General features: G+C 50.4%; 2 protein-coding genes across 3 annotated transcripts; both read left to right on the top strand.

Annotated features, from left to right (window-relative positions):
* Window positions 1–13,467: 13,467 nt before the first annotated feature.
* RPS7 (ribosomal protein S7) lies at window positions 13,468–19,507 on the top strand. The gene is made up of 7 exons (XM_029232457.1): window positions 13,468–13,587; window positions 13,795–13,878; window positions 13,970–14,041; window positions 14,210–14,353; window positions 15,139–15,203; window positions 18,368–18,518; window positions 19,398–19,507. Exons 2-7 carry the CDS (start codon window positions 13,804–13,806, stop codon window positions 19,473–19,475), a joined length of 585 nt encoding a protein of 194 aa, XP_029088290.1. The 5' UTR covers window positions 13,468–13,587; window positions 13,795–13,803; the 3' UTR covers window positions 19,476–19,507.
* An 8,664-nt stretch (window positions 19,508–28,171) lies between these two features.
* Window positions 28,172–57,707, top strand: COLEC11 (collectin subfamily member 11). Of its 2 annotated transcripts, XM_029231381.1 has the most exons (8): window positions 28,172–28,309; window positions 28,533–28,657; window positions 32,571–32,713; window positions 39,306–39,377; window positions 52,134–52,205; window positions 54,661–54,714; window positions 56,569–56,664; window positions 56,822–57,707. In XM_029231381.1, the coding sequence occupies exons 3-8, from the start codon at window positions 32,596–32,598 to the stop codon at window positions 57,211–57,213; spliced, it is 804 nt and encodes a 267-aa protein (XP_029087214.1). In that variant the 5' UTR covers window positions 28,172–28,309; window positions 28,533–28,657; window positions 32,571–32,595; the 3' UTR covers window positions 57,214–57,707. The 2 variants fall into 2 exon arrangements, with proteins under 2 accessions (XP_029087214.1, XP_029087215.1); XM_029231382.1 differs by lacking the exon at window positions 39,306–39,377.
* Window positions 57,708–69,998: the final 12,291 nt, after the last annotated feature.

Raw genomic sequence — 69,998 nt, 5'->3', positions numbered from 1 at the left:
AAGAATAAACAAAACCCAAAGTTAGTAGAAGGAAAGAAATAATAAAGATCAGAGCAGAAATAAATGAAATAGAGACTAAAAAAAATAGAAAAGGTTAATGAAACTAAGAGGTGGTTTCTTGAAAATATAAGCAAAATTGATAAACCTTTGGACAGACTTATCAAGAAATAAAAAAGAGACCCCCCTCCCAAAATAAAATTAGAAATGAAAGAGGAGAGGTTACAACCAACACCACAGAAATGCAAAGGATCATGAGGTTACTGTGAAATATTATATGCCAATAAAATGGACAACCTAGAAGAAATTGATAAAATCCAAGAAACATATAATCTCCAAAGATTGAATCAGAAGAAATAGAAAATATGAACAGACCAATGACTAGTAATGAAGTTGAATCAGTAATCAAAAAACTCCCAACAAACATAAGGCCAGGACCAGAGGGCTTCACAGATGAATTATACCAAACATTTAAATGAGTTAACACCTATCTTCTTGAAACCATTCAAAAAAATTGAAGAGGAAGGAAGGCTTCCAAACTCATTCTACAAGGCCAGCCTCACTCTGATAACAAAACCAGACAAAGATATTGCAAAAAAAGAAAATTACAGGTCAGTATCACTGATGAACATTGATTTTAAAAAAGCCCTTACAAAATATTAGCAAACCAAATTCAACAAAACATTAAAACCATCATATATCATGACCAAGCGGGATTTATCCCAGGGATGCAAGGATGGTTCAATACCTGCAAATTAGTCAATATGATATATGCCACACTAATGAACTGAAGAAAAACCACATGATTAACTCAATAGATGCATGAAAAGCTTTTGACAAAATCCACGTCCATTTATGATAAAAATTCTCAACCAAGTGGGCAGAGAGGGAACATACCTCAACATAATAAAGTCCATATATGATAAGCTCACAGCTAACATCATACTCAAGGGTGAAAAGCTGAAAGCATTTCCTCTAAGATCAGGAACAAGACAAGGATGCCCACCCTCACCACTTTTATCCAACATAATATTGGAAGTCCTAGCCACAGCCATCACAGAAGAAAAAGAAATAAAAGGATTTTAAATTGGAAAGGAAGAAGTAACTGTCACTGTTTGCAGATGACATCATATTATACATAGAAAATCCTAAAGACACCACCAAAAAACCACTAGAACTCATTAGTGAATTCAGTAAAGTTGCAGGATACAATATTAATATACAGAAATCTGTTGTGTTTCTATACAATAACAACAAACTATCAAATAAAATTAAGAAAACAATCTCATTTTACAATCTTATCAAAAAGTATAAAATACCTAGGAGTAAATCTAAGAAAGTAAATATCTGTGCTTGGAAAACTATAAGACATTGGTGAAAGAAACTGAAGATGACACAAACAAATGGAAAGACATGCTGTGCTCATGGCTTGAAAGAATTAATATTGTTAAATTGTCCATACTACCCAAGGCAATCTACAGATTCATTGCAATCCCTATCAAAATACCACTGGCATTTTTCACGGAACTAGAAGAAACAATTCTAAAATTTGTATGGAAATACAAAGATGCTGAATAGCCAAAACAATCTTATGAAAGAAGAGCAAAACTGGAGGTATCATGCTCCCTGATTTCAAGCTATACCACAAAGATACAGTCATCAAAATAGGATGCTACTGGCACAAATTCAGACACACAGATCAATGGAACAGAACAAAGAGCCCAGAAATAAACCCACACTTATATGGTCAATGACTCTATGACAGATGAGGCAAGAACATATAATGTGGAAAAGATAGCCTGAAGACCCAAGTTTGGTTCAGTAAAAGAAGCAACTTAATTGTCCACTGGTAGATGAATAAAGAATATGTGGTATATATAAACTTGACTCTCTGGAAGCTACGGGAAAACACCTTGCTGGTATTTCTGCAACAAATGCTGCCCTTAAAGGGGCCAACAGCAGCCAAACCTCTGTCATGGTCCAAAGTGCTATTTCCCCAAATGATAATTTAGAAAAACCGGCTAGGCAGGCCCAAAAATTGGCTTCAGAAAAGGAAAAACAAGATAGGAAATTCAACAATTACTGATTTGATAAAAAGATACAGTTCTGGTTTGGAGCAAATAACAACCTAGTTCTACCAGAGACTCTAAAATTCCCATTCCTGGGACTTCCCTGGCAGTTCAGTGATTAAGACTCTGCACTTCCATGGCAGGAGGCACAGGCTCCATCCCTGGTCAGGGAAATAATATCCCACATGCTGTGCGGCACAGCCAAAAAAAAAAAATTCCCTTTCCTCACTATTGTACATGCATTTAGCCATTGGTATACTGACAAAATGATAGATGTTAGACGGTAGCTAAATGAACCCATTAAAGAATTTTGGAGACTGAGTTGTTGAAGTTCTTTCCATTAACTGGAGGTAAAATAAACTCTTGTGTCTTCTGTCTAGCTGAAAACTACCCTGTTCTATGACCTTAGAACTATTAGTTGTTAGGATGCCAAGATTCCCAAAGTGGGGACTTCCCTGGTGGTCCAGTGGGTAAGACTCTGCACTCCCAATGCAGGGGGCCTGGGTTCGATCCCTGGTTGGGGAACTAGATCCCACATGCAGTCTGCAACTAAGAGTCCACATGCTGCAACTAAAGACCCTGCATGCCATTACGAAGATCCCGCGTACCACAACTAAGACCCGGCTCAGCTAAAATGCATAAACAAACAAATAAATAAATATTTTTAAAAAAGATCCTTAAAGTGAAAACAACAATCTCAAATGATTGACCTAAACTCTCTATCAGAGAAATTTCAATACACACCAGAATGAGACATAATGTGGAACAAAGCAAACAAACTTTAAATCCTACTAGAAAATTTTTGAGTTTTATTAAGCAATTGTGAAATTAAGTTCCCCCAAAACTGAGTTCCCGTGCTGAGTTTATGATTAACCTCTTTATTTAAAACTGTATTCTCTTTCTTGTCCCATCCCCTGCTCCTCTCAGGATGGAAAAGAGTCAAAGAAAAGGGGGAACTGAAACTGAGCAGGCCCAGTAGAGGCCTTCCCAGTGACAGACCTGTTTGTGTCCTTGCTTATTATTAATTGGGAAAAGAGGCTATTGAAATACACTGTGACCTCCTAGGCTCCTACATGTGGAACAAAGAACAGGCCCTAGCAGTTAATATTTGGGGAAGTAAAGAATGCAGAAACAAAGATAGGACAGTCAGGCAGGAGAACATCCATAACTTAAAAAATATATCAGTCACAATAACTCCCAGTTCTGTTTCAAAAGTAAAGATAAGTCTGACACACATTCTTAAGTTGTTTTGCAGATACTAAAACCCCAACCAGGTGGAGGAAGTTGACTGCATGCTGACCACTGGCATGCATGCTGACTGCCGGCATGCAGCCCCAAGATTGAATGGAACCAGAAAGTTGATGATGTTGACTCCTAAAATGCCACCCTGTTACCTCACCACCGACCAATCAAAAGGACATGCATGAGTCAATTACGCATCCCTTAACCCTCTCCCTCACCCTGTCTTTAAAAACCTTTCCCTGAAAGCCATCAGGGAGTTTGGTTCTTTCGAGAATGAGCCACCCATTCTCCTTGCTTGGTGTCTGCAATAAATTCTGTACTTTCCTTCACCACAACCAGGGGTCAGTAAATTGGCTTTGCTGCATGCAGCTGAGCAGACCCAAGTTTGGTTCAGTAAAAATTGTATGATTTATATTAATATTAAATTGTTATTTTTAAAAAATGTATTTTATTTATTTTTGGCTGTGTTGGGTTTTCGTTCTGTGCACAGGCTTTCTCTAGTTGTGGTGAGTGGGGGCTACTCTTCGTTGCAGTACACGGGCTTCTAATTGTGGTGGCTTCTCTTGTTGTGGAGCACGGGCTCTAGGTGTGTGGGCTTCAGTAGTTGTAGTACGTGGGCTCAGTAGTTGTGGTTCATGGGCTGTAGAGTGCAGGCTCAGTAGTTGTGGCGCACACGGCATGTGGGATCTTCCCAGACCAGGGCTTGAACCCGTGTCCCCTGCATTGGCAGGTGGATTCTTAACCACTGCACCACCAGGGAAGTCCTGAATTGTTATTTTGAATTTGTTCTCTCATACTGCCAGATAAAGCAAGTAATTGTATTTACATGTTTAGGTAAATTGTGCTTTCATGTTTAAGTTGTTTATTATAAAAGGAGATACAATTATATAGTCAAGGATATTAAAAGGAACTGTTCTGTTAGAACTGGACTGGAAATATCAATATGAACTCATGGCTTTATATGAAAAAAACTATTGTAAAAATGCATCTTTTCCAGCCCTGTCTACTGAAGTGGTGTAAGAGAACCTCCATGATGCACCCTAGTACTGAAATTCCAGCCTCCAATATCACTTTTTAATAAAAGGAATCAAGGCTTTTTGGAGAAAAGGCTAATCCCATGTCTGAGACAGAACAGTACAAAGTGAGCCTGGAACACCTCCTTATGCCAGAAAGTGAGAAGATGCATAGAGATTAATGGCAATCACAGGCCACAGGAACTGATTTAAAAGGGGCTCCTTCTGGCCCAAACTGAGTAAGACAACTTCAACATTGAAGGAGAATAGTGGCTGAGGTTTGTTGTTATAAAGTGAATATGAGTCAGAGGTCCATGATGATACATCAGAAAAAGGTTAACAAATTATCTTACAAGCCAGAGAATAAGACAGATCATACTTCTCTTGAGGCTTGTTACTCAATCACCATATTACTGACTTAGTTATTGTACAGTTAAAGAATAAAGAAACTAGCAAATGCATAAAAACCAGTTAGCAGGTATTATCTAACATAAATATCAGTAGAATAAGTTGTGACTGTGAGACTAAAAGCACCTATTTTTTTATACAGCAGGTTCTTATAAGTTCTCTATTTTATACATATTAATGTATATATGTCAATCCCAATCTCCCAATTCATCCCCCCCTGCCATGGTTTTCCCCCCTTGGTGTCCATACATTTGTTCTCTACATGTGTCTCTATTTCTGCCTTGCAAACTGACTCATCTGTACCATTTTTCTAGATTCCACATATATGCATTAATATACAATATTTGTTTTCTCTTTCTGATTTACTCCACAATGTATGACAGTCTCTAGGTCCATCCACGTCTCTACAAACAACCCAATTTCATTCCTTCTTATGGCTGAGTAATATTCCATTATAATATGTACCACATCTTCTTTGTTTCATTCGTCTGTTGATGGACACTTATGTTGCTTCCATGACCTGGCTATTGTAAATAGTGCTGCAATGAACACTGGGGTGCATGTGTCTTTTTGAATTATGGTTTTCTCTGGGTATATATGCCCAGTAGTGGGATTGCTGGGTCATATGGTAATTCTTTTGTTAGTTTTTTTTTTTTTTTGCGGTACGTGGGCCTCTCATTGCCATGGCCTTCTCCCGTTGCAGAGCACAGGCTCCAGACGTGCAGGCTCAGCGGCCATGGCTCATGGGCCCAGCCGCTCCGTGGCATGTGGGATCTTCCCGGAACGGGGCATGAACCCATGTCCCCTGCATTGGCAGGTGGACTCTCTACCACTGCGCCACCAGGGAAGCCCTATTTTTAGTTTTTTTAAAAAAATTATTTTATTTATTTTTGGCTGCATTGGGTCTTTGTTGCGGTGTGCGGGCTCCTCATTGTGGTGGCTTCTCTTGTTGTGGAGAACGGGCTCTAGAAGCACGGGCTTCAGTAGTTGTGGGGCATGGGCTCAGTAATTGTGGTGCACAGGCTCAGTAGTTGTGGCTCACAGGCTCTAGAGCGCAGGCTCAGTAGTTGTGGCGCATGGGCTTAGTTGCTCCGTGGCATGTGGGATCTTCCTAGACCAACGCTTGAACCCGTGTCCCCTGCATTGGCAGGTGGATTCTCAACCACTGCGCCACCAGGAAAGCCTTATTTTTAGTTTTTTAAGGAACCTCCGTACTGTTCGCCATAGTGGCTGTATCAATTTACATTCCCACTAACAGTACAAGAGGGTTCCCTTTTCTCCACACCCTCTCCAGCATTTGTTGCTTGTAGATTTTCTGATGATGCCCATTCTAATGAGCGTGAGGTGATACCTCACTGTAGTTTTGATTTGCATTTCTCTAATAATTAGTGATGTTGAGCAGCTTTTCATGTGCCTCTTGGCCATCTGTATGTCTTCTTTGGAGAAATGTCTATTTAGGTCTTCTGCCCATTTTTGGATTCAGTTGTTTGTGTTTTCAATATTGAGCTGAATGAACTGTTTATATATATTTTGGAGATTAATCCTTTGTCCGCTGATTCATTTGCAAATATTTTTTTACCATTCTGAGGGTTGTCTTTTCATCTTTTTTAGAGTTTCTTTTGCTGTGCAAAAGCTTTTAAGTTTCATTAGGTCCCATTTGTTTATTTTTGTTTTTATTTCCATTACTTTAGGAGGTGGGTCAAAAAAGATCTTGCTGCAGTTTATGTCAAATAATGTTCTTCCTATGTTTTCCTTTAAGAGTTTTATAGTGTCTGGTCTTACATTTAGGTCTTTAATCAATTTGGAGTTTATTTTTGTGTATGGTGTTAGGGAGGGTTCTAATTCCATTCTTTTACATGTAGCTGTCCAGTTTTCCCAGCACCACTTATTGAAGAGACTGTCTTTTCTCCATTGTATATCCTTGCTTTCTTTGTCATAGATTAGTTGACCATAGGTGTGTGGGTTTATCTCTGGGCTTTCTATCCTGTTCCATTTATCTGTATTTCTGTTTTTATGCCAGTACCATATTTTCTTGATTACTGTAGTTTTGTAGTATAGTCTGAAGTCAGGGAGTCTGATTCTGCCAGCTCCGTTTTTTCCCCTTCAAGATTGCTTTGGCTATTCAGGGTCTTTTGTGTCTCCATACAAATTTTAAGATTTTTTTGTTCTAGTTCTGTAAAAAATGCCATTGGTAATTCGATAGGGATTACATTGAATTGGTAGATTGCTTTGGGTAGAATAGTCATTTTCACAATATTGATTCTTCCAATCCAAGAACATGGCATATCTCTCCATCTGTTTGTGTCATCTTTGATTTCTTTAATCAGTGTTTTATAGTTTTCTGAGTACAGGTCTTTTACCTCCTTACGTAGGTTTATTTCTAGGTATTTTATTCTTCTTTTTGCAATGGTGAATGGGACTGTTGCCTTAATTTCTCTTTCTGATCTTTCACCATTAGTGTATAGGAATGCAAGAGATTTCTGGGCATTAATTTTGTATCCTGCAACTTTACCAAATTCATTGATTAGTTCTAGTAGTTTTCTGGTGGCATCTTTAGGATTCTCTATGTAGAGTATCATGTCATCAGCAAACAGTGACAGTTTCACTTCTTCTTTTCCAATTTGTATTGCTTTTATTTATTTTTCTTCTCTGATTGCCATGGCTAGGACTTCTAAAACTATGTTGAATAATAGTGGTGAGAGTGGACATCCTTGTCTTGTTCCTGATCTTAGAGGAAATGCTTTCAGGTTTTTCACCATTGAGAATGATGTTTGCTGTGGGTTTGTCATGTATGGCCTTTATTATGTTGAGGTAGGTTCCCTCTATGCCCACTTTCTGAAGGGTTTTTATCAAAATGGGTGTTGAATTTTGCCTTATTCTTCAATTTGTTAATATGGTGTATCACATCGATTGACTTGCGTATATTGAAGAATCCTTGCATCCCTGGGATAAATCCCACTAGATCATGGTGTATGATCCTCTTAATGTGTTGTTGGATTCTGTTTGCTAGTATTTTGTTGAGGATTTTTGCATCTATATTCATCAGTAATATTGGTCTGTAATTTTCTTTTTTTGTAGCATCTTTGTCTGCTTTTGGTATCAGGGTGATGGTGGCCTTGTAGAATGAGTTTGGGAGTGTTCCTTCCTCTGCAATTTTTTGGAAGAGTTTGAGAAGGATGGGTGTTAGCTCTTCTCTAAATGTTTGACAGAATTCACCTGTGAAGCCATCTGGTCCTGGACTTTTGTTTGTTGGAAGATTTTTTTTTTTTTTGTGGTACGTGGGCCTCTCACTGTTGTGGCTTCTCCTGTTGCGGAGCACAGGCTCTGGACGTGCAGGCTCAGCAGCCATGGCTCACGGGCCTAGCCGCTCCACAGCATGTGGGATCTTCCTGGACCGGGGCACGAACCCGTGTCCCCTGCATCGGCAGGCGGACTCTCAACCACTGCGCCACCAGGGAAGCCCTGTTGGAAGATTTTTAATCACAGTTTCAATTTCATTACTTGTGATTGGTCTGTTCATATTTTCTATTTATTCCTGGTTCAGTTTTGGAAGGTTATACCTTTCTAAGAATTTGTCCATTTCTTCCAGGTTGTCCATTTTACTGGCATAGAGTTGCCTGTAGTAGTCTCTTAGGATGCTTTGTATTTCTGCAGTGTCAGTTGTTACTTCTCCTTTTTTGTTTCTAATTTTATTGATTTGAGTCCTCTCCCTCTTTTTTTGATGAGTCTGACTAAAGTTCTATCAATTTTGTTTATCTCCCCAAAGAACAAGCTTTTAGTTTTATTGGTCTTTGCTATTGTTTCCTTTATTTCTATTTCACTTATTTCTGCTCTGATCTTTATGATTTCTTTCCTTCTACTAACTTTGGGTTTTGTTTTTTCTTCTTTCTCTCGTTCCTTTAGGTGTAAAGTTAGATTGTTTATTTGAGATCTTTCTTGTTTCTTGAGGTAGGCTTGTATACCTATAAACTTACCTCTTAGAACTGCTTTTGCTGCATCCCATAGGTTTTGGATCATCGTGTTTTCATTGTCATTTGTCTCTAGGTATTTTTTGATTTCCTCTTTGATTTCTTCAGTGATCTCTTGGTTATTTAGTAACGTATTGTTTAGCTTCCATGTGTTTGTGTTTTTTACATTTTACAAAATGTACACATGCAACATTCTCTCAGGTTCCAAGTTTTAAAAGTTCAGCACATGCCATGAGGGTTATGAATAAGAATCTAGGAAGCCTGTGTCCTAAGTCTGTTAGTAGATAAGTCAATCAACTGGTCTTCAGGTTGGTAAGTAGTTTTCACTCCGGGAAGATCTAGAATTTCGTATAGAAATGTCTATGAGAATTAGACCCATTGTACAAATAACTTTCGGTCAAAGGAGAAAGAGTACATCCTTGGTCTTTCTCTCATAACCATACGTAAGGGATAGTTTGGTCTGTTTAGAGTGACAGCCCAGTGGCAGTTATTTGAAATATATATCTGAGTAATAGGTTTAGACTAATGAGTTTTAGGTGAAACCTAGTTTAATATTGGTATATCTAAAGAAAGCTTTAGGTTCTTTAATATATGTTAATTGGATTTACAAGAAGTTGTTAGTTTTTAAGAAAGTTTTGTTACACAATTGTGTCTTGAGATACTAAAAAAATGCTTGAAGTGACGAAGATGCTCCCTCTGCTCCCTCGGAAAAAGGAGGAACAACCTGCAATATGGGCACTTAACTCTATTCCTCATCAGCTGTAAACGGTCCACTGGACAGAGGCCGCCTCGACCTCTGCTCACAGCGTCCAGGGCAGCCTGGGTTGGTGTCCTGGGGCCCCTCAATTCTCCCTCATGCCCTTGTCCAGATGCTCACTCAGTAGCATTCTTGGGGGTAGGGAGAAAGGACAAAATACCTTTTTAACATTTGGGTTTGCAGCTGGATTTCCTAATATAGTCATTTTTCATTGCTTGCTTCACCTACTTTCACCACTTTAAGGCTTTCCTGACCTTCCCGGTCAGCAGGCATGTTTTAGGTGTAATGTGCCTATTCTTCCCACAGCCAAGGTTTTCCCCTGCAGGAAAACTAATGCAGCCTGAGGCTAGGAGGGAAGAAAGGCATCATTATGTTGCATCTGTGACTGATGCCAGCAATTGAGCAGGGCCCTGAGTGTGCAGGAAAATGGCTGTCATTAAGCCTCTGTACATGCTGTGCCTTTCAGAGTGGACACGGAGTTAACATCATGCCTGGATGAACAATGTAGTACAATTACATCTAATACTGATGTAGCAAGTGGGGATGACCTCATCTCCCTTGGTCACCCTTTGGCTATTCCCATTTGCAAAGGGCTTACAAGACAATGGATTGAGGTACTTGTTAGAAGTTGATATATTGACAGTGATGCCAATTTAATAACCAACTGTAAGGCAGGTGTGGGCTATTTATGCTCCATTAGCTAACGAAGGTTTTGCTGTATTTCAGTATGGCAAGGACTCTGTGTTCATAACGGCACCTCTCCTGAATAAACAACTTACAACTGTATTTCAGTTAGGCAGAGGCCTAAGCAAAATTTGACTCCAATGCCTCCAATCTATACTTTTTCTATATTTCTCTTCTCCTGTTGTAAAACCTCTCCTTTCTAGGTATGGAGTGACCTTCCTCTGACCTCTGGAAGGTCAAATCTTCCTAAAGAAGGGGTGATTTGCTGTCCCCCTGAACAGACTCCACTCTCCCAATCACTGCCCAAATGTTCTCTTATACCTCTTTTACCATGTCCCTGCTCTTCTGCTAAACTAAGCCTGGGGGTACGTTCTCTGTTTCCAGGTAGTATTTTCATTCTTACAGGAATTGGAAATAATGTATTGACTTGAAGGTTCCCCATGAAACCTACTTAAGAAGGTATCTTTTACTGTTATGAACATTAAAAGGATAATAAGGGGATATTATGAACAATTCTACTCGCATAAATTCAACAATTTAAATGAAATGAACCAATTCCTCTAAAAGCACAAACCGCCAAATCTCATCCAATATGAAAGAGAGAATTCGAATAACCTTGTAACTATTAGGAAATTGAATTCATAATAGTAAAAAACCCTGGAAAAAGTAATCTCCAGGCCCTGATGATTTCATGGCAGAATTCAACCCAATGCTTGAAGAATTAACACTGATTCTACACAATTTTTTTCTGAAAATAAAAGACGAGGGAGCACTTCCCAAGTTATTTTATGATGCTCGTATTAACCTAATACCAAAACCTGACAAAAACAGTACAAAAAAGAAAACTACAGACCAATGTCCCTTGTGAACATAGACATAAAAAATCCTCATAGGGCTTCCCTGGTGGCGCAGTGGTTGAGAGTCCGCCTGCCGATGCAGGGGACATGGGTTTGTGCCCCAGTCTGGGAAGATCCCACGTGCCGTGGGGCAGCTGGGCCTGTGAGCCATGGCCGCTGAGCCTGCGCGTCCAGAGCCTGTGCTCCACAGCGCGAGAGGCCACAACAGTGAGAGGCCCACATGCCACAAAAAAAAAAAAAAAAAAAAATCCTCATAAAAAATGTTAGTAAATGGAACCCAGTAATATGAAAAAGAATTGCATCCTATTTCCAACTGGGGTTTATTCCAGACATTCAAGGTGGGTTCAATATGTGAATAACAATTAATGTAGTCTACAATATTAACAAGCTAAAAAGAGAAACCCACGTGATTAATCGATGCATAAAATGCATAACCCCATTTATGATAAAAACTCTTAGAAAATAGGGATAGGAGGGAACTTCCTCAATAAATAAAGATAAAGAATATCTATGGAAACCTAAGGTTAACGTCATATACTTACTGATGAAAGACAGAATGCTTTCCCCCAGGGTTGGGGAACAAGGCAAGGATGTCTTCTCTCACCACTCCTCTCATCAAAGTACTGGAAGCCAGAAAGTACTTTACTGAAGGCACTTTTGGAGTGCTGCTTTGGTGGAGTGGCTGACACAGAAGCCAGATTGAAAAGGCATGTAGAGCATTGACATGGAAATGGTTCATCAAGAGGGTTCAGAATGGCTGCCCAGATAAGACTGCAGATGCAGCTATACTTTCTCTCTTGAACAAGTCCCAAGCTGACTCTTAATTTTCCAGTGAGATAGTTAGGTGCCCTTTTTTTTGAAACATTATTAGAGAAGCATATACAGCTTTAAAAATCTGAGATGAACACAATCTTAGCTTATTTAAAGTTGTTGGAAATCTTAGAGATCACCTAGTGTATTGTTTTCAGCATTTTCCACAGCGCCTGGCCCATGTAGATAATTGCTGTTAAATTTGACAAGTGAGGAAACTGAAGCTCAAGTAGACTGTTATCTCCCCTTTGCCAGATAATGTGGCACAAGTAGTTCCCTGCGTCGGAAATGCCCCTCTCCCTGGTGACTACTCTTCCACATTACAGGTTAATTCCATCTCTTCCAAAGAATTCCATGACTTCTTAAAGCATGAATCCTCCTGGCCACCTTTACTCATTTTACTGTTACACGTTATTACAATTCATCATTATATATTTAGCCATACAATTTATGGGATATTATGTTCACTAACCTGCAATCTCGCGAGGGCAAGGATCCAGTGGGTTTCCCTTATAACTAGCATAACTAGGGCAGTATTAGCATGGAACATTCACATTAACGATTATTTGTGAATTGTATTTTTGGCTCCTGTCTAGGGCAGGTAGTTCTTTACACATGAGTTTCAAGTGACAGGACGGTAGGCACTTTTCCAACAAAACATTCTTCTGTTGACTTCTTGGTCCATTCTAAGGCAATTCACCATCTCTCACCACACCTTGACCACATCCGTTTCTCCAGCTCGAGCCCCGACTCTTCCCAATCATCTTTCCCCCGCTCTGGCCCTCCTCCTGGAATCGCGCATCCTGCATCTGGCCCCCAGGTCTTCACCCCTTGGGGTGGTTCTCCTCCAGCTTCAGGTTGCCCCACCACCGCCGTTCACAGATGTCTCAGAATTGTCGGCCGCACCAAGCAGTCAATACGAGAGCCACGTGTGGCCTGAAAATCACATTTATTCGTAAAGCACTTCGTTTCCAGAGAGCTTTCACAAATGTCATCCTTTGGGTTCTCTACACACAGAACTGGCATCCAAGTCTGTGACTCCTTTCCATTGCTTCAGCAGGGACTTTAGCTTCCTCGTGTTTTTTGTTTTTTAATTTATTTGTTTTATTTATTTTTGGCTGCATTGGGTCTTCATTGCTGCGCGTGGGCTTTGTCTAGTTGTGGTGTGCAGGCTTCTCATTGTCGTGGCTTCTCTTGTGTGGAGCACGGGCTCTAGGCACGCGGGCTTCAGTAGTTGTGGCTCGTGGGCTCTAGAGTGCAGGCTCAGTAGTTGTGGCGCACGGGCTTAGCTGCTCCGCGGCATGTGGGATCTTCCCTGACCAGGGCTCAAACCCATGTCCCCTGCATTGGCAGGTGGATTCTTAACCACTGCGCCACCAGGGAAGCCCCTTCCTCGTGTTAAGTTAGCCTTTTTTAAACGTCCTAACCTCAGGGGTAGCCCAGGTTGCTTTTCTCGGGCCCGGGGCTCCAGCCCAGACTCCGGCCCGGCCACCCGGCTACCGCCTCAAACTTCCAGAGAACGCAGAAAAACTCCCGCAAACCGCCCGGAAGAGGAGGCTCTCGCGGGCGAAAAGCGTAGCGAACGCACTGGTCCTCCGGAGCCTCTTCCTGGGACTCTCTAGGCTTCCACCTTTTCTCAGTGGTTCTTCCGGTTTGTTGACTCGCACTATTCCCGCCTCTTCCCCTCTGCCGCCGGGATTTAATGAACTCTCGCGAGATCTAGGCCTCTTCCCAAGCCTACTGGAGTCGGCGGCTGCAGCGAGCGTCGGCCGCTTGGTCAAGGTATGTTGCCGGACGCCGCCGTGCTGGCCCGACGGCTTTGAGGGGCACACGTCTGGGGTCCCCGGGTGGAGATGCGGCCGATTACCCGGCCCGCGGGCCCCGATGGCGTGTGCGGGGGGAGCTGGGGCTGGGACCGGGGTCGGGCCGCGCGGGCGGGTGGGCGGGCGGGGTCGCGGGCCGCCCGGCTTGAGCGCTCCGTGCTTCCAGGTGCCGGCCATGTTCAGTTCCAGCGCGAAAATCGTGAAGCCTAATGGCGAGAAGCCGGACGAGTTCGAGTCGGGCATCTCCCAGGTGAGGGGGCGGGCGGAGCGCAGAGGCCGCGACGGGGTCCGAGGTCCGGAGTCCGGGCGCTGAGGGTACTCTCCTGCCTCTTCTCCCGCAGGCCCTCCTGGAGCTGGAGATGAACTCGGACCTCAAGGCCCAGCTGCGGGAGCTGAACATCACGGCCGCCAAGGTACAGTGGGGCGCCGGGGCACGTGCTGTTGGCGGGACGCCCCAGCGACTCGGGTGTCGAGCGTGTGACGGTGTCGGCGCGGCGCGTTACCGCTTCAGCTGGGCCAGACCGGAGGGGCGGCGCTGGGGGCCTAAGAGAGAGTGCGCCTCTCTGCTCTCTCTTTCCCAGGAAATTGAGGTTGGTGGCGGTCGGAAAGCTATCATAATCTTCGTTCCTGTTCCTCAGCTGAAGTCTTTCCAGAAGATCCAGGTCCGGCTCGTGCGGGAGCTGGAGAAGAAGTTCAGCGGGAAGCACGTTGTTTTTATCGCGCAGGTAGCTGTGCTGCTGCTGAATGCGCCGTCTTGCGAGTCCCGTTATACGTCGCTCGCGAGTGTGAAGAAGCTGTTCCCGGAGCTTAGGGTGCTCGCACTGGGCTAAAGGGAGGCGGCGCACGGCTGCTGTTAACGCGAAGGCGGCTCTGTGTGTGCAGCACCGTCGGTGCACCGGGGGTGCGCACAGGTGATCGCGGTGAGACGTGCGCTTGCAGTGAGCATGAGTTTTCAGCCTGATGGAATTGCCTGTCTGAGGTTCAGCGAGGTTTTCCTGCCTGGTGCGTCAGACGTAGGTTTGGGGAGGAAAAGAGATGCAAAGAAATGGTATGTAGGGAAAGTGGAACCCGGTCGAGAGGTTTTGTTTTGTTTTGTTCTTAAAGTTACCTGGCCTTCCTGCAAACAGAAATTTGTAGAAATTAAGTGCGTGGCTGATGAGCAATTAACGGAGTGGTGTCCTGGCTTAGTACTGAAGTGGGTAGTGGGCCGGATGGGACGTGAAAAGGGGTGTGATCTTTGGGAGATCAGTCATACCGTGGAGCAGCCGACATTTTCCAGTTGCATTTTAATGTAAGCCATGGATTCTGAAAGAAATACCGAGAAATCGGGGAGTACGTAAGAGGATTTCTCAGTAACTTGTTGGGTCTAGGTGGTTTGGCTTTCTGGAGCTTTGAATTTATTCAGCCACGGAGTCCTTTGGTTTTTAAAGCAGGTTGACAGTGCTTTGTTTTCTGCCGACTTACTTACGGTCTTTTTTTTTGTTGTTGCGTGATAATTTTTACCTTACAGAGGAGAATTCTGCCTAAGCCAACTCGAAAAAGCCGTACAAAAAATAAGCAAAAACGTCCCAGGAGGTAAGTTTTAGCAGCATGAAAAACGCACCACTCTTGTCAACAATTCTTGACTGGCGTGTGTTGTTTATAGTCAGAGCTGGAGTAGGCTCCTAAAATTAAATGTTGTTAACGTAGGAAATCCATTCGCACGGGGACTTTTATCAAGTGACTTAGCTTTTTCTATAATTATATGCAAAATGTTTGAAAAGTAACTCTGGAGGTAAGAATTACGTATATTCACATAGGTGGTAAAATAGGTTACTGTTATCACAAAAGATGAGATTGTTTCCTCCAGTTCTTTGAGCAAAGGGTAGAAACAGTGGGGAGGAATCTTGAGTTGAGTGCCGTGGGGTAAAGCACACCAGATGTGCAGGTGGGCTGCAACCTGTTATCCTCATTGTTGACTTTTGCTGTGGATTAAGGCTGAAAGATGAGATTTTTCTGTTGCTCACATCACGGGTTAAAGGTGTCAGTGCAGTTGTAGTTGCTGGTGGACGAGGCTTTGTAAATTTGATCAAACTGCAGGTTATCTGACAGAAACTTAGATATTGCAAGTTGGCTCTTTGGGCCTTCTGGTATTTTGTTGAAGTCTCTGGTTTCATAGACTTGGATTATTGGATCGCTGCAGATCCTGCCCTTGGACCAGTTTGAGAAAAAAATACTCAGGCATCCCTCTAACTGCCAGAGAGGCCAACCTTGTGAAGTACGTAATTTGTAGTATTAGCATCCCTGCTTATGGGATGAGGAGACTCCCCCATCGTTTGCTCATTACAGCTAGCATTAGTGATGCTGGAATTTACAGTCAGTCTTGTTTCTAAAGTTCCTACAAAATAGGAAGTGATGGGTCTCCAGTGTTGTGGGCGGATGTGTTGTACCATATGCTGTGGTGGAGCGGGGAGAGGGAGTAGTGGTGAGGCTGGAAAGGCTGGTTCCAGGTTTTCTGAACTCGGAGTGTTGGTCAGTACCTTGAGCTTGTTTTTTTTTTTTTTTTAAATATAAATTTATTTTATTTATTCTTGGCTGCGTTGGGTCTTTGTTGCTGCGCATGGGCTTTCTCTAGTTGCGGCGAGCAGGGGCTACTCTTCATGTTGGTGCGCAGGCTTCTCATTGCGGTGGCTTCTCTTGTTGCAGAGCACGGGCTCTAGGCACGCAGGCTCAGTAGTTGTGGCTCACGGGCTCTAGAGCGCAGGCTCAGTTGTGGCACACGGGCTTAATTGCTCCGCAGCATGTGGGATCTTCCCAGACCAGGACTCGAACCCGTGTCCCCTGCATTGGCAGGTGGATTCTTAACCACTGCGCCACCAGGGAAGCCCCTGAGCTTGTTTTAAGTTGGAGTAGCTGGCAGTTGGAGTAGCTGGAGTAGCATAAGAATTTAGCTTTTTTTTTTTTTATTCTGGACAGTTTGCAAGAAATCAAATACAGGGGATAATCAAGAATGTTTAGTTTGTTAATTATGATACTTAAAAAGTGGTTTTATAATCTCAGTTCTGACAACCCCAGTTAGTACTTGAGTATGAAGACAGATCCTTTGCTTCGCACCCAACTAAGGCACTGACTCCCAAATCTACAGCCTTAATTATCCTTCATCCCAAACCTGTTTCCACATTTTCTCAGGTAATGACTTCAACCCATTCCTAGTGACCTGCTCTAGACATTGGAGTCTTCATTCTCCTACAGTGAGGTCTAGTTGGGAGGCCAGAGTGAATCCACCCCTTTCCAATCTGGTTTCTTGCCTTCAGATTCATTTTCCTTCTCAGTCGCTATCTCTCTCCTACAACAGGTTAAATGCTGAGATATGTTTTCTTTGGCTTCTCATCTGTAGCAGGGTTTCAGTTATTTTTCTTCCGAAGCAGATTAGTTCCTATGCTTTGTGATTATTAAAGTTGCGTTGCCACTGCTCCCCCTTAAAAAGTCTTTAGACTGGGTTGGAATTTGAGTGTGAGGCTAGCTTTGATTCCGTCCTAATTTATGTTTTGAAGGAAGTAATTAGCAAGTTTCCATATGTGTGCCTACCTAGTCCTGTAAGAGTAAGAAGTGCTTAGTCGGTGGTTAGCAGCCATTTATCGATTGGGCCATCTGTCTCATTTGCTTTTGGAGAGGTGATAAAGGCTTTGGAAAGTGGGTCCACCATGGGGCAGTGAGGCCTTTGCAGTTATTTAGGAGGCCCTTCTGTGTGCGTGGGAGCTGCCAGACAGGAAATAGAAATGAGTAGAACATAGTGTCTGATCCACTGAGGGATGAACAAGACCTAGACACGCTCCATAATACAGGGTAGCTGCATAAACATTGAGAATGAGAGCTGTCTTTTCGTTTGCTCATTCCTGATATCCTGTGGTACAAAGCTGATACTCTAAAGGTTTGGAATTAATTGAACCTTCTCATCAGGCAGCCAGATGGGTTGTGAACTTGAAATGATACTCAGGAGAGGAGCACGGTTCCCTTGGCAGTTCGTGTGATGGGATGGGTTGGAAACCGGGGACCCTCATAGGAGGGGCCGCATCCTAGAGCTGGTGATAGAGCAGTGTCTTTTGGGATGGGATGTCACCTCATTCCATCGCAGGGAACAAGGGGGGTTTGGTGCATTTTGGAGGCCAAGGGGAGCCCTCAAAGGGTCTTTAGTAGGTGAAGTGTGTAATGACATCAGTGATTATTTTGACAGCAACAGATGGGATAGTTTTGGAGAGAGGAAAGAGGTTACTGCAGTGATTTAGTCGAGAAATCATACGACTGACAATAAACCTAAAGAAAATGTATAAAAATAAAAGTCATCATCAATCTCCATCCCCTGGAGAAAATCACTCATAATAGCTGGTGTATGTGTACTTCACAAGATAACACGTTTAAAATACGCTAAGCTTTTGAAATAAAATAATAGGGTGTCGGGAATTCTCTGGCAGCCCAGTGGTTAGGCCTGGCTTCAGTTCCTGGTCAGGGAACTAAAATCCCCCAAGATGTGCCGTGTAGCCAAAAAAAATGGGGTGTTTGTTAACCTGTTCTAGTTTGGTAATGGCTCGTGGTGTGATACATTAAATGAAAGTAGATTACTTGAAAGCTAGTGTTAATCTGGTTTCAGGAACCTGGAATTTGCCATTTATGTTTTTGACTTCAAGAGGTGCCCTTGAGGCTCCCAGGAGGGCAGACCTTGCTAGATTTCTCACTTTTGTCACTGTATTCTATTCTTCAAGCCGCACTCTGACAGCCGTGCACGACGCCATCCTGGAGGACTTGGTTTTCCCAAGTGAGATTGTGGGCAAGAGGATCCGCGTGAAGCTGGACGGCAGCCGACTCATAAAGGTTCATTTGGATAAAGCACAGCAGAACAATGTGGAACACAAGGTAATAGGCCTTGTTTATTATGGAAAGATCCAGAACAGATAAGGGTAGAATGCAGCCTAACCCATCCCCATGTGGCACCAGAACCAATCTTTGTGGACTGAGGGCCCACTTCCTCTTGGATTATATGTCAGGCTTTAAATTGGGGTGTTTTTTTTTTTTGGCTGCGTTGGGTCTATGTCGCTGCATGTGGGATTTCTCTAGTTGTGGCGAGCGGGGGCTACTCTTTGTTGTGATGCGCAGGCTTCTCATTGCGGTGGCTTCTCTTGTTGCGGAGCATGGGCTCTAGGCTTATGGTCTCAGTAGCTGTGGCTTGCGGGCTCTAGAGCACAGGCTCAGTAGTTGTGGCGCACAGGCTTAGCTGCTCCGCGGCATGTGGGATCTTCCCAGACCAGGGCTCGAACCCGTGTCCCCTGCATCGGCAGGCGGATTCTTAACCACTGTGCCACCAGGGAAGTCCTGGGGGATGTTTTAAAGGATGGAATTCTCTACCTTTTAAGTTATTAGAGAAATTGAAGTAAAGTAATTCCATGGTGTGACTTTTAGTAAAGCTGTTTTTATGGGCGGGGTGGTAGTTGTGTTAGAATCTGGGGAGAACTGTCACTTTGCTTCATTCCTGGTAGAGCATTAACCTCTGGGGTCCCCCAGGGTCTGCCGAGTGGCCTAGAGGAGCCAGCCCTCGGGTGCAGTGCTGTGGAGGCCTGTCCCACGACACGAGAGGAGCTTGCCCCCAGCTTGGGACTATAGAGGCATGTCTGGTATAGTCCTTCTCTGCCTGGTTGCTGAGGAGAAAAACCATACAGGGCACAATTTCACAGTCTTCAGGCTTTAAGACGAATGTGTATTGAAATGTTTTGTGATGAGTTATTTCTTTTCTCGTAGGTTGAAACGTTTTCTGGTGTCTATAAGAAGCTCACGGGCAAAGATGTTAATTTTGAGTTCCCAGAGTTTCAGTTGTAAACAAAAATGACTAAATAAAATATTATTCACAATCTTCTGTTTTGGGTATGTTTTTCAAAAGTAGAGAGCTGTGGGTGCAAAGCTGTGTGCATTGTCAAGTAGCTTCCTACACAGGCTGGAAGATTTTGAACAGAGAGGGTCCTTGTAGTTTGTGTCCGTGTGTTGGTTTCAGGTGTATGGCACCGTGATTCAGTTATACATATATATGTTCTTTTTTCAGATTCTTTTCCCTTAGGTTATTATAAAATATTGAGTACAACTTCGTGTGCTCTACAGTAGGTCCTTGTTGGTTATCCGTCTTCTATATTAGAGCCAGTTTTTAAATTGCACGGATTGTCTTGGGGAGCATGAGAGGCCAAGGGCTGCCCTAGCCCAGCATCCGCTGTCTGATTTGCCGCCTTCACACGAGCCGCCCTTGCTGCCCCTCCCCATCCTGCCTTCCGCTGGCCTTGGGCCTGTGTGCTGGTGACTTGCCACACCCTGCAGGCCTGTCCCTTCATGCAGGGGACAGTTGTTGACCTGGAGTCGCAGGATGTGCGGCCTAGTGGGCAGGAGCCGGGCCGGGCAGCAAGCGGGGCGGAGGCAGGTCAGCTCGCCCTCCACGGCTGCGCTCACTGGGCCTTGGGAGCGGGGTCCCTGCACCAGCAGCAGCCAGCAGCTCGGGGCTTGGGGGAATGAAGACACCTGGGCCCGCCCCACCTCCTGAATCAAGCTCCAGGGGTGCCCACCATCGGGGTTTTCAGGAGTCCTCCAGCCGATTCTGAGCGTATCCTCCAGTACTACATTCCCTGGTGATCTCTGGTGATGTAACATCATTGGATGTTGTAATATGTGGTATCTCTGAGGGGCGAAGCCAGAACCTACCTCTCGTCACGACGGGGTGCCGTGCGCTCCAGATTCGGGCCCTTGGCTGTGCTGGCTGGGCTCCTGGACCACGTCCGCTCTGTGTCCACCAGCGAGCAGGCTTAGCGGATGGGTGGGGGGGTCCTCACACTTGGGGCAGGGGGCCTGGCCTTGCTCTGGGCTGTCGTGGGCTCTGGAGAAATGAAGCCTTCAGGCGGAAGCAGGCCGCGGTTAATGTCCTCGTGGACAAAGTGGTGAAGAGATACGGCTGCACGGTGCTGTGACCCCGGGGAACATTCCCAGCCAGAGACACATGGGTTTGATCTGGCTCCTGTGTCCAGATTTCTGAGTTATGTCTGAGAAATGTAAATAATAACTGGGAGATGAGCCAGATTCTTGTCCCAATCCCCTGGAAGTGGCCCGTCTCTTTGGAGGTCAGAGTTCCTGAGGGAAAAGCCTGTTCCTGGTGGCCATGACTTTCGCGCGTTCCAGAACAAGCCGAGGGGAAGGAGGAAAAAGGGAAGAGGGAGACAGGGCAGCCCAGAGAAGCACTTAGTGATTCTGATGGCTTTTGGTACTTGTTTGCAAAGCAGGTTTAAACATGGTTTATGATCTAAAAATGGTTCTAATTTGCAATCTACTGGAAATAGGCAAGTTAGTCTAAAATTATCACTTGTTTTTGTAACAGAGTAATTCTCAGGTTATTGGCGCTTTTTATAAAAAGTGCTTAACATTTCAGGACTCAGAAGCAGAAGGTAAGTACCCCCCGTCTGTCAGCTGTGAGACAAGAAAGGGGGCTGGGAGGAGGGAGGGTGGCCTTGGGACGGCCGTGTGCGATCTGCTGTCCTTGAGGTCTGGTCGGCATGTCCCCTGCCTGTGTGAGCACGGGCCAGTGCTCTTATTCTCTGCCCTGTCTCCTGAGCTGTAAAATGGAGTGGTGATGCCTTGCTCGGGGGCTGGTTGTGAGGACTGAGTAGTGATGCTGATCCTAGCCAGGCCCCAGGGAGCTGAGCTTTCACCCCATGTGCATCAAACAGCCCAGCGACTGCGTCTCAGTGGCGTGGGTGTGCAGGCACAGCTGCCGTCCCAGTCCTCCTGTCGGGGGTGTCCCAGTGGCCGTGGGCATATTTGGGATCTGGCCACGGGGTTCTCACTTCTGCACTCTTGGCATTTGGGGCTTAGTTATTCTTTGTGGTGGAAACTCCTGGGCGTTGTCGGATGTTTAGCAGCGTCCTGGAAGCCAGTGCCCCTCGCCCCCTCCACGGTGTGACTACTGAGACTGTCCTCAGAACATTGCCAGATGTCCCCTGGCGGGGAGTTGGGGCAAGGCTGAAGCTGGGCTAGGGTTGCATTATTTTGGATTTAAGTTGGTTGAGTGGTTCACAGTGATTTCCACGTACAAAGAGCTCATCAGTTACAGCCTGGACAATGGTGTGGTCAGTTCAAAAACTCAGATTGTTCTCTGCACAAAACAAACTCAAAATGCCTGAGATCAAACACCTCATATGAAAGAAATGAGTTTCTTCCAAATATCACTACCAACCTAAAGAAGTACATGACATACCAATAATGGCTTAGGAAGTTGAAATAAATGTTTTAAAAGCTACCAATAATAAATTCAGATAACCATGCTAGGGAAAATACTGAGTTACTGTCTATTCTTTCAATAGAAAAGCATTGTCATGGCAGGAGGCGAGGACAGAATATGCAGCCTAATAATGTAGAACAAAAGAAAGGTAGTGTCAGGCAGCTTTTTTTTTTTTTTTTTTTTTGCGGTACGCAGGCCTCTCACTGCTGTGGCCTCTCCCGCCCGTTGCGGAGCACAGGCTCTGGACGTGTTGGCTCAGTGGCCATGGCTCACGGGCCCAGCCGCTCCGCGGCCTGTGGGGTCTTCCCAGACTGGGGCATGAACCCGTGTCCCCTGCATCGGCAGGCAGACTCTCAACCACTGCGCCACCAGGGAAGCCCCAGGCAGCTTTTTTTAAGTGCAGGTTTTAATTTTGAGACAATTGTAGCTTCACATGCAGCTGTAAGAAGTAAACCAGAGGAGTCCATGTACCCTGTCTCCCCAGTGGTAACAGGTCCTGCGGGAGCAGGGCCCACATCACGGGTCACGGACGTCCCTCTGTCCCTCTCTTACACCACGCCCACCTCCTCAGACCCTGGCCACCACTGGTCCGTTCATGTTGTAGTTTCATCATTTCATTACCATTCTATAAACGGAAGCAGGCAGTGCAGAACCTTTGTAGGACTGGCTCTTTTCATTCAGAATTCTCTGGAGACCCTCCCAGTTGGTGCTGTGTCTGTAGTTGGTTCCTTTACCGCCGAGCGGTGCTCCCTGGTATTGAGGACCAGAGTTTCTTTAACCAGCCGCCCATTGAAGGACGTCTGAGTTGTTCTCAGTTTGGGGCTGTTAGGGATTCAGCTGCTATAAACCGCCGTGGATGTTCAGGTTTTCATGTGAAGGTAAGTCTTGGCTCCTGGGGTAAACGCCCAGGAGTGCAATCGCCGGGTTGTAGGGTAGTTGCATGTTCAGTGTCTTAAGAAAGTGGCAAACTGTTCCCAGAGCGGCTGCACCGTTACATCCCCCCCCAGCTTGTCATCCTCAACAGCATTTGGGGTCCTCGCTCCTTTCAGTGGCAGCCATTGTGACGGGTGTGCGGTGTGCCTCACTGTGGGTGTGAGGGGCGTTTCCCTGGTGGCCAGTGATGTTGGACATCTTTTCATGTGCTTCTTTGCCATCCGCACAGACTCTTGGTTGTAATAGCTTTTCATGTTGTGGCCCATTTTTTAACTGGATTGTTTGTTATTTTCCTGTTGAGTTTTGAGAGTACTTTATAATTCTAGATAAAAGACCTTTGGTAGATACATAGTTTGTGGATATTTTTTCCCCTCCTGTAGCATGTTTTTGCATTTTAATAGGGTTTTCATTTTGATGAAGTACAATTTATCAATTTTTGCTTCTGGGGATTGTACTTGGTGTTTTATGTCTAAGAGCTATTTGCGTATCCCTAGATCCTGAAGATTTTTCTCCTATGTTTTTTCTAAAAGTTTTATAATTTTACACTTAGGTTTGTGATCTATTTTGAGTTAATATTTGTATAAGGTTCACCTGTTGCCTCTGGATGTTGAGCTGCTCCAGCACCATTTATTAAAAAGACCATCCTCGGGCTTCCCTGGTGGCGCAGTGGTTGAGAGTCCACCTGCCGATGCAGGGTGTCCACAGCGGTGAGAGGCCCGCGTACCGCAAAAAAAAAAAGAGACCATCCTCCTTCCACTGAGTTGCTTTTGCTCCTTTGTCAAAAATTGGGTCTAGGGAATTCCCTGGCGGTCCAGTGGTTAGGACCCGGTGCTTTCACTGCGTGGCCCAGGTTCAATCCCTGGTCGGGGAACTAAAATCCCGCAAGCCACACTGAGTGCCCCCCCCCCACCCCGCGCTGAAAAAAAAATCAATTGGGCTGTAGGCCAGTTAGCACATGAAAAGATGCACTGGTCAGGAGGGAAATGAACGTTAAAACTATAAAGAGAGCGACCTCACACCTTTTGGGATGGCTGCTATCAAAACAAAACAAAACAAAACCCAGAAAATAGCAAGTGCTGGTGAGGCTGTGGAGAAATTGGAACCCTTGTTGGTGGGAATGTAAAATGGTGCAGCCACTTTGGAAAACAGTATGGCAGTTCCTCAAAAAAGTAAAAATAGAGCTACCATACGGTCCAGCAACTTCACTTCTGGGTATAACCAAAAGAATTAAAAGCAAGGTCTGGAAGAGATATTTGTACACCCATGTTCATAGCATTATTCACAGGAGCTAAAATGTAAAAGCAACCCCAGTGTCCACCAGTGGATAAGTAGATAAGCAAAACATGGTCTCTACATACAGTGGGACATTACTCAGCCTTAAAAAGCAGGGGAGGGACTTCCTTGGTAGTCCAGTGGGTAAGAGTCCACGCTCCCAGGGTAGGGGGCCCGGGTGTGATCCCTGGTTGGGGAACTAGATCCTGCACGTGTGCTGCAACTAAAGATCCCGTGTGCTGCAACTAAGACCCGATGCAGCCAAAGTAAATAAATAAATATATATAAAAGAATTGGACTTCCCTGGTGGCGCAGTGGTTAAGAATCCACCTGCCAATGCAAGGGACACGGGTTTGATCCCTGGTCCGGGAAGATACCACAAGTCGCGGAGCGACTAAGCCCGCGTGCCGCAACTACTGAATCCCGCGCACCTAGAGCCCGTGCTCCGCAACAAGAGAAGCCACCGCAGTGAGAAGCCTGCGCACCGCAACGAAGAGTAGCCCCCGCTCGCCGCCAACTGGAGAAAGCCCACACACAGCAATGAGGACCCAATGCAGCCAAAAATAAAATTAAAACAAAACAAAGCAAAGCAAAATAAATTTAAAAAAAAAAGGAAGGGGATTCTGACAACTGCTATCATGTGGATGAACCTTGAGGACATTAGGTTAAGTGAAATAAGCCAGTTACACAAATACTCTGTGATTCCACTTACCTGAGATGCTTAGAATAGTCAGTTCATAGAAATGAAAAGTCGAATGGTGGTGGCCAGGGGCTGAGATGGGGGGACAGTGGGGAGTTACGTTTAATGGGGGCAGAGGTTCAGGTTTACAAGGTGGAAAGAAATACAGAGCTGGACGGTAGTGATGGTTGCATGACGTTATGAGTGCATTTAATACCACTGAACTCTGCAGTTAAAACGATTGAGAGGATAAAGTTTATGTTATGTGCATTTTATTTAAAAAAACTTAAAATCAGTTGGGTACATTTGTGTGGGTTCTCTGTTCTGTTCCATTGTATAATAAGTCTTGAAACTGGGTAGACTGATGCCTCTTTATTCTTTTTCAAAATTATTTTAGCTATTCTGGTTCCTTTGTCTTTCATATACATTTTAGAATAGTATTGTCTGTATCTGTAAAAACTCTTGCTGAGATTTCAATAAGAATTGTGTTAAGCTTGTAGATCGGTTTTGGGGGAAATGACATCCTATGCGGAGGCTTCTGGTCATGAACACGACATGTCTCTCCGTTTGTTTAGATCGTCTGTGATTTTCTCACCAGCACGTTGTGTTTCAGCATATAGGTCCTATACATGTTTTGTTAGATTTATACCTACAAATTTCATTTTATTGAGCAGTTGTAAATTGTATTGCTTTTAATTTCAGTGTCCATACGTTCACTGCTAGCTTATAGAAATACAACTGATTTTTGTATGTTTATCTTGTATTCTGAGACCTTGCTGAACTCACTTAATAGTTCTAGAAGTTTTTTGTAGACTCCTTGGGATTTTCTTGGCAGACATTCATGTCATCTGCAACAAGGGACTGTTTTACTTTTCCCTTTCTGATCGCTGTGGCTTTTGTTTCCTTTCCATGCCTTCTGCATGGGCTGGAACTTCCAGCATGATGCTGAATAAGAAGTAAGATGGCTGTCCTGATTTTCCTGATCTCAGGAGGGGACACTCAGCCTTCACCTGAGGATGATGTTAGCGTTGGCTTTTAAAAATAGATGCTCTGTGATGAAATAGGAAGACATTTTTCCAAAGGACATGCAAATGGCCGACAGACACATGAAGCGATGTTCAACATCGCTAATCATCAGGGAAATGCACATCAAAACCGCGAGCTATCACCTCACACCTGCCAGAATGCCGGGCATCAAGAAGATGAAAGGTAATGAGTGTTGCCGAGAGTGTGGAGAAAACACTGTTGGTGGGAACGTACATTGGTGCAGCCACTATGGAAAACAGCATGGAGGCTCCTCAAAAAAGTAAAAATGGAATTACCATATGGTTGTGCAATTCCACTTCTGGGTATTTATGCAAAGGTAATGAAAACATTATCAAAGGGATGTCTGCCCTCCCAGGTTTATTGGAGCATTATTCACAATAGCCAAGGTACAGAAACCTAAGTGCCGGTCAAAGGATGAATGGTAAAAGTGTGAGATAAATATATATATACACACACAATCGAATATTATTCAGCCATGAGAAGGAGAAATGTCTTTCCATTTGTGATGGCGTGGTTGGCCCTTAAGGTCATTATGCTAAGTGAGATAATCCAGACAGAGAAAGACAAATATTGTATGATATAACTTACATGTGGGTCAGAGGAAGCCAAACTCGTAGAAACAGAGGGGAGTGTTGGTTGCCAGGGTTAGGGTTGGGGAATAGGAGAGATGTTTCAGGCTACAAATGTGCAACTAACAGATAAATAAGTCCTGGAGACCTGATGCACAGTATAGTGAGTATAGACAACAGTATTTTACTTAAGTCATCCAAATTCCTGAGAGACTAGATCTTAATTATTCCCACCACAAAAGAAGCAATGACAACTGTATGGTGTAATGGAGTGCTAAATAATTTTACAATTGTAGGCAGCCATATTACCAGGCACAGGTGTATCAGATCAACACGTTATATACCTTGGACTTGCACATTGTATGTCAAATATATTTCAGTAAAAAAATATATCTTTTATCCAAAAAAATGATGCTCTTTGTCTATTCTTATTTTTCTGAGAGTTTTTATCATGAAAGGGTGTTGGATTTTGTCAAATGCTTTTACTGCCTCGATTGATATGAACATGTGATTTTCCTCTGTTGGCTTGTTAGTATGGTGGATTACTCTGGTTGACTTTTTTTATATACTCCTTGTTCTGTTTAATTCTTTATCATTCCATCGTGAACATTTCTCCAGGTCATTAAAATTCTTCAAACACTGCATTCTTTTTTTTGTTTTTTACACATCTTTATTGGAGTATAATTGCTTTACAATGGTGTGTTAGTTTCTGCTTTATAACAAAGTGAATCAATTATACATACACATATGTTCCCATATCTCTTCCCTCTTGTGTCTCCAAACACTGCATTCTTTTTTTTTGTTGTTGTTGCGGAGCACAGGCTCCGGACATGCAGGCTCAGTGGCCATGGCTCACGGACCCAGCAGCTCCGTGGCATGTGAGATCTTCCCGGACCGGGGCACAAACCTGTGTCCCCTGCATCGGCAGGCGGACTCTCAACCACTGCGCCACCAGGGAAGCCCCCAAACACTGCATTCTTAATGACTGGTTGATTTTTGAATATTGACCCAGCCTTGCATCCCCAAAGTACCCCCACTTGTTTATAAATAGTTTGCAAATCCTTTTATATATTGCTCAATCCTCTCTCCTGATATTTTGTTAAAGATTTTTGCATCTATATCCTTGAGGGTTATTGGTCTGTAGTTTTCTTCTTTGGTATTGTCTTTGTCTGGTTTCGGTGTCAGGGTAACACTAACCTCATAAAATGAATTGGTAAGTGTTCCCCCCTCTTCTGTTTTCTGGAAGAAGTGTGTAGAATTGGTGTTAATTTTTCTTTAAACGTTTGGTAGAATCCTCCTGTGAAACCATCTGGCCTAGAGGTTTCCTTTTAGGGAGTTTTAAAATTACAAGTGCAATCCCCTTAATTGCTATAGGGCTGTTAAATTCTCTGTTTCATATTGGGTCCACCATGGTAGTTTGTGTTTTCCAGGAAGTGGTCTGTTTTCATCTAAGTTGTCAAATTTTCTTATGCTATCAGGTGGTTTTAATAAAGAATCCATTCTTTTTCATGGATTTTGTGGTGTGTGTGGAATTTGTCAGTTCTAAAATTTGTAATTTGTTATGACTTCTCTTGTCAGTCTTAATAAATATTCACTTTTGGACCTCACTTTTTATGATCATAATTTGATATGTGTCTTTTTCTTAAAGGACCCCCATCTGCCCCTTCGTGTATAAGTCAGGCCACACAGAAGCTGGACCTGCCCAGCCCCCTCCAAAGCCTTGGATTTGGCATGTGTTTGTTGCCTTAAATGACACTCCTGTGAGCCGAGGGAGTTTGGGGCCTCACCACCGGTTAGGTCTTGACATGCAGCAGACGAGTACTTTATGCTTTTGGAGTGAAACCTATGTGGAAAAACTGCAAAATATGCCAGCCTGTATTTAGTCCTGTCCGTGTGATACCAGGTGACAGTTGTTGCTCTTCTTTCTACTTTCCTAAATTTCCACAATACACATGCTTATTTTTTCAAAAAATGAGAGGAACAGAAAAGGTGGATAAAAAGGGACTGACTGGGGAGTTTGGGGTGCAGAGTTAGGGAGGCGTCTCCAGGAGGGGCCCCAAGACCCCGACATCTCACGTGTTTCCAAGTTCCCACACTCCCTTCTCCGCCTCATGCATTTCAAACAGGAAGCTGTTTGCAGATAATACCGCAGCCCCAGCCTGAGTTGCCGGGCAGTCTGACAGCCAGGCCTCTTGCCCGACGTGTGGGACCGCGGCTCGAAAACAGCAGCCTGGCCTGGCGCACGCCTCAGGTAGGGACGCTCTGCTGGCCACTCTGCAGCCTTGGGAGCGGGACGGGGGTGGGGAACCCGCGGCAGGTGCTCAGGCGGGAAGGCGAGGCTCCTGACGGGCACAGGTAGGAACTGGGTGCAGGGCCGAGGGATTTGCTCTCAGATCGGGTGTGTCGCAGGGATCAGGCCAGAATTCTGAGGCTTGATTGATTTGGTAGCTCACGGTGGAAACTTCCTGTAGCCGAGCGCCGGGCACCAGAGCTACCAGTTACTAGGAGATGATCAGGTTTCCATAGGTTCAAAGGGGTGACGCAGTTTTTCCTGCATCCTAGCCGGGGTACAAGCGGCCGCAGAACCCCCGTCCCAGCCCCTGGCACACACACCTTCCTGAGCAGCCAGCTCAGGCTCCTGGGGCCTGGTGGACCCCCCAGCGGGGGCGACGGGGCGACCAGCTCCTCTCTGCTTAGTGGCCAGCCTTTCTGTTTCGGGCTCAGTGGTGGGAGTCCCAGATGTGGGGCGAAAGGCGGGGCTGGAGAAGGCAACTTTCAAGGGCACATAGGGTCACCCTGTACGGGGTGGGGCCCTCCTGCCTTGGCCCTGGCTGTCCGGCCGAAGTTAGGCAGTGGCTCTGAAGTTAAGAGGTAAAGTTTGGAAGCCACTGAGCGTGCATAACTGGATTTTCTGTTTGATGGGAAGCACGTTGCCCGGGTAGCAAGCAGAGCGGCGCCCCAAACGTTCACAGCTGTTCAGTTCTGTTTACGAATTTGAAAAATCTATATGCCAAATAAGAGAACAGACAGATGATTTGCATAAGGCTCGGGGAGGTAATAGGGAAAAGGCCTCTTCTTGCTTCATGGTCTTGGTAAAAAGATAGGAAAAATGTGTGCCCTTGGGGTGAAACTCTGTCAGTGCCATAGTCGCTGGGGAAGGCCCAGTGTCACTGTAGGGGTGGGGGTGGGGTGTCTGCCTGCCAGTGACACCCGCGACCCTTCTAGGGACGTGCTTCTCTGCAGGCGTTCACGGTGCCCGTAAGACGGTGGGCCCTGCTGTAGACATTTAATGAAAATGTACAGTTGCACGTTTGGCCCATTAAGCTGCACTTTTTTCCCTGTCTATTTCATTGTTATATCGTGTTGCTACCAAGAATTCCAAATTGAATTTCCTTTCTTCTCGGCCAAGCTGGCCTCCTTCACGGAGGGGCGGGCCCCGGCTGGGAGATAAGGATGTTTTTCTTGAAGAGACCCAGGAGGAGCTGCAGCCTCCCCGTTTATAAAACAAAATTCCTCTTGTAAGAGGGCAGGAAGGAGCCCGAAGTCTGGGAAAGAGGCTCCCACCAGGGCCGCCCACACTGATTCCTGCTGCAGGACCCGAGGTGGGCCCAGATGCGTGAGCGGGCCGAGGGCCGAGGGCCAGTGGGAGGGCAGCCCCGGCTTCCCTGCACTCCGGGCCCTCTGCCCCTCGCTCCCCCTCCTTGGGAGGTGGCATCTGATCTTCTCGAGGCCGCTCCTGAGGCTTCTGCAGTGTGAGAGCAGCGAGTCTTGCTGAACAAGGTGGCTGTCTTCTGACCCAGTTGTCTCTAGCTAGAGAGGAAATTCCCATGCAGTTCCCGAGACATTTAAAACAATCTAAACACAGCTGGCCTCCCACACATACCAAGAGGCAAACATCCATTGGCCTGAGCACAAAAGTCAGGGGAGCAAGTGTTTATCGTGGCTTTTTAAAAACCGCCAGCTAGTTGACACGTAACGTTCTATTATCATCGCCTTCAAGAAGTACCTCCTTGAAAGGAACAAACGACTTGCCGCTAAAGCAGCAGCTACGCTCTTTATGATCATCCGGGCTGGCTGCACACTTGGCGGTGCTGCTTTGTTCAAAGACCATTAGGAATTCCAGGCCACAGTCCCATTGTGCGGCCCTCTACGTGGGTCCGCACAGGTCGCGTGTCCGACGCGCTGGCCCTGGGAACACCATGGGAACGTGGAAAGCCATCAGCAGGAGAAGAGTGTCACGTTCTATGTGAGTTGCCGCTGGGAACCTCTGGGCGTTCATTCATTCATGTGCCCATCCTTCCATTCACTCACTCAGCTTAGCGCCTGCAAACCCCAGGCGTGAGTGCTCCAAGCTCTTCCAGTTACGGCTGCAGGTGCTCACGGCGGCCGATGTCCGGGATGAGCTGCTCGCTCAGGGGTCAAGGCTTAGCTGACAAAGGAGACGGAGAGAGCCAGCTCACCGGGGCCCGCACGCCTGAAGGGCCCTGCAGCCTCTCACTGCCTCCTATTCATTGTCTTTAAAACCAGGGGCCATATACGTCACCAGGGGGTCCAGGGACTAAATAAGACGTGTGTGTCCACGTTTGGTGTGCAGTAAACGTTAGCTCCTTTTCTCTCCACCAAATGTGAATATTAGAAAATTAAATAAAATAAAAGCCCACTACTCCTGTGACTGAGGGGGGAGGATGGGCCTTTACTTTGATTCGGGGAAGCTGACAGTCGGGCCGAGTGAGCAACGGTGCTGACAGGACAGCGTTAGGAAGTCCCAGGCCAGCCCATCGTCACCACTTCTTAGTTGTCACTGAGGTCTCTGCCTCTGGCCTCCTGGCCCGTGAGGCTGGAATGATGTGCCCATCCCTGTGCAGGGTTACATGAGCACCATGTTGTCCCCGATCTGGTGAGCAGTCCTCCCCCTGCCTTGTCCCTACAGGATCAGATCTGTGACCACACGTGGGGAGCCGGGGCTTCACTGCAGGACGGCACGGATGACTGTCACCTCTGTCCCCTTCGTGGAAGATCTGGCTAACGCACAGGCTCTTCACGGGGGGCACAGAACGCTGTCACTCAGCAGCTCTGCTTCCAGCCCTTCATTTGTCTGGAAGCCAGGGCCGGCTGTGGGACTCCTTCCCAGGGTGTGGTGGCCAGGATGTCAAAAGCTGCTGTCCAGTGGGGCCGGCCTGGTGCTGAGCTGCGTGCACCGCTGCCTGTTCTTCCTCAGGGTGACCCCAGGATGCTTGCCTCGCTGTAAGGTGAGGGAACAAGCTGACAGGAGATGCAGTCTAGCCAGGGCGCTGGTCCGGGTGCAGCCGGATGCACAGCTGTCTCCCAGCACTGTGGCATCCAGACACCAAGGTCCCGGGGGGCAGACCTCAAAGTCTGCGTGCTTCCTCACTGGCCCATGGCGGGGGGACCGGCACAGGGACGGGGGGGGCAGCTGTGTCCTTCCAACCTCTGTCCCTGTCCCACACCCTTTGGTGATGGGGGCTTCCTCATCAACGTGAGGACATAGTAAGCTACAGGATGAATCCTGGAGCACGATGTTGAGTCAAGTAGGTAAGACGACACACAGCGTGACCCAGTATCTCATAAAACTCAGAACCCGGCACACTAGACATGGCGTTGTCTAAGAATGCATCCACTGCCGTGCACTGAGGCTGTTTTGGAAACAGCAGGAGAAGGTGGGCTCGCAGGTGAGAGCGGCTCCTCCGAGGGGAGCCCGGGGGCGGGATGGGCACCAGGGACTCGGGTCAGGGGCCCGGACGTGTGAAGCGGATGCTCACCAATGTTTGTTTTATGGCTGAGCGTCCGAGTTTTCACGTAACGGTAAACACGCCTCTGTGTGTATCAGGTATCAGTTATAAGGAATCAGAAGAAGAATCTGGAGTAACGCATCCGGAGTGGTGACTGTTGTCACTGCTGGGCGAAGGGGATGTCTCGGTGGAGGTTTCAGTCGGCACCCGAGTGAGAGAGACAGAGTGACACAGAGGGAGACAGAGCGACAGGGAGAGAAAGAGGCACCAAAGCACTGACAGCCGCTCCAGGGCAGCTGCCACCACGGCCCCCGAGCGGGGCGAGTGTGGTGGCCGGCGCGCCTGCACACTGTCACTTGCTGTCCCGGTTCCCGGAATTCCCAGTCACTGTTTACTGCTTCTCCCTCCCTTCAGGAGTCAACGTGCTGCGAGGCTCACCATGAAGCGGGCTCTGGCTCTGATTGGCCTGGCCTTCCTGTCGGTGCTCCGGGCTGGGGGCGCTCAGCAGACGGTGGACGACACCTGCTCCGTGCAGATTCTCGTCCCCGGCCTCAAAGGTAACTTCCGCCGGGCCTCCCGGAGGTCAGGGCCTCCCGGGCAGCGGCCGGAGTGCAGGCGGGAGCTGCGTGCGAACGGCGGATGCAGAGCTCATCCCGCGTCCCCGGGCCGGCTCGGGGCCCGGCCGTGGGAAAATCTGCCCCGTCGATGGCCCTGGTCCCCCCTTCTGTAAAGTCCAGGGTCAGACTGTACGTGGCGTCCACACTGTCTTCGGGCGAGGGATCCTGTAATTCTGAAACCAGACGTTCGTGTGCAGCTCCATCCTCTCTGCAGGGACCCTGTAAGGCGTCCGAGGTGTGTTCCAGGCACTGCACACGTCACCTGCAGTGCCTCTCAGGGTGAGATGCTCTCATTGTGCAGATGAGGCCGGTCCAGGCTCAGGGAAACTTAGCAATTTGTCTAAGTGGGTTGCGTAGCTCTGAAGCCTGGGCTCCTGTTATGGTTCCTGAGAGCTCTTTATTCCTTCTTCGAAAAATCAAGAAAACTTCTCCTGCGCTTTGTCTGTAATTCACCTCCAGGGGGAGCTGCCTCTGCAAACCAGGGATGGGTGGGCACCAGCACAGGGGGAGGACCTTCACTCAAAAAGTCACCGGGTTCTACCACGCACAGGCAGGAGATCCCAAACCTTGTGGCTCCCAAGCAGGACCAGCTCCGTAATTCGAGGGGCCCAATGCAGATGAAAATGTGGGATCTGTTGTTCAAAAGTTAGAAAGAATTTCAAGACGAGGACAGGGCACCTCCACCACATGGGGCGAGCTTGCCCCTTGGGCCTTGTGCTCCTAGGAGCAGCGGGCAGGGGCCCGCATCCCCAGATTCCACTCTGCCCCTCCTGCCCCTCTAGGGCTGTGTGTGCTCTTAGTAATGAAGTTACATGGCCGTTTGTTTTCTGCTCTAAAATTGCTCGGGGCCTCTGAAGCACACAGCTCCTGACTCGAGCGAATCTCCGATAACCTGGGAAACATACACCGGGAGGAGGCCCTAAAGAATGGTTTAAGCGTATATTTATTGTTATAGAAAGAGTCAGTCATTTTTATTTATTTATTTATTATTATCGTTACTTTTTTGGCTGCACCGCAGCTTGTGGGATCTTAGTTCCCTGACCAGGGATTGAACCCGGGCCCCCTGCATTGGGAGTGTGGAGTCTTAACCACTGGACTGCCAGGGAAGTCCCAGAGTCAGTGACTTTAAACAGTCTCTTCCTAACCCCATTAAAAATATACAAATACACAGAAATAGGAAAAAATCTAGACGGAGATATACTGGCATGCTAGCAGCAGTGCTTCTCTCTGAGCACGGAGTTGTGGGTGTCTGGGAAAGCTCGGTCCAGATATTCTACTGTTTAGCCACATTCGCAATTTAAATATAAAACCGGGACACTATCAATATTCAGATGTCTCTGGGTTTCCAAGCACATCTTGAGGGTACTCTGAGACAGATGCTTTTTGACATCTGCGTCGGTGACCATTTCTGCTGCATCCATGTTAAGGGCGTTCCAACCCGCGTGCTCGGCGGGTCCCCTGCAGTGCTTCCTTCTCCGAGGGTGGCCCGCTCCAGGGACACCTCACCTCCTCTAAGCAATGATTTCTCACCACCTAACACCATGCTGTGGTCAGTGATGAGCCACTGTATTGCCAGGTGGAGGCATGGTCCACAGAGAGCCGACTTGCTGTCACTCTCCTGCTCCTACCCCGTTCGCAGACTGAGTGTCTGCAGTGAGCAGACACGGTGTGGGCCCTCCAGCGGAGGGGTCTGCCAGGGAATCTGTGGGGCCCCTGCTCTCCAAGGCTCATCTTCTGGCAGGTGGTCAGACAGGCTCCCGAGTGGTGCTGAAGCTGTGTGGGATGTTTGGGGCCATGGGCAACACACAGACCACGTGCTACCCACAGTGTGTGTTCCGGATCCAGCGTTTCAGTGGCAGCATCGTTTCACACGTCCGGTTTCACGCTAGTCTGTCCGCACCAAAGCAGCGATTTTAGTGGAGAAACTTAGTATATTTATGAAAGCCTCTAGAAACTGGATATCTTGTTCTTTTTTAAATTTCCAGCTTTGCTGGGGGTGGAACTGACAGATAGAAGCTCTATCTATTCAAGGTGTGCATCGTGATGCTCGAATAGGCAGGTACCTTGTGAACGGATCGCGGTCACGCTGATGACCACACCCACCTCACCTCGTTACCCTCTGTGCCTGTCTTGTGACGCAGAAGCGTGGGTCAGCTAGAGTTCCTTCTTTGTGATGCGAGGGTGCTGAGCCGAAACAGAGGAGGGGATTCATGCTCTGATTTTCACGTTGGGCAGCAGGGGTGAGAGTGGAGGAGAGAAATCTACGGCAGCAAAGCAAGTCTGGGGCTTCTAAGCAGCGAGCATTCAGGCCCATGTAGATGTGCGTCCCCTGCAAAGTGAAGATTGGCATCACGGCAGAGCTCCTTCCCTGGATCCGCGTCTTGTGCAGCGTGGGGCAGCGGCAGGCCGGCCGCCTTCTGCCCGGCGCCTGGTCCCGCCCAGCTCCTCCTCAGACCAAGCTCCGACCTCGAGGACATTCTATGCTGCTCTCAGGGCACAGAGAGCGGGATGCGTCCGAGAGCCAGGGCAGTCTGTGAAAGGTCTGATTACAGCACACGTGCCAGGGCCTGCCTTGGTCAGTGGAGATAAACACAATACAGGCCCCGCCCTTAAGATGAAAGAGGCAGGTGAGGGGTCTCCATTCGTTCATCAGACGTGTCTGTGTTACAGGCCCCACCAGGCCAGGCTTAGCCTGCGAGGGTGGAGCCAGTGCCCGTTTCCTTGGAGACAGAGCCTGGAGGTGGCAGGAGGTCTCTGGAGACATGGCGACCGGCTGCTTCCGGCCCGTCCTGATGCTTCCTCCTGCGAATCCACACTAGCTTCAGAATCCTTCTCAAGGACTCCAGGCGGCCTTCTCCTTGAGAAGAAAGTCATGTGCTATTACAGACCTAAACGTAGCACATTATCTTTGTATCTGGAGAGAGTAACAACTCATTCTGATGGAAGAGCAGTCTTTCCTTGATGGCTGGAAAAATGGGTTGTAGGTAGGAAAACACTGGTGTGTATTAGCAAGCCTGCTGCTCAGAGATTTTAAAAGGGCATCATTATTCTTACAGGTTTTATCAAATTAATTGAAAGAAGGTTGATAAAGCCAATAATGTGACTAACACATGCACGTGGGGATTTCACGCTTCTGAAATGCTGCTCTGGGCCAGTTCCCTCCTCAGCGCTGGTCTCCCTGCCTCTTTCCTGTCCTGACTGCTTTCTCCCAGAGGAGGGTCCAGTCGGGGACGTGGCCTGCTTGTTCTCTGATTAGGGTTTTGCTGCCCGGAGCTGGAGAGCTGGCTTGTCGCCTGTCTCTGGCCTGGCTCTTCATCGTAAAGTGGACGTGATCCCTGCCTCATGGGGCAGGGCGGGGGCAGGTTAAATTAATGGAACTAAGCGAATGGCTGTGTGTGAACCCTAGGAGTTCATCTTAATCTATAGAAGAAGCTGGTGGGTTTGCTTGGTGTTAATTTTCCACGATTATCCACAGAGCTGCTGTGCGGCCCAGGGCTCTCCCGGCTGCTCCAGGAGACGCAGGCGGGCACGACGTGGACCCTCCGTCCACGGGGGGCAGTGGGACGTGGGCACTGACAATGCTCGCGTCTGGCCTGGACCCTGGAAACATTAATCTCACTGTCCTCCCCTGACACAGGCATGGGACCACGGTATTTTCCTCCTTAAAGCCTGGCGGGGGCGTCCGGTGGGCCGTACGTGTGAGGTCTGAGCGCTGTCTGTGCCCGGCCCTCCCGGCTCGTCCCACCTCACCTGTGCAGGTGTCCCCTTGTCTCCTCAATCTCTGCCTGGCTGCATCTTCCTGGTTCAGCAGGTCTCCATTAAAAGCCACTTCATCAGAGAGGCCTCTTCTGATCTCAGCCTAAATTACAGCCCTTCTGTTCAAGTTACTGCTTCATTTTATTCTCGTACCCTGTGTTGCTAATGACAATTCTGTGTCAATCTAATTCTCATCCACGTGCGTGCCGTCTTTAAACATTCCTTCTCCTTGTGGCGCTCATAGAATTTTCTCTTGATTCTTGATGTTCTGCGTGTCACTCTGACACATCTGAGTTATTTTCCCCTCATTTCTTTCCTGCTGGCACTCTGGGCACGTGCGTTGTGCTCTTTGGTGATTTTCCTTAGTGCCGGGAAGTCATAGCTATTAAATCTTCACAGCTATTAAGGCTTCAAATGTCTATTCTCCTTTTCTGGAATTCCTGTATGATGCATATTGGGATCTGTGGGGTTTTTCCTTCAACGCTCGACTTGATAACTTCAAAACCGAAACAGAACTTTCCATCTCCTTCTCTCTCAGTGTTGCCTTGTAGACAAATTCTTCATCCTAATTATTTGTCTCATGAATTAGCTGTTTTCATTGGCCATTCTGTTACTCAGCCTGCCTGTAGAGTAACTTGTTTCAAAAATGTGTTTCATGCACGAGATTCCCTAGTTGGTCCCCTTTCATTGCCGCTTGTTCTAGTTCGTAGGTGCCTCTTCTCTCTCGTCTTTATGAGGATATTCAGTGTCTTTCACAGTCAGATTCTGGCTGCCCCGTTGAGTCCTGTTTCCTGGGTTGTTATTTCTTTTTTCAGGATGTTGGTGCCCCTCCAATGTCTGCGGATTCTTGATGGTGAGATCAGTCTGTTAGTCGGTATTTCTTGGTAGACTATCAAATATTAGTAGACTTGGTAGACTTCTCCAAATGTTACTACTGTAATGATTTCCTTTCTTTTTAAAAGATAAGAAAAAACCCGAGAACTACCCAGAGATTCAGGGGCCCGTGTGTACCAAGTGTGTCAACCGCCCTTCAGCAGCGGTTCATGGAGCTGTCACAGCTGTGACGGGGTGGCAGTAACATGCCAGCCCTGCATTCCACGTTGTAATGGCACTTGCTTTGCTTGTCTCTTTGTCTCCTTACGTTTAAATGGAATGCCCCCTCCCCTTAAGGCCAGATTATCAGTTTGGGGGATTTCACTGTGGAATCTGTAATCTCAGGGGAGCCTCTTACCAAATGAAGGCACGTGTAGAGAATTTACGGAGAATGAAAGTTCACTTGAATGTTGGCCTGCTGTTTGCACAGCTAGGCGGGTGCACGTCAGCACCCACACCCACCCGTGGGAGGCAGATACATCAGGGAAGTAGATGAGGCCACGAGACAGTGACTGTGGTACAGAGCAGGGTCCTCATCACGGGAGAACAGAGGTCCAGTGAGGGGCTGAGGAACAGCTTCCTGGACAGTCAGGTGAGCAGGTGAAACCCGCACAGGTGGGTTGATGGTCACGGCCGACTAGGCAGAGGCAGCAGTGTAACCGGACCCCTGGGCTCCAGGTGCAGGCCTGTGGGGAGGAGCTTAAAAATGGGACATTATTTATAACTACACTTGGCTGTTGGTGGTTTTGAATCTCCTTTGAGAAGGGAAGTATCATAATGGACTCTGTGTTTTAGGAAGGTGGTCTGGGGTGGATTGGAGTGGGGGGCGGCGGGGGGGCACCGGGAGGGGCCTGGATGTCCCGTCCGCACTCCGTCCTCTGCTCCCCCCGTGCACTGTGCTGCTCAGACAGGGTGTCTCCACGGATTTTGCGACCTGTCTCCTGCCCCGAGCTGCATGAGGGTGGGCTGGTGGTCCCGTCACCTCCAGAACTGTAGGGACGTGGCTGAGCGTGGAGCCCCCATGGGCATCGGGAGGGAGCGGCCGGTTGGGCTTCGCAGAGCTGGGCGATGCTTGCACTTATCCGATGAGGGAGACGGAAAAGCAGAGATGACTGTGGGGCTTGGAGCTTGGAGTCTGGGAGACTCGGTGTCTCAACAGCAGGAGCAGGAAAGTCCACAGAAGAGACTCACTTCTGGGGAAAACCATCAGGTCGACTTGGGACGTGCTAAGTGCGGGGTACCAGGGAGGCTCCACAAACAGCCCGTTTCCCTGTTTCGGTTCTGAACAAAACAGGAAGTAAAGGAAAATGTGCCAAAACATGGTCAGGATCTGTGAGGAAGGCTGGGGGCGTGTGTAACTTAGGCTGAGGGCGGGACGCACCTGGCCAGCGAGCCTGAACCGGGTGATGTGCTCACCTGGTCACAGGTGTCCCCGTGTGGGAGGACCCTGCCCCTGAGCAGTAGTGTACCCTCTGGGGGGTGCTCACACTGAAGGGACAAGGGGACGCCGACTCGTGTGCCCAAGTTTATTCTTGCCGAGAGTACCGGCCAGACAAGGGAAGAGAGAGGCCAGCACGGGTGGTAAGGGGCAGCAGAGCAGCCATGGTGGGTCCTGGGGAAGCCCTGTGCACCAGAGGGCAGACTGGGGCCAGCCCAGAGGGATGGATGGAGAGCGGGACAGATGCATTCCCAGAGGGAGTGGGGAGGCAAGGCAGCAGAATCCTGAGAAGAGACTTGGGGAGGGAGACCTAGAGCCAAGGCTGGGAGCAGGTTGGGAGGAAGGGGTGAAACCCCCCGGGGGTGGGATGGGAAGAGGGAGGCCAAGGGGCCTGGCTGGCGGCACACAGACACTGGAGCCCGGTGCTCAGAGCAAGGTCCTAAAGGCATGTGACTTCTTCCACAGGGGATGCTGGAGAGAAGGGGGACAAAGGCGCACCAGGACGGCCTGGAAGAGTTGGCCCCACGGGAGAGAAAGGTACCTGCTGCCCCTGGGCCCCAAGGGCACAGCTGGGGCACCGGCTCCTGGAGAGCTGTTGGTGGGGAGAAGGGGGGTGCGTTCAAGAGGAACCCGACACCTGTGTAGGTCTCGGGACTGAAGCAGGGCACAGAGAGGGCTCTTTAAACAGTGCTCCCTGGCTCTGGCCTGCCCGGCACCGAGAAACAAAGTGCCTTCTGGGAGGTGTGCCTCATCGGGTGGTTACGTGTATGGAAACTCAGCGCTCGCTTGGCCTCACGTGCAAAATGGGGATCATTTGTGATCGTTACACGTATAAGTGCAATTATGAGGGTGTGCAAACAGTGATGGAGGCGTGTGAACAGTGATGGAAACAGTCATGTAGGTGTGCAAAGGAGAGAGACCACAGATTTGGGTGGGGCATGGGGGGTTACACCGTGGCCTCCCAGTTTTGGCTAACGGACCCTAGTCACCTTGAATCTGTTTCCTCATTAGGAAAAACAATAGTGTCGTTCAGCCTGCCTCCTGGGGTTGTGCTGAGGCTTACAGAAAATAGATCCTACCTAAAAAAGTAGCTACATGGTACACGGTGATGTCAATAAATGTCATCATTAGGATATACGTACTTTTGCTGCTTTAAAGTTTGTGAAATCCTTAAAAGCTGTGTTTGGAAGTGCTTTGTCAACGCCTGCACAGTATTCTATGAGAACACGTGCTGGGATTATCCAGCCGGTCCCCACCCAGCCTCATAGCATTGGAGTTAGGTGGTTCTTGTAACAACACAGATAAAGGTTGTTATCTTTTTAAGTCCATGCACTGTTTTTTCATTTTTAAATTTTTAAATTTTTTTTTAATGTTGGTTTTTTCTTTTTTTTTAATTAATTAATTTATTTATTTTGGCCCCGCTGTGTGGCATATGGGATCTTAGTTCCCAGACCAGGGATCGAACCCGCGCCCCCTGCATTGGGAGCACTGAGTCTTAACCCCTGGACCACCAGGGAAGTCCCAGTTTTTTCGTTTCTTGAGATGTGATTTACGTAGCATCAGTGAGTTTGGCAGCTGCAAATGCCTGTGAAACCCTGGTCACAGTCAAGATCCCGAGCACTTGTGTCACCACCATCCCTCCATCAAGCCCAGGCGCTGATTTTTATTTCTTACTTTCCCTTTACTCATAACAAATTAATTAAAAAATAAAAGAACTGTGCTCCTGGTTCAAAGTTCGAAACATACAGAAATTATTCACAGCCACTAGTCTCCTTCCCATCCCCACCAGCAGCCCTCCCCACTGACAACCACTGTTAGGTTTCTTTATCTTCACAGAGATATTTTGTAATGGCCGAGTGAACTCTATTCTTTCCTGCTTCTGTACAAACAATTGCAAACTGTATGTAATGTTCTGCATTTTCACATAACCGTGTTCTTGGAGATCGTTCATTCTGCAGGAGGACATGCAGGTTATGCTTGCTCCCGCCTGGAGACATTGTGTCCGTTCTTTATCTAACTGGTCTCCTATTACTGCAGATTTACAGCTCCCTAGGGCCTTGCCACATGAGTGAGTAACCTTGTAAATGTCATTTTTAATGTGGACGAGTACAGCCTGAAGATAAATTCTGGACAGAGTAATTGTTGATCAAAATGCACGTGCATTTGAAATGTTGGTGGATGTGGCCTTCCAAAAGGATCGAATCCATTTACCCTCTGTTTATTGAAGCACAAGACGGCCGACCCCTTCACCCTCCCTGCCTCAGAAAGCTGCCGGTCTGGTAGCCGTGGAAGGCCACATCAGTGGGGCTTTAACTTAGCCTCTCTTATCATAAATGAAGTCAGCTTATTTTTCAGGTGTTTAAAAGTCATTTGTATTTCTTTTCTTTTTTTCCTTTTTGAGGATTGTCTTTTCCTGTCTTTTGAAAAACCCTTCTTGGTTTCTTCTTTTTTTTTTTTTTTTTTTTTAATTTATTTTTCGGCTGCACTGGGTCTTTGTTGCGGTGTGCAGGCTTCTCATTGCAGTGGCTTCTCTTGTTACGGAGCATGGGCTCTAGGCGCGTGGGCTTCAGTAGTTGTGGCGTGTGGGCTCAGCAGTTGTGGCGCATGGGCTTAGTTGCTCCACGGCATATGGGATCTTCCCAGACCAGGGATCGAACCCGTGTCCCCTGCGTTGGCAGGTGGATTCTTAACCACTGCGCCACCAGGGAAGTCCCCCTCTGTTGTCTTGTGAGGACAATGTCACATTTCAGTTAGGAAGTGAATATGCCTCTATTCTGGATGGTCACGAATTCATTTTCATGACGCCATTTCATTGATTTTTTTTTTTTTTTTCCTTTGGCCGAGCTGTGCAGCATGTGGAATCTTAGTTCCCTGACCAGGGATTGAACCCACCCCCTGCAGTGGAAGCACGGGGTTTTTGCATCGATGTTTTTTCAAAGTAACGATGTTTGAGCTCAATGCACGTGCAGCAGGCAATGCCTAATTTCATGCCAATGTGGACCCGTGGCTGCCCTCTCGTCTCTGTCACTAGTGTCACCGACATGTAGCTCTCTCATCTCTCTGTCATCATCATTCTCTCTCATTCTCACTCTTGAAAAGGCAGGACAAGCGCGCAGAGACTATAAATGCTGTTACTATAGCATCCGAATCTATTGATGAGGACGAACGTTGCTGGGAAGGCAACAGCCTAATTCACTGCGTTTTCCTGTCATTAACCAGTAAGTTGAGTGCTGTTACGTGCTGAGATCTCGGGGAGGCCACCTGAGCCCCAGAGTCAGAGGGGGAGAACAGATATGTGGACCCTGGAGAATAAATTGAGGCAGAAAGCTGCGGGGCAGTGTGGAGGGGAATTTGGGCTGGATCGAGAATCTGTCTTGTTTCCAGTTTTTCTAACATGTGACAGTAAGGTGTGCTCATGATAGAAAATTTATATATATCTATAAAAGTGGTGAGGAAAATCAGGCATAATAAAATCATCCAGAGATAACCACTTATTTTGGTATATTTCCTTTTTCGGGGGGACTTTTCTTTCTTTGTTGTAATTATATTGTGTATATAAGTTTGAACCTATTTCTTAAATTTAATGCCAAATTTTAGTGTAAGGATTTCTCATGTATGAAATCATTTTGATGAATGTCTCCTACCCATGGGTAACTTAAAACTCCACTGGGAGCGGTATGTTCGAGAGCAGAGTCCTGTGTATGATTAGGGCAGGAGAGGGGAGCCTGGACCTGCCCTTTACAGTCCCATTGACCTGCCTGACAAGGAACCTGCCGGGCTAGGAGGCGATGGGGCAGTGATCACCGGGCTTGCCAGGGGTCTGGCTTCGCCACTGACAAAATGAGCAGGTTTGGTCTGGGGTCTTTGCTACTTTGTAAAGTACAGAGAACAAGTCAACCCAAGTGGGATGCGTTTGGATTATTGAATAGTGGGGTACTTACGTAGAAATCTAGGAAATATCCATTTTTGGATGACCTTTAAAAAGAGGACTGGCCGTGGCATGATAGAATATAAGAGAATAAAATAGGATACAAGAACAGACATGTGATCGACTAAGATATTTACAAAAAGGCGAAGAAAAAGGATGGAAAAGAAATCAATCAAAATACTAGTAGTAGACATTTCTGGGTTATAGGATTATGGATCTTTAAATTCTCTTCTTTCAATTCTTTACATTTTCTCCTGTCTCTATCTTTGGTGTTCCCAGCAATGTGCATGAACTATACTTTTGATGTTAACAGGTATTTTGAAAGGTTGCTGTGGCCGTGGCCCTGGCCTGTTGGCGATGTAGGCTCACCTGGAGGCCCAGGTGAGGGTTCGTGAGCTCTGGCGGTCTCCCACACACTGACGGCCATGCTCACGGGGTCAGCATGGCTGCACCTGGGCTCGTCGGAGCCCGGAAACTGAGAGCTGCGGCCAACCTCAGAAGCGCTAGCGCAGGTTCAGTGTGGCGAAGCTCGAGGCGGGCCGTGCTCGGAGGCTCAGGTGTGCTGGGAGGCGACCTCAGCTCCAGGACGCCCCAAGGCTCCTCACTGGAACCGCTCTCCCGCCGGGATGCGGGATTCTTCCGGCCACCTTCCCATCCTCCTGCATCCTGCTTTCGTGGAGGCGTTCCCACCAGTGCCCTGCTCTTAGTGGATTGCAGCTACTGCCCGGGGGCCCTGTCCCCTACGGAGAGCAGTGACCACTGCAGGGCGGGGCGCTGGGGAGACTTGCCTGTTTCTGCATCAGCTTGGTTTCTACGAAGAATGGCAGTGGGCTGGATCTGGGCACCTGTCCAGAGGCTTCCGAAAGGGGCTCCTAGGATGAGGGCTCTGGGGCAGGAAGGGCAGGGTGTGGGCGGGGCAGACCCGCTCAACGCCAGCCGTGCTGCTTACCAGCTGTGCTGGCTTCACACCCTCGCTTCCAACCCGTGAAGGCAAAATAATAACATAGTCGCTGTCAGTCCCTATTGTTTATTAAAGGATGAAAGCTGGGAACTCGGGAGCAGCAAGCCTGGTGCACCGTGGGCCCTCGCGCAGCTGCCTTGTTCCCACTTCCGAGCTGTTCCAGCCCCACGCCCACCGGCACCGAACCCGAGGTGGGCCTCGCTCCTCCCAGACAGCGGCCCCTTCAGAGTCAGCTGGGACCTTTCAAAAACGGTTATTTCCACTTGAGGCAGTGTTGATATTTCCCCAGGCACTACATGAAGCCAACTTAAATCCTCAGCTGTGTTTATGCAGTGCACTTACATCATTCACACTTGATTTTCATTGTTTAGAAATTATTTTCACCGGAATTACTTTGCCCCTGTGAATTTTCACGGACCCCTTGAACAGATTTTTTTTTTTTTAAGAATCAATTTTATTTATTTATTTATTTATTGGCTGCGTTGGGTCTTTGCTGCTGCACACGGACTTTTCTCTAGTTGTGACGAGCAGGGGCTACTCTTCGTTGTGGTGCACAGGCTTCTCATTGTGGTGGCTTCTCTTGTTGTGGGCTCTAGGCACGCGGGCTTCCATAGTTGCAGCACACTGGCTCAGTAGTTGTGGCTCGCGGGCTCTAGAGCGCAGGCTCAGTTGTGGTGCACGGGCTTAGTTGCTCCGCGGCACGTGGGATCTTCCCGGACCAGGGCTCGAACCTGTGTCCCTTGCATTGGCAGGCGGATTCTTAACCACTGTGCCCCCAGGGAAGTCCTCCTTGAACAGTTTTAACGTTTTATTTTTTTACCTACCTCACATCTTCCCAACTCTCACCTCTGCCATCCTGAGCTCTTCTGAGAGTGTCATTATTTGCACCTGGTTGAAAATTTCAGCTCTAAATTGTATAGACAGGACTCTCCCATCAATTTTTAGTTAATGACAATTTTCCTCTGTGTAGTTTTAGCCAGCGTCAGTTTTATTTGGTGATGGTTATTTCTACCAGTAACATTCTCTATGAAATTGTCAGAAGACTAAACACTCTTATTTACTTTCTTGCTAGTTTATGAAAAAGTGTGAGTAATTCCCTGTGGGTAGTCCAGAATTCCTCAGTGGTGTCCCATCTCCCTGGGTTTTTGCACATTTCCATTTCCCCCGCGGGACCCTTTCCTTCACTTACCACCTCGTTCCTGACTGGACTGTTCACGCCCCATCAAGGACCTGGCCCTTGGAAGGCTCTCAATCAATTGTTTGTAAAATATCTTGACATTCAATGTCTTGAAATATCTTTGAAATCTGCAGGTGACCTGTCTGTGGCTGAGGGCCTCAGGTGTGCGTGCACCTGCTCGTCCCCAGGTTCTAGAGAAGTCTGCGGGCCGAGGCTTCAGAACACGCTGAGCTGGGTTCATTCCCTGCTGCCTGCTGAGCAGACAGCTCTGCTCTGAGGATACTTCCCAAACCATGGGGACCAGCTGGGCCTGGAGTTAAAATGCAGCTTCAGCTTTGGTTTGGGGGGCGGCCTGAGATGGGGCGAGTCCGTTGGCCCGCGCTGGGGCTGCCGATCGCCCGGGGCTGTGTGGGATGGGATTGCAGGTTGATCACGAGGATCTGGACGCCCTCCACCTGGCGCCCTTCTCACGTCAACTTCCGCGAAATGCAAGCTGCGTGGACATGGGGCTGCTGCAGGGAGGCTTCCTCTTCCGCTGATTTGCCTTGTGTTAGGGGGTGGCCTCTGGTCACAGACTGAGCAGCCCCCCTGTTGAGAACTCAAAACAGCTGTAGGAGAAAGCGCCAGAAAGCCAATGGCTGCCTTTTCTGGAATAACAAAGACAAGCCCAAGGACCGGCAGAGCCCCCGCTGTCGCTGTCCATTGTCCTTTATTGAAATGAGAGCTGTCCCCACACTGTCAGAGTGCACGCTGTGTGCACACAGCACAGAGCTGGCTTTGCCACACGACCTACTAAAAGCGTGTCGTCCCAGCTGTCAAAGCTCCTAGCCCCCAGACACGCAGCTAAGAGGCTGCCGGGCCCCTGGGCGCAGAAGCTGGGGACCCACCTGGCCTGCAATGGGGGAGGGCGACCCTACGTCAGCGACGGGCTTTCTGGGCGCTGTAATGTGCACATTATCTCCGTTGAAAATCTCAGAGGCAGCTGGATGCCAAGTGCTCTTTCTGCCCTGTCTCCTTTTCAAAGGACGGTGTGAGATCTTCATTAAAATTAATAAGAATTAGTAGCCCGCTGTGAGCTGCCCCCGTTCCTCGTGCATGTCCAGAGGACAAACGTGCGCTAGCACGCTTCTCATAAGCAGGATGGGATGGGAAGGGCTGGCACCGCAGTCACAGCTGCCTGGGGAGCCACCACCGCCAGCTCTGGAGACTTAAAGGGACCGGATCTGAGTGTGTCTGGTGCGTTTCCAGTCATCCCACACCACCAGGGTGGGGGGATTTGTTTGGTTTTTGCAAAAAGCTCCTTGTCATTTGGAGAGGCAAGCGGAGGCGGGATGAAGCCAGCAGGGCTCTTGGTCAGATCCAGTCTCCTCTAGGCTGGCAACCACACTGCTTTTCTGCTACTTTCCAAGGAGTGTCTGCGAGTTAAGGCAAGTCAGCATTGCAGACGACCTTGGGTTGCCCTCAAGTGGAGAGTGTGTGGACATCTCGGGGAACTCAATGGTTCTTGCTTTTTCTTCTTCTCCAACAAACCCCAAAGCGAGAATATTCCTATGAGGAACGGCAGCCCACGCCCTTGACCTTGTGTGCAGGGTCACGGTGCAGGGGCCTGCTGTAGGCTACTGCTTCCAGCTTTCAGCCCGAGTGCTGTGAGGATGAAAGGTTTGCTTGGTGTGTGTTTGTATGTTTGAACATGCTGTTTGTGTATGTGTGCATGTATTGTGAATGTAGATATGTGTGCATGTATGTATACGCACATGCACGTGCATGTTTGGAATGCATGTGCGCACATGTATGGGCGCACACATGTATCTGTGCATATGTGTATGTATGTGTGTATGTATGTGAATGTGTATATGTATGTGAATGCATGTGCGCATGCATGTATATGTATACATGTATATATGTATGTGAAGGCGCGTGTGTATGTGCGCGTATGCACGCGAAAGTGCGCACACGCACACGTGTATGTGTATGCGCATATACGTGCATGCATGTATGTGCATGCATGTGTGTGTGTACACGTGTGTGTGTGCATGCGTTGCCCAGCAGGCACCCACAGGTGGTGGCTGTTGTTACTCTGACACCCCTCTTGGGGCGGGACTGATGGCTGGGAGCTGTGCACGGCAGGGCGCTGGTCCTGCTGGCTGGGGTGACTGTCCGCATCAGGCCCAGCTGCCCCCAGCGCCTAGCCTTCTGCACAGAGGCCCTCTTGTGAGGTCATCAGGGGGCGTCGCGAACCAGGTCTCTGGTCCGAGGGCCTGGGCCGTGGGCCCCGAGGATGCAGGGCTGAGCAGGGTCAGGTGAGGCCTGGCCCCTGAGCAGCTCCTCACAGGTGAGCCGGCACCACGGGAGGCTGGGTGTCGGCTCTGCTCTCTCTGGTTTCCTGTTTCCCACCTTCTGGGCCCCCAGGGAGGGTTGTTTGTCTCCCACGAGCCTGCAGCATGCCCTCAGGCCCAGTCCCTGGAAGTGCAGCCTTGGCTTGTGGCTGGGTCTGTGAGGACCAGGCCGCTGCCCCACAGCCGAGGTGAGGGCTCGGGGCCCTGGATGTGGCCAGGAGACCTGGGCCGATGTCCTATGCTCAGTGGCCTGAAGGGTAATGCCACCTTGCAGGTGAGGAAGCCGAGGCTCTGAGGGCTGTGACCCACCCCAGGCTGTGCGGGTTGGGGGCCGGGACCTGGGCCTGGTCTGTCCGATTGCAGGCTGCGCCCTGGATCACTAGTGGCATGACTGGTGGTGGGTGGCGCCACCCGTCTGATTCCACTTTCTCTTCTGGGGCAGAGGGAAAGTGTACCAGTCAGCTGGGGCTGCTGTAACAAACACGGCAGATTTTTATTCTCTCAGCCCTGGAGGCTGGAAGTCAGAGACCGTGGTGTCTGCGGGGCTGGTTTCCCTGAGGCCTCTCTCCATGGGGCGCAGATGGCCGCCTTCTCCCTGTGTCCTCACAAGGCCTTTCCTCTGTGTGTGGCTTGCTGGGTGTGTCTTCCTCTTCTTACAGGGACACCAGTCCTATCGGATTAGGCCCTCACCTTTCTGACCCCATTTAACCTTAATCACCTCTTGAAAGGCCATCTCCAAATATGGTCACATTGGGGGTTAGGGCTTCAACATATGAATTTTGGAGGACACACAATTCAGCCCATGCCAGGTGGTAATGGCAATAACACTGTGAGGTTGAAATCCATCAGTACATGTGGACAGGCTTTCCTGGCACACAGTGTACCTGGAAGTATTCTAATTTATCTCTGAAAGTTGGAGAAACGAGCAGAACTGCCCCAGATTGCAAGCACCTCTATTGCTAGCTCCAGTTTGCTCCTGGCCGCAGCAAGCAGTGGGTTACCATGGAATCTCAACCAACCTCCAAAGAGGGCTGCCCGCGGGGTCTGGTCCAGCCCTGCTCCAGCTTTGGGGCCCCTGGAATCACCCAGGGATGTGTTAAAATGCAGATTTTGGTGCTTGAGCTGGTGGGGCCTGAGGATCTGCATGCTTGTGCAGACCCAGGGGGGTCATGGGGGACATGGATCGCTCCTGAGGAAGCAGCGTCCCAGCTCGGAGCTTCTGCCTCCAAATGACAGCTATAGTGGCCAACACTTAGGTCCACCTGCCGCGTGCCAGATGCCGTTCCCGACGGTGCTCGCGTTTCCCTCAGACCCAGTGAGGTGGCTCTAGTAGGGCTATTATTAGCCCCATTATGTAGGTCAGAAACGCACAGAGATGGTACAGCCGAGTGACAGGGGGAGAATCAGCTGGGCGCAGGGCCCGAGCTCCAAGCCTTGTGCACATGGCGCTGCGGGCCTGGAGTCTCACACACAAGAGGAGCTGTTACTACAGGACACCACTCTGCAGAGAGAAAACTGAGGCGCAGGGAGACTCAGCCTCGAAGGTAGAGCTGGGTCACAGACCTGGGGCTGCCTGACCCCCAGCCTTGGCCTGCACGGGCGACCTCCTGCAGCTCCAGCCTTCTCACGTCACCGCAAACCGCAGGGGTCTCCAAGCCCGGTTCAGGAAGCAGCGGCATCCGCAACACTTGGGAGCTCGACGACGGGGATGCCCCACCCGGACCTGTGGAATCCCCCCGGGGCGGGCCCAGCCGTCAGTGGTGACGAGCCCCCGGGGGACTCCCACCCTGAGGTTTGCAGACCTGCAGCGCCTTCATTCCCCGCCTTGGGCTTGGGCTCGCCGCCTGCCCCCATCCCCCTGCCCCGTGAGCTGCTGGCATCCGATTGATTTTCTATACACGTGCCTGGTTTCTCAGAGCCCCCTATGGCAGGGGCCGGGTCCCACACCCCTCCCAGGGCAGGAGCTGGGCTCAGTACCTGCTGGGGGCAGGCGCCACGTGTCAGCAGCAACCTTGAATTAGTGGTAAAGTTCGGCTGTGCAGTTGATAGGTGGGCTGAAAGCCGAAGGCTCTCCAGTCATCCTCAGGTTGACTTGTTTACCACAGCAGGATGTGTGCTAGACCCTGACTGCGTCCTTCAGCAGAGGCAGTGAATCATGAGTTAATGGTCTGCTTAGCCGAGAGGTTTTGTGCGGGGCCGGGGGGTGAGGGGGCAGCGCTTTCGCCATTGTTTTTGATCGCAGGTGTTTCCCCCTCCAGTGTGCTCGTCCAAGCCTCCTTACCCTCTCTCTGTCTGCTTGGGGCAGCAGGAGCCGTCTGGGTGGGAGCAGAGGGGTGGGCAGGTGTTGTTTTGAGTTCTCCTCTGCAGGGAGGGGTCTCGGGGAGAAGTGAGCCCAAGGTTGGCAGGAGGCCCACACTCTGTTCTCACCTTTTCTAGGTGGAATCTTAGCAAACAGCAGACTCTTCAGGTGATGGGTTTGCACTCACACCCAGTCTGCCCCAATCTGCCCATTAAAATGTGGACCAGACTCCTCTGCGGTGTCGGGCCTTCTGAACGAGGAGGCGTGTTCCCCAGGCAGGAAGCCACTCTCCAGACTCTGGCGACCCTGCCCCTCTCCAGTGGGAGTTCAGTGGGATCCACATGCTGGGGACCATCCACCCGACTCATTACTGTAGGTGCAAATCCCTCAGACTCTGTGTCTGTCTCTGCCTTCCTGCCTGAAGATATGGTTGGGTTGGGGGTCTCCGAGACCTCCTCCTGCCCTGGGCACTCTCTTCGTGGGGCTCCGATGGAGCCCGAGCTTAATCCAGTTTATCAGGTCTGCGCGTCCCCGTAAGGACGCCGCGGCAAGTGTCCCAGCAGACCCTGCTGAGACAGCGTGAAACCAAGCCAAACCACCCCGTGGTTTGGCGTGATGTGAAAGTAAAAAGCAAGAGCACGGAGGTCATCTCGACACTTATCCTGCTCAGCCCAGCTTCCCCAGGGCTCACGTTGACCCCAGGACCTCAGGAGGGGCACAACTGAGAGTTATGGGGAAGGGAACGTTGGCCTTTTGAAGAAAAGGTGTCCGGAAGGAGGGTGGCAGCCGAGGCCCTGGAACAACAGCAATAGCTGAGTGCGCACTCCAGGGACAGGGGCTTTGCTCTGGAACACTTTGCAGGAGGCTGAGCAGGGTGCCTTTGGCCATCTTTGAGCTCAGACCACACTCATGGACTAGAGGGTCCAGACAAGGGACCAGGGTGTCCAGACAAGTGGCTCGGGGGCCATAGCCAAACACCACAGGCACAGGGGCTTAACCCCCTGACACTGATCTCGCACGATTCTGGAGGCAGGGGTCCCAGAGCAGGCTGTCTGCATGGTTGGGGTCTGGGGAGGATCCGCTTCCTGGCCTGCAGACGGCCGACTTCTGGCCGTGTCCACACATGGTGGAGAGAGAGGATTCCAGACTGTTCATCTTCTCATCAGGGGACGCATCCCACCCCCGTGACCTCCTCTGACCCTGACCCCCTCCAGATGCATCACATGGGGGTCAGGTCTTCGGCATATGAATCTGGGGGGCACTTCAGTCCCCAGCAGGAGGGGACAGTAGTCAGGCCTGCTTGGGGGCTGGTGCTCCTGTATGGGAGCACAGACAGGGTGGGGAAGCTGAGGGGAAGATTTCAGGGAGAAGACAGTTCAGACGTTTGAAGGACTGTCTGTGGACGGCGGATTAGACTAGCCGTGCATCTCTCTGGCTGCAAAACCAGGACTGCTGGGTGGAAGGAGCAGGTGGCGGCTTTCGAGCTCCTGCAAGTCAACAAAGGAACACTTTTCTGTGGCTGGAGCTGCCTCAGGACGGCTGTGCTGGGGGGTTCACTTAAAGCCCCAGGGGTGTGGCTGTCGAGGCCGCTGTGGCCCTGTCTGGCCCAAGAGCTGAGTAGCTTGTTCCTCTTCCAGCAATAAAGTGAAGCCCTCACCATATCCTCAGAGTGAATATTTACTAAGTCTCTGCCTCCCAGACATTTCTCAGTCTGGGAATTTCTCCCTACCCTCCCGACACCAGTCCCCTGGGCCGCCTCCTGCGGTGCCTGCCTCGTCCCTGTCCAGGCCTCGTCCACGTGTGACCAGAGGCATGGTGATGTGGTCCTGGCTGGTGGCCCTCTTCTCCCCAGCTCCCGGATGCCTCCTCGGAGCCCTGGGCATCTCCTGTTACAATACTAGTTGTGTGAGTTACCACTGGCCGCTTATCTCCCCGATCCCCCCGCAGACCCTGAGCCCTGTCACTCCTGTGCCCTCAGCATCACGCACCGTACACGGTGTCCGGGGCAGGAGTCACCTCGTGGCGGGACCAGGTACTTGACCCGGGCAAGCGCTTAACCCCCGTGAGCCCCATCTGCGCGATGAATCCCTCCTGTGACCAAATAAGAGAACATGTGTGCGCGTGCTCTGTGCCAGACACTTCACCCTTGTGCGAACGTAAGCCGGCTTTGGGTGGGGTGTCTGCATCTCTGCTGTGGTTCACCCCTCAGCCTGTGTTCTGTCCTCTGACCTCGACCTGGCCTGAGCTGTGGGAACATCACAGAGCTAGGACTTGCTTGCTGGCTGGAAGTGCTCAGTCTAAGGCGCTCGGTTGAGTTGAGGACATGGGGATGTACCGTGTGGCCTCGTCTGTTCTGCAGTGTGTGTGACTTTAAGGGGGTGTGTGTCTTCCTTTGGGAAATACATCAGCAGGTGACATGTAGAGCCTTCTGGGGTCAGTCGGATACACGACCTTGGAGAGGTTAAACAAGAGTTGTAACGTGTTCGGTCTCCTCGTGTGCGTGTGTGCGTGCGTGTTCACGTGGGCTGATACACAGGAGGTGTACTGCATTACCTGTGCCTCGACCAACTGTGATCTCATTGTTTTCCACAGGAGACGTGGGTGACAAAGGACAGAAAGGCGGCGTGGGGCGCCATGGAAAAATCGGTCCCATTGGTTCTAAAGGTACTTCCGACACACCTCTGCTCACTTTCCCTCGCAGGCTCACCTCCCGAGCGCTTAGAGAGTAGCTGGTGGTTGTGTTTATTTTGTGTGCTTTATACACGATAAGATGTGTTCCAGCGTTTGCGTTTTGGGATCGATCAGACTTGACTGCGTGCCACGAGGTGGGGAGAGCTCCCTGCCCCTCAGGGTTCACATGCTGCCTGGGGGAGAATCAGGAGCCCCATTTAGGCAGCGGAAGGACTGCATTCCCGACACACTGTCCATCCACCTGCAGCTCGGGTGACTCAGACTCTCTGAGACTCGGGGGTGGCTCCCCATGAGCACGGGGGGCAGGAGGGTGACGGCAGGGTGGAAGCAGCGCCAGTGCCCACGTGACCCCGTTTGACCTGCACAACCCTGGAGGGTGGGCAGCTCGGGAGACTGTCCCCAGGGCAGTTAAGGGGTCGCTCAGCATCGCCCGGCTCTTCCGCGCATCCCGACCCCCATTGCGCACTCAGTCAGCAAACGCTTTCTGAGTCCCTGGCTTGTCCTGCGCCCGTGCTAGACCCCAGAGGGCTCGGGGTGAAGGAGGCGAGGCCCCCCAGCCCTGTGAAGGGCTCCCCCAAGTCCTGTCGTGGGTGCTGGCAGCAGGAGACAGAGGCTGGGGGGCTTGGGGCTGGGAGGGAGTTTGGCTGTGTCTGCTCTGCCCAGTGCGGTGCCTGCAGTCCTGTGCTCCATCACCCTGCCTGGGGCTTTGAGCTGTGAGTGGATCCAGGTGGTCAGTTCCGATCGATGGCACGGACCTCCCCCGGCCCAGCCTGTCCCTGGTGGGAAGGGTCCCTCAGCCAGGACCGAGGCGGAGAGCGTGGCCAGCTCGGCAAGCTGCGTCTCTCCTCCCGGCAAATCCGTGGGAAACACCTGCCCCGTGGATTCATTACAGAGCACACAGGTCGATATGCGTGATATAGAGAGGGATGTGGAAGCTTTGAGAAAGCTTAAAAAAATTGTGGTAAAATATTTGTAACATAAAATTTGTTACTTTAACTATTTTCAGTGTGATTCAGTGACACTAAGCACGACTGCAATGTTGTAGAACCACCACCGCTATACATTTCCAAAATGTGTTCATTCCCCCAGAGAGAGACTCTGTCCTCATGAGGTAATAACGCCCCACACCCCTGCAGCCCCTAGCAGCCTCTAATCTGCTTTCTGTCTCTCTGAACTTGCCGGTTTAGATATTCCATATAAATGGAATCATACAGTACTTGTCCTTTTGTGTCTTATTTCACTGGGTATGATGTTCCCAGGGTTCATCTATGTTGTAGCAGGTGTCAGACTTTCCTTCCTTTATAAGGCTGGATAATATTCTGTTGCATGGATGGACCACGTTTTATTTACCCCTTCATCTGCTGACGGCCACTGGGGTTGTTTCCACCTTTTAGCTGCTGTGAAGAACGCAGTGGATACTGGCTGCAAGTAGGGATGTGTGTGCTTCTAACATACAGCATACGCTCTGGGTAAATGTCAGAGTCTCACCAGGGGACAACTTGCCAAGAAGGCCCTTACTGGGCTTAGCTTACCTGATCTGCTCCATCTCTGAGACTCTGCCGTCCTGGGTCCTTGTCAAGCTGATCCTTGAGTCATTTTTCAAGCTCCTGGTGTTGATAAAAGCAAAAAAAGGAATCACTTGGACGGAGACTGCCAAGCTCTCTCCATCCCCATCAAACGGAACATGACTCTCCAAGGATGTAGAAGTCGCTGCCCCTTCACTGTCCCAGGTCAGCTGAGAAGCTTAAGTTCTCTCAGGGGGAAGAAAGGTAGTGCTTTAGGAATATTCCTGTGATTTAAAAATAAATAGCCATTGTCTAATTTCTAGAAAGCTTTGTTGCCATGATTTTCTCCTATCCCTTTGTTTCATAAGTTGGAAGAAACGGAGGGGCAGAGTGGCTGAGTCGTCTGTCCTGTCCACAGAAGGCTGGCGCCCAGGTGTCCTGGTGGCTGTGCCCCTGGGACAACTTGCTGCCTCTCAGAGAGGGACAGGGAGGACCGATCTCATCTTGACTCTGTTTGGATGAGGGAGCCTCTACGGTCCATCCGTCTCTGACGTTACCTGTTCTACCTGAATTTTCTTGCTGTGATGTGGGACGTGGAGAGAACTGGCACTGGGTGTTACGGATTTCCGAGGTGATAGCGTGTTCTAGGAAACATGCTGGGTTTTCCAGAATTGACTTAAAGAACGCTCATCTGATAATCTCTGAAGTCCCATGATATGTGGATGTGCCACGTCACATAAACAGAGCCTGAAGAATCAGTCATCTACAGACCATTCCTCCCTCCAGTTCACTGCAGAAGGAGGGTCTGGGAGGAACCGCAGGGCACTGAACATGGAAGAAAGAACATTGCTACCTGGACATTTGAACTCAGGGGGCACGTCCCACCCCTGCTTTATGACTTTGGCCTTGCTTCTCTTTTCCAGGTGAGAAAGGAGATTCTGGTGACATAGGACCCCCTGGCCCTAATGGAGAACCAGGTATGGCATAAAGGGGCCAAGGATTTTTTAGAAATGTATTAAAATTGCACTTTTAAAAAGTATAAATCATGACATAAAACTTAATAGGCTGGAAAAAGCGCGTGTAACTGACACGCCTTCCTCATGCATCGCACCCTCCTGTGGACTATTTCAATATTTGCTTTCCTGCTACCTGAATGTTTTCATTCCCGTTCAGGGCTGTGGTCTGCATGCCGGCTGTGTATTATCACCTCATCACGATCCAGCTTAGATACGCGCGCCCTAAAGTGCACTTTCCTCCTTTCCTACTGTTCTCTGGGAGCATCAGGACCCCCTCCTGACCACCAGCTTCTCTGAGAAGCACGTCCGTACTTTCTGGTTCATCTTCCTCATTCTGGGTGTCCTTGCAGCTGACTCCCCACGACCCTCCTGTCACCGCGGACCCTGGCCCAGCTCAGTGGACTTAACCGACTTCCCTTAACTTCTCTCTGGTGCCAGGAGACCGGGCCGCGGGAAGCCCCCGTCCTCTCTGCCTGCCGCCCTGTGGCCCCTGCTTCTTCCTCTCTTCTCGGAGGAGCTCTGCCTGCTGCCCTGTCTTCTTTCTACATGTGGCACAGCCTGCTGCCCGCTCCAACCCCACCGCTGTTCCCTGGGCTTCGGCTGCACCCACCCCCGCCCCCCTGCCCAGCACGCACCTCCACCCCGATGTCACTCAACCCCTGTCCCCGCCAGGTTCAGGCCGTCTATGCGCAGTGTCCCCCAACCCCTGCCGGACTGTTCCCGCCACCATCACTCAGGCCCTTGTGGCCTCTCAGCCCCGTTACTGAAATGCCATCCTAACAGGTGTGCACCCTCTGGTCCTCGTCCCCAACACGTGTGACCACAGGAGACACTGCACAGATACTAGATTGAGGGGGAAGATACAGTGTCTGCGTCCCTTGGGTAGGCCCTTCCTGTGAGCTGAGGGGACCTGTCAGCTTGATACTGGTTCCATCTCTCCAGAAAACATCAGCGCCTCAAACCGCAGTGAACTCAGACAACGTGTGTCTCAGAAAAAGTTCCATTAAAGAAAAACCCCAATCACACCAGCATCATTCCAGGTGCCCATGTGTTGGGGAGTGTTTGGGTTCTGAGTGGTAGAGGGGGGCTGAGAGTTTGGAAGACCGGGCCAAACACCAAAGAGTGTGTTCAGACTGGAAAGGCAGGCTGAGAGCTTCGCACGACGGAATTTCTCAGGAAAAGGTGAGAAGTCCTGCCCCTGTGCTCACAGAGTCAGAGCAGAGGGCGGGCGGGAGCCGGCGGCCCCTCCTGGTCTGGTGAAGCCGAAGCCAGCAGTGCCACCATGGGCAACGGGCCCCCCAAGCGCTGTGACGGCCGAGTGACATTCTGAGAAGGTTCCTGACCACGTGGAGCTCTTCACAGCTGGAAGGTTAGGGTCCTTCTGAGAGGGCCAGGAGGAAACACCTAAGCTGAGGCAGGGTTGGCCACGCTGGGATGACTGAACATCACCCCACGGTTCCAGCTCCACCACTTTCCTCAAACGTCTTGTCGTCTCTCCTGCCGCGCTGTCACTGCCCGCAGTCTTCCCGAGGTGACTGGCCTAACCCCCTGCTCTCGCCCACCTGTCTCGCCGCCATACCTCCACTGATCTCCTCCTAAGCGACCAGAGCGAGATTGTGAAACGTGAATCCGACCTTGGTGCCCCTGTGGAAACCCTTCCACTGCTCCTTGCCTTTAGGATCAAGTCTGAAATCTCCATTGCAGCCTCAAAGGCCTTCGTGTTTTGAATCGCCTAGCATTCTGGGGAGGGGGTACCCCCCCCCCCGAGCCCGCCTCTGGGTCAGTCCCATCACACGCCGGGCGCGGTCTCCGCAGGCATCCCGTGTGAGTGCGGCCAGCTGAGGAAGGCCGTCGGGGAGACAGACAACCAGGTCGCGCAGATCACAGCGGAGCTGAAGTTCATCAAACACGGTACGTGCTTCTCGGGGCTTCCCTGCTCCTGTGTCCCCCCGACCCCTGCCCGGAGGCAGAGCGGCCCTGGGTCTGCTCCCCGTGCGCGCGTGCTGGGTTGGCGCCCCGGGTTTGCTGGGGACCCGCGAGCGCTCGCCCTCCAGCCCTGTCCCCGCAGCCGTCGCCGGCGTGCGCGAGACGGAGCAGAAGATCTACCTGCTGGTGAAGGAGGAGAAGCGGTACATGGATGCACAGCTGGCCTGCCAGGGCCGGGGCGGCACGCTGGGCATGCCCAAGGATGAGGCCGCCAACGGGCTGCTGGCTGCCTACATCGCGCAGGCCGGCCTGGCCCGCGTCTTCATCGGCATCAACGACCTGGAGCGGGAGGGCACCTTCGTCTACGCGGACCGCTCGCCCATGCAGACCTTCAGCCAGTGGCGCAGCGGGGAGCCCAACAACGCCTATGACGACGAGGATTGCGTGGAGCTGGTGGCTTCCGGGGGCTGGAACGACGTGGCCTGCCACCTCACCATGCACTTCCTCTGCGAGTTCGACAAGGAGCACGTGTAGCGGGGACCCTGTTGCTCCAGCATCGGCGGCCCCTCCGCCACCGGGTGGCTGCCGGCTGCCACCACGGGTGGGAGGCTCTGCCCGCCACGTGGTCCCCAAGCAGGAGTGCGGGGTCCCGGGTAAAGGCTCCTTTTCTGAATCTTAGAGAATGGTGCATGCTTGGGCGAAAAAGAAGAAAAAAAAACCCCACGTGTTTCTGGGTATTATGTCTGAAGAACTAGAGTTTTATTATTTGTAGTGTAGACAAAATGTTCGTTATGTAATTATTACTCCGAATCTCTCTTGGCTTTGTGCAAAGTATGAAACGAGGTCTTTAAATGTTATAACAGTTAAGTACAAACAATGGTAGTGAGGTCTTAAATGACTACCTTCCTTTTAATTTCTATATGGAAAAGAATCCTCTTAGCTTAGATCAATGCTTCTGTAAAAGTAGAAACAATTTTGCTTTGCTGCGGATTTCAGGAAAAAGAAAAGTAAATGCTCCGAATTTGACAACCGAACGTTGTTCTCTCAGTGTCTTCTCTAGCGGTGTTCGTTATCTATTCCTGTATCGCGGTCGCCCCCAAACAGCGACTCACGACAAAGCATCAATGTCCCCGCAGGTCCTGTGGGGCGGGACTTCACCCAGAGCTCGCCTTGGGCCGGGGATGGGGGGCTCTGTTTCACCAGCCACACTTGACCGTGAGGTTGCTGGTGGCATTCAGTGCCACACGGGTGGCTGGATGGAGGCCTGCGTTCCTTACCGGGCACCTCTGCCCTGGGCACCTCCCCAAGGACCGCTGGCCGCCTCAGAGCAGTGCGAGCGTGCGCCCATCCCGGAAAGACCCCCCCCCCAATCACTGTCTGCGTTCTGGTCTCAGAAGCCTGTCCCCAGGTCCAGCCTGAACTTGGGGAGGGGACTCCTGGAGACGGGACCGCTGGGGGCCATCCCAGAAGCTGCCTGCCAATCACCCACAGTTCTTCCTTTTGTACATCAGAATCCCCAGTAAAAAATAATAAACATCTTCATTTTTCAAAGAAAACGGGCAGACACGCACCCACAAAGGAAAACAGCTGGGGCTGGGAGCCAGAAGGGGGCTCCGGGGACACCGCTCACCAGGGCCTCTTGTGTGTCTGCGTGTCTTGGGAGTGAGGCCCCGGCTGCCCGACGTTCTGGACCGCGCCTGCAGGGTGTTTGTGTAGCGACTGTTTTGGAGGAAGGGGAGCATCTGCCTAGAGCTGCTGGCGCGGTGAGAGCCCAGCGCAGTAAAGGTGCCGCCGGCTTCTTCCCCAGGGGCTGGTCCTCTTTGTGCCCTGCAGACTGGAGCTCAGGCCCCGATGCTATTGCTGTAGGTGCCACAGGGGCCAAGGCAGCGGCTCTGCTCCGGGTATCTGCGGGACCCCCGCTGCACCCACGGGCCTGTGGGGCAGCCAGGCACCCCTGCCCACAGCCCAGGGCCCATGACCTTGAGCTGGCCCAGGTGCCTGCCCCTCACAGGACAGGCAGATCCAGTCCCGGGGGCCTGTGCAAGGGAACTGACCAGGTGGTGACTGCGGTTGGGCAGGGCGTCCTGAAGCCGGAGCTTCCCCAGCATCACCACGACGGCCTCGGCCCATGCGACTGCCCTCGGTCACCTGGACAGAGCTGCCCTGGTTCTAGGGTGGGTCAGGTGTGCCCCACCCCTCCGGGCTCTTCACCGGGGTCAAGGGCAGCCCAGGGCAAGCCAGCGCCTCCCTGGGTCTGGATTCGTCCCTGGTAGGGGAGGAGTTGGGATGGGGCCACTTCTGTGTCGCCTCGGCTCTCAGGTGAAACCTGAGGGAGCCGATCCACGTCCCCTCCTGTCGCCGCCTCCGCTGAGCCCGCCTCCGAGGCTCTGTGCCAGCACGAAGCGCAGGAAAGCACGCCGGCCTTTGTCTGTGCCCGGGTCACACACCTCTACAGGGCTGTGAAGGTTTCAAAGACAATTTGATAGGACAGGCGCAGCCGGCAGGAGGCCAGAAGCACAGCCGCTAATTGAATCCCCCAGCTCGGCAGGAAGGGCCTGCGGGGTGGGCCGTGGCCCCTGATTTGCAGCGCAGGAGGGAGGCGGTCTGGTTGAGGGGAGAACCGGGATTTATTAGGTGCTGCATCGAGCCGTGACCGGAAAGCTGGTGCGCGGGCACCTCTCTGAGCCCCGGGTGCAGCGTGGGCGGAGAGGATGGGCGGTGGCGGCGCACCCGCGCGTCCACACTGCCACCCAGCGGCCGCGGGGGGACGTGCACCCGCGAGACGATGCTGCAGGGGTCCCGGGCCCCCTAGGCTGCCCGCCGCACTGAGGCTCTGGGGGTCCGTGTGTGTGTGTGTGTATGCATGCGCGCGTGTGTGTATGTGTGTGTGTGAGAGACAGAGGTATTGAGAGAGTGTGGATCAGTCAGAAACGGAGAAGGGAGACAGATGCAGAAGAACAAAGGGACAAAGGGCAGCAGGGAGGGGAGGAGGGCCCCCCCAGACCCAGCAGTGCCAGACCCTTCAGGGAACACTCAGCCGTGCTCCGTGTGGCTTCTCATCGAGGCCTGAGTGTGACCCCAGGTGGCGGCAGCCATGGAGACCTGACAAACCGAGGAGACGGGAAAAGCATTGGTCTTCTGACCGTAGGGGTCACGGCGAGCTCTAGCATGGGCTTCCACTCCTCGCCCTGGGCCCGGTGCCCCTGCAGCACGGGGCGCCGAGCGGGGTCTCGGGGGGCTGCAGCGAGAATGGCAAGAGGGTGTCTCCTCTCGGGCGGGGGACCCGCGGCTCAACGCCTTCTTGTCCCTGGGGCAGCCTCTGTCAGTTCCTGCCTCACCCAGACTTGACAAACTGGCTTCCGCGTCTAACGCCCTGGGGGTCTGGACGGCGCCCACCTGCTTCCTTGGGGGCGGGTGGCAGGCGAGCGCCCAGGAGTGGTCACCAGGGGTAACCCCGTTTAATCTAGCAGATCAGAACCAAGGGCAGGTGGCGTTTCTTAGATGTAAGCAAAAAAATCTTGAGTCTGGCTAATTTAAGCAGAAAGGGAATTTGTTGAAAGCTTTTTGGCAGTTCAAAGGAATTTTGGAAAGACTGGAGAATGTCTTGGGTGCTACACGGAAGGGAGAAGCCCATACACCGTGCAGGGCCTGCAGGGTCCCTCTGCCGGTAGCCGGCTGCAGACAGGAGCAACTGCCCTGCACGCCCGCGCCCCGAGCTCCGCGTTCAGCATTGGGATCGAGCCTGTTTGGGTACCTAGATCTCCAGGCCAGTTATGTGTGTCTGCCCAGGTTGTGCACTGCACAGATCCAGAGGCACCACACCGAGAACATTCCGCACACAGTGGCTTTGTATGTGTCTGCGCCCTAGATATGAGGAAGGCTGGGAAAGCTTGCCGTTTGCAGTGTTGATGGCGGGGCGGGAACTCTGCTTCACGAGGGTGGGGAATCCCAAGCAGACCATATCAGGTAGCTTAAACCATCGCCAAACTTAGGGGCTTTAAACAGTAACGGACAAGCTTTGTTCTTAAGAATTTCATCTGGAAGGGGAGACGTGTGCCCCTTGAGACCAGAGGGTCCAGTGGGACCCGAATGGGGGAGGGCCAGGCAGGTTCTGGAAGGAGACGGGGGCAGCCTCTCCCGACGGTTTGGTTTCATCCCGGAGGACTGGAGGTGCAGGGGGGAGCAGGGCAGGCCAAGACCCGGTAAGGAGAACCCAGGAAGGAAAGTGGGAGGGGTTCCCGAGGCAGGAAACCCCTCCAGGCATCAGAGGCCCCCTCGCTCCGGCACACCTGCTGCTCTGAATCCCTGCTCGGTTCAGCCGCTTACGACTTAGGCTCCCTGGGATAAACTTGGGCCTCAGTTTCTCCATCTGTGATAACAGCGCTCTACAGGGATGAGTGTGATCACCTGTGCCCCCTCGTGTGTCAGGTGTGGCCACGTGTGTCAGGCAGGTGCTCAGCTGTCCCCGTCTCACCAGAAGCCCTTCCCCAGACCCCAGGCTCCCAGGGCTGGGACATGTGTCTTTCTTGTGCCACGAGGCACAGGTGTGCTTTCTCAAGGTCCGCGAGCCCCTTTAACCCCCATGGAAGCTCTGTGTGCGTCTGCACTTTCCCGGCTGAGGGTCCTTCCCGTTCTCAGCCCCCCTGGCTCTCTCCTCTGCCTGGAACCACTGCTGGGTGTGCTGAACACATGCTCTCACGGAGGTCTCCTAGAGACAAAGCCCAGGGGCCCCGGGAACCAGGGAGGAGGGGCTTCAGGCCAGGTTGCTGTTAGGGATGGGGGTGGACAGTGGCAGGGTCAGCGACAGCGGGGGGCCCAGGTCTGCCTTGGCCTCGCACAGGGGTCTTGCAGGGGCGCCCTTGGCTTCTGCAGGGAGGGGCTGCTCAGCTTGGAGCTCTAGCTGCCCGCAGCCCTTGTGACATCACACAGGTGAGGCCTGTCTCCGGGAAACTCTGACTCCCCAGCTCGGGCCCCTATAAATTTTCTCCTGCTGGCACCTGAGTACCATGGGACCTTGGCTGGCTAGTGGGAAGCAAGAAAGCCGATTCTGAACACCGAACGTCAGGACTCCTGGTGAGCTTGGAGGGCTGTTTATAAACAACTTGCTATTTTAAAGTTGTTATTGCAGAAGGAACAGGGCGACAGAGAGGAATTTATCAGCACAGCAAGCGTTTGACCCCTTTAAGAGGTGAGGGTGGGACGGATCTCCGCAGACGTTTGGTGTTGGGGGTGGCTGAATGCCGGGAATGGTGTTTGCGGAGCTGGGAACAGCCCGAGTGTGCTGAGTGGCTCTGGGCTCTGGTCCTGCTCTGCTGGGGTTTTAGTCACTTTGGTCTGTACAAAAACACTAAAGAACTAAGCCCACAGGTGAAATGAAACTTTGTCCCAAAGAAGAGCCACGCATCCGAGGGAAACTTGAACAAATTCCCAAGCACGTCCACCAGGGATCTCCGTGCTGACCTTGGGCTCCCCCACATCGCTACTTGTACGCGCTCTAGTTTTGTCCCACACTTGAATAAACTTCTTTTATCTCACTATAAGTCTCAGCCTTTTGCCCAGAGGCTTTTTTATTAGGCCCCATCGGCAGTGATAACAGAAGCCTCTGTTCTTGAATGGGAATTGTCAGGACAGCCTGGCTTGCTCCTCAGAGGGAGACCACGCTCCCACATTTCTTAGACTCACCCCGTTGCACCTTCTTATTTTAAGGCAAATCCCAGAGGAAAACAGCTTTTGACTGTGAAATGTCAAGATTATGCTTTTTTCCACCAGGAGAGACAAACGGCCTCACTGCATCGGAACAACCCATTATAATGCTCCTCATTTCTGATGACTAAGTTGCAGTTTGCATGAAAAGCTTTAGCATATTCATTAAACATCACAGCCTGGCCTCAGCCACAGACCCTTTTAGAGGCGATCTTGCTCTTTGCCTAGAATTATTTAAAAGCTAATTTTATTCTACTTTAAAAAATAAATTTATTTATTTATTATTTTTATTCTTGGCTGTGTTGGGTCTTCGTTGCTGCGCATGGGCTTTCTCTAGTTGCGGCGAGCAGGGGCTACTGTTCCTTGCGGTGCGTGGGCTTCTCATTGTGGTGGCTTCTCTTGTTGCGGGGCACGGGCTCTAGGCGCCTGGGCTTCAGTAGTTGTGGCTCGCGGGCTCTAGAGCGCAGGCTCAGTAGTTGTGGTACACGGGCTTACTTGCTCCGCGGCCTGTGGCATCTTCCCAGACCAGGGCTCGAACCCGTGTCCCCTGCATTGGCAGGCGGATTTTTAACCACTACGCCACCAGGGAAGCCCCTAAAAGCTACTTTTTTTTTTTTTTTTTTGGGGGGCGGGCGTCTCACTGTTGTGGCCTCTCCCGTCGCGGAGCACAGGCTCCGGACGCGCAGGCTCAGCGGCCATGGCTCACGGGCCCAGCCGCTCCGCGGCATGTGGGATCTTCCCGGACCGGGGCACGAACCCGCGTCCCCTGCAGCGGCAGGCGGACTCTCAACTACTGCGCCACCAGGGAAGCCCTAAAAGCTACTTTTAAATGAACTAGTAAGGGATTCCAGATTTAGACGGATTTAGAAGTAGATGCCATAGGTGGTCTGAGCAGGTGGTCGGGTCTGGGGGCTCCTCCCCGTTTCCCTACAGACCTGGCTGCTCCATCAGTAGAGGTGGTGGGGGCCATGAGCAGAGGGTTTGGTGAGCCTGCAGCCCCTGGGTCCCAGAGCTGTGGACCCCCCACTGGCTTCCCTGAGACACCGCAGGTGATTAGACTAAACCCACTGGATCAGCCAGAACTGCCTCCCTCTCACAGGGTCTACAACCTTGGTCACAGCTGCAAACTCTCCTTGCCGTGTGAGGTGATGCACGCACAGGTTTCCGGGACTGGGGAGCAACATTGCTGGGGGCCTTCTGCCCACCACAGGGTGGACGGGCTGTGCCGACCCCCAGGCCCTCCGTGCATGTCTTTGTTGTTGGGATCAGTGGTGTGCCCTGGCTGCTCTCTCCTCCTGGACTCATTCCTTGCAGTTAGGAAGTGTGTGTTTATGGGTCCCCTTATTGAACTCAGACCCAATCAACCAAGGGAGTCTGCCTATGGGCAAAGTCTGACTGGACACCAGTACAGAGTCCCCGGGCCCTGTGTTTGCATCTCCAGAGAAGATGCAGCACACCCATCTGTTTCTGGGGAACCTCAGCTGGCCTCACGTTTGTTCCCTCAGTGCCCACACAGCAGCCCCACTCCAGAGGACCTCCCTGCCCCCTCCCACGCTCCAGCTCCGCCCACCTCATCCTGCCCACTCTTCTCCTTGGTTAGCTTTGGATGGATATGGTATCTGAGTTCGTAGGAGGAAAGGTCAGTGGGTCTCTCAGGGTGAGAAGAGGCACTTAAAGCACCCAGGCCAAGGTTCCAGCTCACTTACCACTGCAGGGACCCCGACTAGAAGATCACGAATCAGACCCAAGGGCGGCCTCCTTGAGAAAGCCCATTATTGCAAAAGGCTTCCAAGAACTTCTCTTAAATTGGCGACAGTTACGAGCAAAGGCAGCATCGCCTGAGGTTTAAACAAAAAGACATTTTGCACCCGTGAAAAGAATTCCCCGTCCCTCTGTGTTTTCTTACAGTAGAGATGAGTGGTCCTCAGACTTGTAGGAGAATCACGTGGAGAGCTTAACGTGGTGTGCAAGGCACCAGGTAAGGCACAGAGGGAAAGACCCAGGCCTGCCCTCCAGAGCTTACACTCTGCCCGGAGACGTCCAGACCAGCGCTGGCAACAAGGCAGGCCAGGGCGCTGCGTGGGGTGGGGAAGGGGGGAGGACCACGTAGGTAAGCGATGCTCAAAGGACTCCTCAAGAGGGAGAGGGAGCTGGCCAGACAGAGGATGCAGCAAAGGGAGTTGACGGGGGGCCTGAGAGGCAGGAGCCTGGAGGGTAGGTGAGGGCCCCTGTGTCCCAGGGTTTAGGCCCTGGGGCAGGGGAGGGACTCCCAGGTCAGCTCCCCTGTGCTTCGCTCGCTCTGCTACATTCTCAGGGGCAGGGGTCAACCAAAACAACCCCTGCACAACCTAAAAGTTGAGAGTTATGTCTTGTTTGGCGGACAAAACTGAGGACGTAAGCCCAGGACGCAGCCTGTCAGTAGCGCTGAGGGACCGCTGCGCAGAGGTCGGGGAGGAACCAGGATCTACAGGGGTTTTTGCCACAAAGACCAGGCAGTCGCAAGATCAAAGATGACTGTTCATTAAAGAGAACCAGACGTCTCAGGTTAATGAATTCAGCCCTTTTCTAGGCATGGGAAGAGGCAAGAGTCTGGGCTCACCGGAATCGTTCCTTTGATCTGCACCTCAGCTACCTGGGGCCAGGATCCTGTGCTTTTTCATCCTGAGTCCCCGCAGGGGGCCCCCTGTCTTCAGGGGGTGGCTGCAGGGGCTGAGGGCTTGGTGGCGGGCATCCTGTTTCCATCCTGATCTCCCTCAGGGCTCACCATCTGGGCGGCTGCAATGTGACGGCTCGATGGCCCAACATCCTTTGTTTACTGATATGGCAGCAGCATTGTTTTCACTGATGCAGGTCGCACATAGCAACAGCCCCACAAGCTAGGTCACCCAAACCGCTGGCAGCTCCAGAACAGCCAGGTCCTCCCCTGCCTTTTGGGTTCTGGCTGGGGTCAGAGGCCAGGACACTGCATCCTTTCCAGACCACAGGCGTCCCTGGGCCCCAGGTTCAGTAGGGCGGCCAGCAGCCACTTTAAACCTTACTCTCAGAAATGGTCTGTGGGGGTTTCCCTGGTGGCGCAGTGGTTGAGGGTCCGCCTGCCGATGCAGGGGACACGGGTTCGTGCCCCGGTCCGGGAAGATCCCACATGCCGCGGAGCGGCTGGGCCCGTGAGCCATGGCCGCTGAGCCTGCGCGTCCGGAGCCTGTGCTCCGCAACGGGAGAGGCCACAACGGTGAGAGGCCCGCGTACCACAAGAAAAAAAAAAAAAAAAAAAAAAAAGGTCTGTTTCGGGAGTTTCCTGGCGGTCCAGTGTTTAGGACTTGGTGCTTTCACTGCCATGGCCTGGGTTCAACCATGGTCCGGGAACTAAGATCCTGCTAGCCTAGCAGCATAGCCAAAAGAAAAAAGAAGTTCTGCTTTGGTTAACAAATCACCAGGCCAAACTACCTGCAGGGCATCCTCTGATGAGCTGGCTAAGACACAGGGGTGACCTTGTGCCACTTTTTTTTTTTTTTTTGCCCTTGCTCTGTGAAAGATTCACAAAGCCCAATGTCCTTTGTTCTTGAAAATACGTTGGTTTATTTTCTTTCCAAGTGTAAGAAGTTAGCACTTTTGCATCCAGATGGTAAAGGGGATTAAGAAAAAAGTGTGGGAAGGAAAGATTAAGGGGGAAGCAGGCAATGAAATCTGAACAGTTAAAAGCATATTGTGCCTTAACTGCACATTGTTTCTCTCCCCCAGGCAGTTTCACGTTTCCTTTTTACTGCAGCTCCTAATGTTTCACTAGGGAATGAAATAAAACGGTTTGTAATTTATGGTTATTTTATCCTTACTTCTTTCTTTCTTTGGTTAGATTTTATTTGCAACAGATGACTTTTTTGCTCCTGCAGAAAACCTTATAAAGGTACTGTAAATTGGCCTCTGCGAAGCGCTGGGGTGGGGTAATCCACGAAGCCCTGTTAATTAAAATCTCCCCGTGTACTTGGGCTGGGAGTCACATGACGCCAATCAGTGAATTAGCATATTAGAACAGCAGAAAAGTGTAGAAATCAGCCTCCACTCATGCTAAGACATGGCAGAGACAGGCGGGGACCTGACACAGGAATTTGGGACCACTTTGCTCTATGGGGGAAATCACTGAGATCCTCCTGTATTTCTCTCTGCCCCACGTGGTGTTCATAATCTGTGATGGGAAGAAAAGTGGGGCAGATCTTGAGTTTCTTTGAAAATGTTTTACCTGCCTAATTATAAAAATGTAGGACATGTTTATTAAAAAGAGAAAATACTGATAAATATGGGGAAGAGCCGGAACTCTGCTGGAATACTGCCACCCTGTCCCACCAGTGAGAGCAGCGAGAGTTCTCTCGTGAGGGATGATGGACGCAGAGGCCCGGCAGCGGGTGTGACTGCTGTCGGGTGGGGTGCGGACTCTGGCCTGGTGATGTGATTTCTGGCCATCTGGCCACTCTGGTGGCACAGCTGCTCCTTCTGGGCAGGACCCAGCCAGGTCCAGAGCACGCTGAAGTCTGACCCTCCGAGGACACCTCGCATATGCTAACTTACCCGTCGGAGAAAATGATCATAAAATGAGGAACAGAGATGTTGATTAGCTTGCTCTAGGTCACACAGCCGTCATTGTCAGAGCTCTTACGATTTACCATACTTTTATCTTTGAAAAAGTTGACATGCATCCCCACCTTGACTTTGCTATTCCACAGGCTTACCTTATTTGCACAAGTACACAAAGATATGTAGAAAATATTCATTCCGGTGTTGCTTGAAGGGGAAAAAGCCAACCTCAATGTCCCCTAGTGGGGAGCTAGTTAAAGAACCCTGGGGTCTTTCAGATATGGAATGATGTGGTCATCAGAACCTGAGCTGGCTGCCCACGCGCTGGGACAGAGGTCCAGGCAGGCCATGTGTGCAGGAGACATGCTGGAAAGGGTTCACGCCAACCGTGAGGCGGGGTGTCTGTGGGGAGCCGGGCTTGGGGAAGTTGGTGAGAGAGAGAATGGGCCTTATTTCCTACACTCCACTCTAGTGCGTGTATATATATATATATATTCTCTCTATATATACACACTTACATATGTTCACACTTACAGACCACTTAAGATGTGTATGTATGTATATATATATATACACACACACACACACACATTCTCTTGTTTGAAAAGAAAAAGGATATTACAGGTAAAGCTAAAGTCCCTTTCACCACCCATTCAATGCCAATTGGCTCCTTCCCTTTGTAGAATTAACACTATGATAAGATTGGCATATTCTTCTAATATATTATGTACTTTTAAATACATAATATGTGCAAGGGGCTTCACAAGCGTTACTTCAACTTGGAAACAGTCTTCGGGGGATGTGCTCACCATTGCTGTCCTCCAGTTAAGCGGTGGGACGCAGCCGTTTGTCTAAGGCTCCACGAGGGGCCGAGCTGAGCCTTCCCCGGGCCCGCCGCCGGCTTCCGTGGTGTCAGAGTGTTTGCTTTCACACGTGGCCACGGAGCAGCTCAGAGCGCGGGGCGCTGGGTGCTCAGCTGGACCCCAGCATCGAGCCTACTTTTCCTCTGACGTCGGCTGAATTCCTGGTTACATGGTCTTTTCGGGGTTGCTTTGGGAATCTGACTGCCCTTTCTCGCTTTGCTCGACAGCCTTTTGGGAGGCACCTAGGTTGCACTCGGGAGTTGCACCAGTGACGGGGCTCGTGGAATGAATCCTATGTGGTCTTACCTTTTGCTGTCAGTGGCTAATTCTGTGAATGAAGGCCCACAGAGAAGTAGGACTACTTTCTCTGAAGGCAATACAGAGATGAGGAGGCACCCCCTGATTTGGAGCGGGTTCCCTGGGCGTGAAGGTGGGGCAGACACCACCGCGCCTGCTCAGGTCTCGCCTAGAGCCCCTGTCTGCACTGCCCATCCGTCCCTTTAGCCTGGGCTCTCGCATGGATGTTAACGATCCACTGTCACGCGTCTTTGCTTTACGCGAGTACACTGAGTTTAGGAAGTGGATGTCTGGATGGCAGACCAGAGGGAAAGGATCCCAGGTAAGACGATGATGACTCTGTGCATTCACGCTTGCGAAGTTTAAAACCAGGGGCTGTTGGAAAGCAGTGTACGTTTGGGGTCGATTTTAACCTGGGACCCTTGGAATGCTCTGTCGCCTCTGACGTCCGTTCTGACCATCAGGCTCTAAGAATTCAGGAGAGGTCGTGCGAGCCCTGGTCATCTGTGCAAATAGGAGGGTGTAAACACTTCGTTAGGAAAAGGAAAAGATTATGAGGGCTGTGGATGAAGGATACGAGCTGCGCAAACATCATTTGGTGTGTGCGTCGCATTTGGCTTCAGCACCACTCCCTGAAGCAGGTGTTCTTGTCCCACCTGATTGCCATGGAAACAGCCTCATTCACTCAGCCCAGGTCACATCACCGGTAACATAAACTGGGAACTGAGCCAAGATCCATCCTATCTTTTATGTAACCTTAAGATGCTACTTTCCACTCATCGCTACTCATCAATCAAAATACAGTTAAAGAAATGCCTGTAAAAGGAAACCAATCCAGCATTAGGCTAATAACTGGGTTTCTTTTGCTATCATCTCAAGTATTACAGAAATATTGGATAGTTCTAATTTTCTATATTTCTGTGGTCCTCCAGACCTTATGAGATTCTAATACGTCTGGGCGTTTTAAGGTGGGTCTGTATCTGACTGCCAGAAACCAAGAACAACACAGCGACACACTGATCAAGAGTAGACTTAGCTGATGCCAAGGAGGGCGCCTGGCTGGGGCTGTAGGAAACCCCTGAAGCTTGAGATGGCAAAGAGCACGATGTTTCTAGGAGACCCAGCTCGATACCGAGCGCCGGCTGAGCTGGGCTGCGTGTTCCCTACGCCAGAGTCACAGCTAAACTTTTTGTTAGTTTGTTTTGGCCGTGCAGCTGTGGGATCTTAGTTCCCAGAACAGGGACCGAACCCGGGCCCTCAGCAGTGAAAGCGCGGAGTCTTAACCACTGGACCGCCCGGGAATTCCCACAGCTAAACCTTCTGGAAGCCAATCTCATCCTTGATTCACAGTTGAAGACCTGAGACTCAGAGAGGTCAATTTGCCAAAGACACACACAACTCAGGAAATGGTGAGTTTGGAATCAGAATTGCTCTCAGAATCCAAGGCCTATTCACGTTCTGGTCTGATTAGAGTTGAGGATTCACACGGGAATGGTGGTCATGTACGGTCACGTCAGGAGAGATCTTGAAGCCACGGTCAAGAAGGAACCCACACACGTTTTTCTGTGATGGGAGGAGCGCGTTTCTGGTGTTTTATTTTCATTGTCGTTTTGTTCAATCACGTGCTTCGTCTGCCGAATTCAATCTAAGGTGGGTGTTGCTGTTGTTTACGTCTCCAGGTCACGACTGGTGTATCATCCAGCTGGGAGTACAGGGGGTCATCCGGGGCTTCGACGTGGACACTTCTCACTTCACACGAGGAGATTATGCTCCTCGAGTGTCAATTCAAGCGGCAAACTTTGAAAAAGGTGCCTCGGGAACCAGTGGCCCTACCCCGGGAAGGAGCATTGTGGGGTGGTAAGGCCCATCTGCCCCTGACCGCACACTTCC

Source organism: Monodon monoceros, unplaced genomic scaffold, assembly GCF_005190385.1.
Source record: "Monodon monoceros isolate NGI ecotype Baffin Bay Population unplaced genomic scaffold, NGI_Narwhal_1 Super_Scaffold_19, whole genome shotgun sequence".
In the NCBI taxonomy this organism is placed as follows: domain Eukaryota; kingdom Metazoa; phylum Chordata; class Mammalia; order Artiodactyla; family Monodontidae; genus Monodon; species Monodon monoceros.
Note: the sequence above shows the minus strand (reverse complement) of the source record. Positions and strands in the feature narration are given on the sequence as shown.

Excerpts from the sequence above, each read along its gene's own strand:
- RPS7 (XM_029232457.1), top strand. The coding sequence starts at position 13,804 with ATGTTCAGTTCCAGCGCGAAAATCGTGAAGCCTAATGGCGAGAAGCCG. Across the intron at positions 13,879-13,969 it reads TCGAGTCGGGCATCTCCCAG|GCCCTCCTGGAGCTGGAGAT; the intron begins GTGAGGGGGCGG and ends CTTCTCCCGCAG. Across the intron at positions 18,519-19,397 it reads AGAACAATGTGGAACACAAG|GTTGAAACGTTTTCTGGTGT; the intron begins GTAATAGGCCTT and ends CTTTTCTCGTAG.
- COLEC11 (XM_029231381.1), top strand. The coding sequence starts at position 32,596 with ATGAAGCGGGCTCTGGCTCTGATTGGCCTGGCCTTCCTGTCGGTGCTC. Across the intron at positions 54,715-56,568 it reads TGGCCCTAATGGAGAACCAG|GCATCCCGTGTGAGTGCGGC; the intron begins GTATGGCATAAA and ends CGGTCTCCGCAG. Across the intron at positions 56,665-56,821 it reads GCTGAAGTTCATCAAACACG|CCGTCGCCGGCGTGCGCGAG; the intron begins GTACGTGCTTCT and ends CTGTCCCCGCAG.